Source organism: Pinus tabuliformis, chromosome J (assembly GCF_031772625.1).
Source record: "Pinus tabuliformis cultivar Carrire ecotype Pingquan chromosome J, CPIR1, whole genome shotgun sequence".
NCBI lineage: Eukaryota > Viridiplantae > Streptophyta > Pinopsida > Pinales > Pinaceae > Pinus > Pinus tabuliformis.
In genome coordinates this window covers 1,119,354,242-1,119,426,330 of record NC_142295.1, presented here as the reverse complement: position 1 = coordinate 1,119,426,330, position 72,089 = coordinate 1,119,354,242, and the positions used below count along the sequence as shown (strand labels likewise).

Here is a 72,089-nt window from a genome sequence, read left to right as displayed (position 1 = left end):
ATACCTCGATATAGCTCGGGGAGGACACCTTGTCTGCAAGATCAAAAAATCAGTGTGATAATTGTAAAACATAATCATAACAACATATTGACATACATAAGTAAATGTATGAACACATAAACATCATTGTAACTAGGATCCAGTCATCAATGCAAGGCCATATCAACAATGCATGCTATGACCTCATGCATGACAATAACCATTACTCCATTATACACATTGCTAAATGCAACTGAAAATATGCATATGCAATGCCTAACCAACTGCAAATGCGCATAAATGCATGTCGTCAAACATAATCGATCAGTTCTTGCAACCAACCTACAAGACTGATGCATGTAATCAAAACATTAAAAATGTAACCTAACATACAAGGTTGTAAGTAGGTGACAAAAAATAAATATTTAAGTGATAAATAACCATACATAGTTAGTGACATACTCATGGTAAATATTCTTCACAAAATCAACATAAAATTCTCCATGATAACCATACTACAAACCTAATTCAACAACAAGCAAATGCAACAAGTATACAAGTGTAAGAGACACACATGAACCTGACATGCATGCATGACTAACACATTCAATCCAATCTAGTTTGAGAGTTGAACCATGCTCTGATACCACTCTTTAACATCCTCCTCCCACATTGTTACAGATCCATTTGGGCACATTAATCCCATCATCCAGATCAGTGTTTTAGGGCTCATCAAACCCTAATTTCAGTTGCTTCATGCTCGAAGCAAGTCACCCCTTTGAATTCCTCCTTCCCAGATAGTTTCATGACTTGAATACATCCATAAATAGCCTCTAGAGGGACCAACACAGGTAAGCCCTTGTAAAGGTGCGCTGCAGAATAGTTGAGTACACTGCCCAGGTGATTTGCAGAGCTCTTAGGTTTCCTTTAACTTGCACTAGGCGAGAATGAGTGAAATTCACATAGCGTTTGGGGAATATTATTATCTTTTAGAGTCATCTAGAAGGTTCCCTCACTTATCAACTCCTATGAGCTCAAAAATGGATGAGGAATGAGTTAAGGTGCATCCTGTCCTCTCATCCCTTCCTCCATGGAACTAATTCTAATTATGGAAGGCCATTCAATGCCACCATTTATGACAAAATCTCCTTCACCTTCCTATAAATTGAACACTCATCTAAGTGATCAGGGGCTGGATTATGTTGAATTGTAAGGAGATAATGCTACTATGAGATTTGGCTTTGAAGCAAGTATTGTAATGCTATGAGTTTGTCATGCTTTTGATGTGATGTGGATGGGATCCAAGCTGGAGGAATGGCTTTGAATCAAAAACCAATGGTTGTAATTCCTTATTCTATTTAATAAAGTGTTTGAACCTTTTTCCATATGTTTGTGTTGTTTCTTAATGCTTACATGTGTGAATTGTACCTGATTCCTTTCACTTATATTCAATAGATCATGTGCTTTGATCAGTTCTTTATTTTCTGTTGTGTTTACAGGTACTTCTCAAACGTATTAAGTATGGGAAGGAGTGACAGGATCGATACAATGGAGATGAGAGGAATGAATGATCCAGATTTAAACAGGAACGCAACAAATTACAGAGATAACCATGAACACAAAGATGCAGTGAAAATAATACTTCATTTCATTACTGTAAAATACTGAAATATGCTTACGACCAGAAATGGGAATAAACCAGCTAGGGCGATGGTAGCTTATCTCTGAGAAGAGATGTGCGGCTACATGCAAACTGTATTACAATGAGGCTCGAAGGCCTATTTATTGTTGAGAAACAATGGAAAACCCTTCACATCTTGAAACCTAACCCTAGAAGATGAAACGCCAAATTGTGGGCCCCGTTTGGGTAAATTGGTACATCAATTTCCCGGGGTCATAACTTTGGCATACGATCTCTGTTTGATGCGTACGATAGCTCGTTAGAAAGATCTATCCGAGTAATACCACATTGGGAGCCAACATCAGTCCATGGACCCATGTTTCCCCAGATTCCCAAAAAAACGTCGTTTAGCGCCTCAAAACGGCTCCGGAAGTTCAGGACCCAAAAAACCGCTAAAAATAGTAAATTGTGCTACAATTTAGGAAACTGAAAAAGCTGAAAGAGACAGTTGTGGGGGTTCAAATGGGATAGGTGGGTGGCCACCAACATCCACCTGGATCAACGAAGAACTACAAGTAGGTCTTCTCATCTTGTCATCTTATCTATTGCTTATAGGAAAAGTCTAAAACACTTTAAACTGTTGTTCTAGATACAACTACTTATCTAGGGAATTAGTATTTATCTGTAGCTACCAAATTCTCCAAAACAAATTGGTGACTCCATTGTGGACGATCCTATTTCCTAGTAGCTTATCCACCTCCTAGGACATCCTTGAAGAGTTTATTTGTGTTCATAGATTGTAATTCAGCTCCTTGCATTGAAAAATTGGTCAAAACTATGTCAAATTTCCTCTTGAAATGGCTTACTGTCACCAGCGTAGGCTTGTGAGGGACACAATGTGCTACAGAGCACCCCTGGCTTAGGGATAGTGCTCTGAAGTGCACTGTCTCCCATTCTGGGTTGCGCTGATCCTCCTAGGGTCAATTTCCCACCTTTGGAAAGTGTTTTTGACAACTTTTCTTTGTTTATTTGTTTTCTAATTGATCAATGAATGTTATGTCTCAAAGAACAAGTTTCTATCTCCTTGTCTAGCCAAACTTTGATTTGATTGATTAATGTTTCTTAATGTTTTCTTTGTCATTATCGATTGATAGTCAAAGTTAGAATATAATTAATTAATCTTCATTCGAAAGAAAGTGTCGTAAAGTCTTCCCTTCTTTCGAATTAGAACTATCGTAAAAGTCTTCGTTGTTATGAAATATTGATTGATTGTATGTGAATATTTCATTTTCTTCATATTCACATTAAGGAAATCAAAAAGAAATACATGCATGTTGCATTGAAAAAGTTTGTGTGTGCTCATAGGAATAGTGTAGGGAAATTGCATTAGATTGTGCTCTTTTCTCTTTGATTGAAAGAAATCTGATTGATCTATCCCTAAGTAGCTAGGATTTTCATCGTTAAATTGAATGGAAAGAATTCTTATCATGATAGTTTCATTCCTAGGAATTTTGGAATACATCACGTGGTGAAATTGAAACGAAAATTCCTAAGAAAGATCAACTTAAAATTAACATCAATTTACCTAATGGAGCATTGTTATTAACGAGAGAATTTAGTGGTTCTAGGCTAGAAACGTGTTCCAACATCATAAAACAAAGTAGATGTCCCTAACTTGTTTGAAATACATCCTGAGTGTGATACCTCATTCCACTTATGTGAGTATATCGTAGCTCGTTCATGTACCTTCGAGTATATAAGACGATGTTACAGTATGTAAAGTATGTAGGAATGCTCTCACTGTGTGGTTTTACATTAGAAAACGCTTATACAGACTAGGCCTCCATGTAGCTTCGGGTATATATGGGAGGACAACACTAGGTTGCTATCCATCCTTAAGTAATTGAGTCGACCACCTTGTACACTGTGATACACCAAACACAGCATTTGTGGAGATTGCTTGCCCGTACTTCTTGGTTCGCTAGGAGGTATTCTGCAATTCACAGTTGCTTGGTAAACCTTTTGCCTAGTTTACCCCTTTTTGTTTATTTCTTTTCTTATAATAAAATTAATCAACAATCATGGAGGAACATCAACCCTTACCCCTTCGTTCATGGAGAACAGCGAGCAAACCACATTTTACACGTGAAGCTACAGCTATTCAGTCAAAGTAGTCTTTCCTAACTGAGTCAAGTACATCAAGAACTCATAGTTCTTCATATGAATTACGTAAATCATATATTTTGGTAAGTACTGAGACTCCAGTTACTCTAACCATTTCTAGTACATCCGTTTCTGAAGGAGAAGTTTCACAATTACCTGAGGACATTAAAACTGATCCTAGTGAAACAGTAACTGGAGTTATTCAACAACAAGTTGATCCTCAACTTGAAGTTGCTCAACAAGAAATTACTTCTAAACTTGAATTATTTCAACCAAAAGTTAATCCAGAACCTATCACAGTTCAAATAGAAGTTACATCTGAACCTGAAGTTGTTTAGGAACCTCTTTCTAAAACTGTTGTTCATTTACCCGAACATCTAGAATTTGAATATGAACATTCAGAAGTTGTTACTTTACTGGAATACGACCAACTGGTTACCCCTCAAACATCAGTAACTATTGAAACTTCAACTTTATCAACATCAGAAATCTTTTACGGACCATATGGTGAAGTTCTTCCACCATGTTTAATTGCTATAGAGGAAGAATTGGAAGAATATTCTACACTTGGAACCCTATTCCACTTGGAGCTGGGCTTTATCTTTACCCTCATACTCCTCATTTTACTGCTTCTTTTGATCCTGCTTATTTTCAAGTACCCGTTGATTCTTTAGGACAACTTTTGGGTCAGTTAACTATGGTTGAACAACCGTAAACATCCTAGACTATATCATCTGATGAAGTTGTGGCAGAATCTTCTGTTGCAACTTCTTCGATGTTTTCTACCACACCTAAGTCACACCTATATGGTGAATCATCCATCCTGGTTGGTTACCAATCTTTATCTGGAACCCACTTAGGGGTTGCTTCTACACCATGGTCATCACCCATGTCCTCAACTATAATTTTACCTGGTTCTTCTTTATTAGGAACTCAACAGTTTGATCTTGCATATCAATATGAAGATGGACAATCTAGTCAACAAAGACCTACGTATCCATTAAATACTAGATTTCCACCATATGGAGAGCATATGATATTCACTGTATCCTCCCTATTCCGGAGGACCATCATATGATAATATCCCACAGTATTTGGGTCAACCTAGAATTCAATTTTGTCAATGGAAACCAACAATTCCAGTTCAATCAAGGCTTGTGTATCCAACACAACCAATGCAAGTTGTGTTAGCTATTCCTACTACATCTGTTGTTACTACTGTACCTCAGTCACAAGTTCAAACTGTTATATCTTAGCCAGTACAAACTAGTCCTTCTACCTCGCAACCACAAGTTTTAGGTCACGAAGTTCAAGTTTCTCAGGTTGTTGTACAACAACCACTTGTTTCCAAGGTTCAATAACAACCTCAGGTTAGTATACCCTTATCTAGACTGACTCAAGCTTACACTAGTATAGTTTATTCACAACTTGGCCAACCTTTCATTCTTGGGTAACAACCACTGTTAAATCAACTATAGTTGTACCAACAACAACAAGAGTTGATTCAACAACCGTGGAAGCCTCAATTTCAACAACCCCAATTCCAACAATTCCAACCCAAATTTGGACTTGCCCAACAGGCTCAACTTGGGTTTGGACAATATCAAGCTTACTGATGTCTTTGTCAACAAGGTTTTGTAGGTTATGGACAACCACAAATTCAACCTAGTTACCAACAACCACCTTATGTTGTATTTGTTCAAAAACAACCTTACCAAGGTTACCAAATGCAGATGCTCTATGTTGGTATGAAAAGACCTATTACTCAGGAAATTCCATCATATCCTGGGTATGCTCAACCTTACCTGAATCGATAGTTGCCATTTGTAGCAACTTTAGAATTACCAGATTTAAATCGGCTCACTAATGATATAATATTATATGCACCTTGGTGGTCGGTGATTCCTTATAAGTTACCTTCTGACATTCCAAAATTCAATTGAAATCCCGAAGAAGACCCATCAAATCATGTCATGACATTTCATTTGTGGTTTTCATCAAACTCCTTAAATGATGATTTGGTTAGACTCCATCTTTTCCAAAGAACACTTACTGGTCCGGCTACTAAATGGTACATTGAGTTACTAAGAGCTTCTTTTGCCAAATTTACGACTTTAGCCACCATATTTTTGACCCACTTCTGGTTACCTATCAGATACGAGACTGGAATGGAACTCCTAACCAACTTTAAACAAACTATTGCTACCCATATATCCGATCATATTCATGAGTGTCAGTGTTGTCGTTGGATGGTTAAGACATATGTTCCTACTCAGCTTTTGGCTGAGTGGTTCATAAAATCCTTGTTGCCATCAATCACCGAGGATGTGGAAAAAGGTGGAGCTATCACAGTAGAGCAAGTAATTGCTCGTGCCCAATACTTGGATTTGATTTACACACAATCTGACATGCTCTACGACAAAATTCCCAATGCACCCTGACCATCTTTCATTGTTCCTCCTCCTCCACAATCAAGTAAGGACTCTCATGCCGGAGATGGTGTGATCAGTTCTTCGAGCATGAAAATGGCAGGAAGACCATCTGGTCAAACTCTTTCCATTACCAATCAAACTACCAATGCATCAAAAAACACTCTTACTTTCGAAGTTAATGCCATGTCATCTGACAAAGGCAAAAATCAAAAGCAACCAGGAGGCAAGAAAAAGGGGAAAAACAAGAAGAAACAAGATAATTCCCCTCAAGAGAAATCATCTAATTCCTCTACTTCGGTAAGAAAACCTCGTTATCCATGTCTAATCTGTAATGACGAGCATTTTACAACAGATTATCCACACCGCTCAGAGGTCTCTAAACTTTTAAAGACTTCAAACACATCTACAATGTTAATTGATCCATTTCCAAACCTGGAGACACATTTGGTTGTGACAGAACATGCTTTCACATCCCAAGTACTCATGTTATCCATCACAAAGCCACAAAACGAAGTTTTGGTGTCAACGAGAAACAAATATTATGGAAATCCATCGTCATCATCGAATAATTAGGCCACTGATCAACCTCATCCTTTGACTTTGACTTCATCTGAAAATATTTCACCTATTGTGTAGAAATTCCCATTGTAGATCCACAGATTATGCAATAGACTAAAGCAAAATACAAGATCTACTTCTACAACAAACTTTGCAAAAACTTAATCGAATTGAGCAAGATCAATGAGAACACATATAACTGAGAATTAGAAATCAATCACACATAACACAGAAGAAATAACTTGGGGAAAGCCTCAGCCTAAAACCCCAATCTCTGTATTATCATACAAGTGGAAATCTTGTTCAAGTTACAAAAAGAATCATCTCTCAAGCTATCCTACTCTCTATGTAATCAAACAATACAGTTCACAGACTAAACAGACACTGTATATTTCCTCCTCAAGCCCTCCAAGCCTCCTATTTCCTTGCGCAATTTTTCTTGGGATCCAGTGAAGCCACATGTGTGAATTGGCCTAATCACACTCACAAAACTTGAAGAAGTAACTGCACAATCCTCAAGGAAAGAATTCCTTCTACATGCAATGGATATTCACAATGGAATATTCTAGCAATTGATAGTACACTGCCCCTCCATCTGATCTCAATTGGGTCTCTGTCTGAACTGACATGCATGAGTTATTTATGAGAGAATATTTAGTTATCTGAAGTGCAACAGTTACATGCATGCATTAACTAACTAAACTCACAATTAATTCAACAAACTATTTGAATTAATATAACTGGACTTGACTCAGTTAACTAAGTCAACTAATTACAACTCAATATTGCAACTCATCCCTATCTCTTTAACTAATGGATAAATTCCTCAATTAATAGAGAAACTATTGCATGTCCTCACATAGACTTCATGTTTTATTTTCTACAACTAATTAACTCATGGTGAATTAATTAATTATTTTACAAATAGTTGTTAAGATAAAATTCGGAATTTTACTTCTCTATTTTAGTTTAGGGACTAACTAAAATAAGAAGGTATCCCGAAATGACTTTTATAAAAGTACTAAATTTAGAACTTATATATTTAACATTTCTTGTTGCTATTTTCAACACTCCCTCTCAACAAGAAAGGGATTATCAGTAACCCCAATCCTATCTTTGTGGAACTCGAACTTGCATTTTAACAATGCCTTAGTCAAAATATCTACATCCTATTCCTTAGTCGACCATACAACAATAACATGAGCCTCTTGACCACACAGTCTCGAAGATGGTGATATCAGATATCAATGTTCTTGGACCTATCATGAAAAGTTGGATTCTCATAGAGTTTGATATAAATCTGATTATCGCAGCAGATCATGGTTGGATCCATCCTCTAACCAAACAATCCCACTAGAATCTTCCCGATCGAAATGGCCTCACGTGCAACCTGACTAGCGGCCATGTATTCAGCCTCTGCTGAGCTAAGTGCAACCGATCTCTGTTTCCTGTTGTACCAGGAAACTGTAGCTAAACCAAGGTTGAAGATTCCTCTAGAAGTGCTCTTCCAGTTTGATGGACCGCCTACCAATCCGCATCTATGAAGCCCTGAAGCTTCACTCCCTCTATCCATCTATACCATAATCTGAACTGAGATGTTCCTCTGAGGTATCTCAGCACATGCTTCGCTACCTTCCAAAACAACTTGGTAAGCTGAACCATATCTTGAATCAGCTGGTTCACTGCAAAGCATAAGTTGGATCATGTGTTCAAAAAATATATAAGTGAAACCACCAGTTGCCGATAAACAGTAGCAACTACTAATTCATCTAAAGTAGCATCCCCCTTCCCCCAGTTCCCAGCTAGAGGAGTCTACATGGGCTTTCAATTCTCCATGTGAAAGTGCCTGAGTATCTCATTGGCATACTTGCCTTGAGACATAAATACTTCACCATCTTTCTACCACACCTCCATGCCTAGAAATTAGTGCATAAGACCCATGTCTTTCATTTCAAACTCTCTTGAAAGGTCCTCCTTGTAAGACTATATCAGCTGATCTTCACCTATCAAAATTAGATCATTGAAATAAAGAAAAATGATCAATGGTTTACCTTCTACCATGATGTGGTAAATGTTCGCATATGCTTCACTCTTGGTGAAGCCCAACCTGGTGAAATAGCTATCGATCATGGTGTACCAAGCACAGGGTGCTTGCTTCAGTCCATACAAAGTCCTCTTGAGTCTGCACACATGCGAATCACAATCGAAGGTCTCGAAACCTTCTGGCTGCTCAATGTACACCTCCTCTTCAATCTTCCCATTGAGGAATGATGTCTTCACATCCATCTGGTGGATCTTCCACCCCATCTGAGCTGATAGTGCCAACATCAATCTAATCGATGAGTACCTTGCTATGGGATCAAAAGTCTCATCATAGTTGATCCCCTCGACCTGTGAGAAACCTCGGAAAACAAACCTTGCCTTATGTTTCTCAACACTACCATCAACTGCCTGCTTTAGCTTGTAAAGCCATCTGGAACTCACCACTGACTTACCCTGAGCCTTGGGATAACATCCCACACATTGTTCCCAATAATAGAGTCATACTCCTCTACCATTACATCAACCTAGACTGGTTGCTGCACTGCCTCCTCGAATGAAGAAGGTTCGATATCTACACACTTCCCAACTAGGGCCATGTAGCTAGTGTAGCGCTCAGGAAACCTCCTCTATCTACGATGAGAAGATGGTTGTCCCACATTCTCCCACACATTTGGCATCAACCTGTCAGCTTCCCTTGAGCATTTCCACCCATATCTAGAAGTATCAACATGAGTGGATGTCTCCAATCCCATATCCTCTGCATGTGGCTGTTCTACATCAATATGAGGCTTATCCTCCTTAGGAACTGAAATTTCCTCCTCTACATGCAACTTGAGCTCCCTCTCAAGTCATAAGCACATCTAGCACTATCCTCTAAGTGGTATGTAGGTACACACGATAGTTGCGGGGTGTATTTGTGTACCCCACAAGTATTCCCAACTCAGCTGTTCGGTCTAGCTTCTTCCTAGAATCTTTGGTCACATGACAGTAAACTGATGATCCAAAGATTTAGAAGTGACTTACATTAGGTCATTCTTAGAAAAGGCCTCCATAGGTGTCTTCATCCCCAGTATACGGTGTGGGCTTCTGTTCTGCAAGTATATTGCTATATTGCATGCCTCAGCCCACAAATGCAGTGGTAGGCTTTGGTCATGCAACATCGCTCGAGCTTCTCCCACAATCAACCTGTTCTTCCTTTCGGCCACCCCATTCTAATGTGGGTTATAGGGTGTTGTCAACTCCCATTTAATTCCTTCTACAGTGCATAAGTCTTTAAACTATTGGGAGACATACTCTCCACCATTGTTGTTATGCAACGCTTTTATTTTCTTTCTGGATTCTTTCTCTTCCAGGGCTTTAAACTAACAAAAACTCAAGAAAGCTTGATCCTTCTTTTGCATAAAGTAGATCCAGCATCTACGAGAAAAATCATCAATAAAAATAACATAGTACCTTTGTTTAGCGGTGGAGGTTGTAGAGAATGGTCCACAAACATCTAAGTGAACTCACTCCAGGATTGCTCCAACTCTACTGTATCGATCTGGAAAGGAAGATTTCACATACTTACCCAAGGTACAACCCTTGCATGTATTCTTCTACTCAAGTTTTCCCTTGGGTAATATGGTAGAAATCTGGTGCATGATCTTCAGGGCTCCATGGTGCAAGTGGCTCAATTTTCTATGCCATAGCTTGGCAACATATTGGCTCTGCACCATCTCAGCTTTGGAACATAATGCAACACAGTCGTCTACCTCTAGCTTGTAGAGATTCTTAACTCGAATCCCTATTCGCTTTGTCTATCCAGTACCAATATGCCTCAGGAATACCTTTCCTTTACTAAAGACTACATCATAACCTTTATATTCTAGCATAGCGATAGACACAAGATTCTTCTTCAGACCTGGTACATACTTTACATCGGTGAGGGTGAGGGGAGCTCCATGCTCCCTCTAAAACATACCCGTACCTTCACCTGAAACATGGTACTTTCCATCATCTCCCATCTCGATCCGCATATAGAGATCCTTCTCCTCTAAGGTACTGAAGAGATCCTTGTCACCTAACATGTGGAATGAAGCTCCACTGTCTAGGTAGCACACACATCCCACCATGGATGAAACCATGCATGTGGTAAGTAAGAAATCCAACTCAAACTATGAGGCCAATGCCTCACCATTAGATCCCTTTGAGGAACCCTGCTTGGATTTCTTCTGTGGACAATTCATAGCAAATGACCCACTTCATGACAATGAAAGCATCGCACTTTCGATTTTTCAATCTTCTTCTCACCATGGGAAGAACTGGATTTGGGAGGGGACACCTTCCCTTTCCCTTTCCTCACCTTACTTGCTAAGGCTAGATTTTCCTCATCATCTTGCTTTGATGAGGATCCATCTCTAGTGCTTCTTCTTATTTCCCCCTGCATCAGATTCGACCAAAGTCGTTCCCAATCTGGCCATTTTTCTCTTCCATTAACTAAGTCTTGGTAGCTATTCCAGCTCTTAGGAAGACCAAGGAGTGCAAGACTCACCATGTCATGATCAGCGGTCATGATCCCTACGCTTCTAAGTTCATCTGTGTAGGTGGTGAGATTGTTCAGATATGTAGAGATTGTGTGGCCCTTTTCACACTTGAATCTCACGAAGCTTGTCTTTTAGAGCCAACTTCCTCTAATTGCTACTGTTCTGATATAGATCTTTCAATGTTTTCCACATCGAAAACAGTGTCTCCTTCCGATGGAGGCTCAAAACAATGTGGTCTCAAACTGCCTCCAGGAGGATTCTCCTTGCACTAGCCACACATTTCTTCCACTCTGCCGATTGAGTAGCATCAATCGGCTTGGGGACTTCTTGATCAATGAAGTCCTTTAGACCGTTGTCCTATAATATTGCTTCCATGCGATCCTTCTAGGCTATATAATTCGAGTTGCCATCAAGGGCATACTCGAATCTTAAACCACTAAACGCCATTGGTGAAATTGAGATGTGATAAGAACTTAATTTCTATATTTAGGAACCACAAACTTCAAACTTCTCCCTTTTTGTAAATTGTTCTTCTCTTTTGATCACCTTTGCTCCAACAGCATGTAGAAATTACCACTGTAGATCAACAGATTATGCAATAGACTAATGCAAAATACAAGATCTACTTCTAATACAAACTTTGCAGAAGCTTAATCGAATTGAGCAAGATCAATGAGAACACATATAACTGAGAATGAGAAATCAATAACACGTAACAAAGAAGAAATAACCTGGGGAAAGCATCAACCTAAAACCCCAATATCTGTATTATCATACAAGTGGAAATCTTGTTCAAGTTACGAAAAGAATCAGCTCTCAAGCTATCCTGCTCTCTCTGTAATCAAACAATACAACTCACAGACTGAATAGACACTGTATATGTCCTCCTCAATCCCTCCAAGCCTCATATTTCCTTGTGCAGTTTTTCTTGGGGTCCAGTGAAGCCACATGTCTGAATTGGCCTCATCACAATCACAAAACCTGAAGAAGTAACTGCACAATCCGCAAGGAAAGAATTCCTTCTTCATGCAAGGGATATTCACAATGGAATATTCTAGCAACTAATAGTACACTGCCCCTCCATCTGATCTCAACTGGGTATCTATCTGAACTGACATGCACGAGTTATTTATGAGAGAATATTCATTTATCTGAAGTGTAGCAGTTACATGCATGCATGCATTAACTAATTGAACTCACAATTAATTCAACAAATTGTTTGAATTAATCTAACTGGACTTGACTAAGTTAAGTAAGTCAACTAATTACAACTCAATATTACAACTCATCCTTATCTCTTTAACTAATGGATAAATTCCTCAATTAATGGAGAAATGGTTACATGTCCTCACATAGACTTCATGTTTGACTTTCTACAACTAATTAACTCATGGTGAATTAATTAATTATTTTACAAACAACTGCTAAGATCAAATTCAAATTTTTACTTCTCTATTTTAGTTTAAGGACTAACTCAAATAGGAAGGTATTCCGAAATGCTATTTATAACAGTACTAAATTTAGCACTTCTATATTTAGCATTTCTTGTTGCTATTTTCAACATATTGTACAAGAATTGACAATAAAACCATTGAAGGAAGTTCTGAATAAATCGAAATCTAACCCTTAGGCTCAGGCAGCTCAGAATTATAACATAGTGGAAGATCTTGCTTAATCACCTTCTGCTATGTCGACACTCAAGGTGTTATAAAAATGTCCCTCCCAGAAGTAGGCTTTATTGTTAGCAATTGGTGGAATAGACCCTACAGATTCCAATCTTGTGGTTTTTAACTATGCGGGATATACACCACAATTACTAGCGCAGTTAGCTTTCCTAATTCAAGTAAAATCTCTCAATAAAAATGTTCACCGAACTATTATTGATGAGGGGGCATCTACTTGCATTATGTCAATGATCTGCTGGAAAACACTTGGTTAACCACTGTTGCCACGATCACAAATCATGTTAAAAGCTTTTGATGGATGAACATATACTCCTTGTGGGATTTTGAGTAACCTACAAATCAAATTAGGGGGAAAAGTTACTGTTGAAGTTGAGGTAGTTGACGGACCCCTCGATTACAACATTTTACTGGGAAGGCCATGGGTATATTTTATGTATGCTGTGGTTTCCACATACTTTCATACTATTGCATTCCCTCATAAGGTTTGAATCACAATCATCGATTAGGTTGCCTTCTTTGCCAATAGTTCACAGGCTACAGGAAGCATTCTGTTGGTACATGACCCTTGCTGTCACTTCAAAGTGTTGGAGTAGGTCTCTTTAAAGATCCTTCCCTAATGGGTACTTTTACACTACCATCGCCATTTGATTTGGTGCAAGTGGCAAGAGTAGAGACTTGCAACATGATTTCCTCCACCTCATCTGATTTAAGGAGGATTACCAACAAGTTTGAAGTTGATAGCAATATTGAGGTAATGCCACTAAGCCCCATTGAACTAGCATAACAATCAATTTTTTGGGTTTGTGTGGCAAACCCAAATCCACATTCACCAATTGTATGGGTAGACCATATATTAGAATATGGTACTTCTTCAGATCCTTTCTCACGTATACATTCTATGGATGAAGGAATCATCCAATTAATGATGATAGGAGAAGAACCTTGGGAAGTTTATCATCATCGTTCAGATCTTCAAGATGACATTGAAGATTATTCAAATGAACTAAACCACCCTTCAGATGTTGATTTTCTTTCGAATTTTGTTTTCATAGAGACAATAGAATCTCAGTGAAACTTGTCAAACATTGAAGAAACTATTTCTATTAATATTTTGACCAAGCCTAATATTGTGGAGAACATTCATGTCAGAAAATCTTGTTCTCCATCATAATTCAATAGTTACCATACTCTCTTTCGTGAATTCAGAGATATCTTTGCATAGTCTTACGAGGAGATGCCGGGCATTGACTCTAGTATTGTTGAACACAAAATAAATATGTACCCTGATGTCAAGCCAGTTCGACAGCGGCTTCGACCTGTTCATCCATTGAAAGCCACTGCAATTAAAGCAAAGGTTGAAAAAATTTTGCGGTCTGGTTTCATTTACCCTATACCTCTTACTGATTGGGTTTCCATCCTTGTTCCTGTCATGAAGAAACAAGGGAAAATTCGAGTGTGCATCGATTATAGGGATGTAAATTAGGCATGTCCAAAGGACAATCATCCTACTCCTTTTATCGACTAGATTATTGATGAATGTGCGGGATGTGAAATATTCTCATTCATGGATGGATTTTCCAACTACAATCAAATCAATATTCGCCCACAGGACCAATCAAAATAACCTTTATTTGTCCATGCGGTACAGTCGCCTATAGGAAACTCCCATTCGGTTTGAAGAATCAGGGGCCACATTTTAGAGGGAAATGAACTATATCTTCCATGACATCAAGAAGATTGTTCAACCTTACCTTGACAATTTACCTGAACAATGAGGAAAGCGAATTGATCACCCACAACATTTGAGAGCAATATTTTTATGGTGCTGACACTACAAGATACGAATCAATCCACACAAATGTGTTTTTTTTGTTGGTTTTGGTCGATTGCTTGGATTTGTAGTGTCTAGAGAGGGGATTCGACTCGATACATTAAAGGTTCTAAGAATTCTTGATTTGCCTCCACCTTCAAATCTTTTATAGTTATAGAGACTTCAAAGGAAGGAAAAGTTTTTGAGGAGGTTCATTCCTAATTACGCTGAGATGGCTAAAGGTTTTACACGTCTTTTGAAAAAGGAAATACCCTTCCATTGGGATCAGGTTACTCAAGCTTCCTTTGATGCTCTTAAAGATACCTTGATTAGAGCTTCATTAATGTATTCTCCAAATTACCAAAACAACTATTACCTGTATCTCGCCGCTACAGATACAAACATTGGCATGGTTTTAGTCCAGGAAGAAAATGGGATTGAACATCCAATTTATTATTTGAGCCATAATCTCAATGATACAGAAAGTAAGTACTCTTATGTCGAAAAACTAGCTTTGGAAGTTGTGAAAGTTATTCAAGGATTTAACCATTACATCTTGCTACCAAAAACAACTATCATTTTAGATTGCAACCCTACGAAATACATTTTGTCACGTCAATTGCTGGGGGGAAATACTCAAAATGGATAGTTATTTTACAGGAATTTGATTTGGAATTCATGAAGTCCAAATCAAAGATCTCTAGTTTTCACAAAGTTACTTTGCAACCTTCCCTTGACCTCGATAGATTCAACATCTGAACCATCGATTTTGGATGAGTCTCTATTTCTAATATCTTCATATGATGCGTGGCATGGAGATATACTGATCTATCTGTAGACTCGGAATTTCTGGCCTAATACCTCTCACTCACAACAACGACGTATTCGATACCAAGCCCAATATTATCTGATCATTGGCGACCCTCTTTATCGTCATAGTATCGATATGATTTTATGGAGGCGCCTCATGCGTGAGGAAGCTGAGAAAGCATTGAATGATTGCCATTCAAGTGCCTGTGGTGGACACTTATCTGCATATGCAACCACACAGAGAATTCTCTGTGAGGGTTACTTCTGGCCAACTATATTCAAATATTGTCTTATTTCTATCAGAAGCTATCACGCATGCAAGATATATGACCAAAAAACCAGATTACCACCTGCACCATTGCACCCAGTCATTGTTGTTGGCCAATTCACCAAATGTTGCTATAACCCCACCTTAGTTGGGGGGCATGGGTATAATATAGTCACCATTGACTATTTTACCAAATGGGCCGAGGCAATGCCAACAATGAATAACAATGGCGAAACGATTTCTCTTTTCTTTTTTAACCATGTGGTTGCTTGGTTTGGTGTACAACAAGACATAGTTATAGATCATGGGTCACATTTTCACAATCACATGATGGCTGAGTTGATTGCTAAGTTAGGAATGTCACATGATAGTTCTACCCCTTATTACCCACAAGTGAATGGACAAGTTGAGGCTATCAACAAAGTCTTGAAGCGGATGTTGCAGAGAATGATAGGGGTTCATAAGAAAAGCTAGAACTTAATCCTGTACTCTACCTTATGGGTATATCAAACCTCTATGAGAAATGCAACTGGATTCACACCCTTTTAGTTGGTGTATGGTTTGGAAATTAATCTTACTGATACAATGAGAAATTTCATCGCTCAAACTCGCAATTGACCTGCTACCCGAAACTTCTGAAGAATAAGCATGTTTCTTGTAATTAATCCATCTGGATGAAACCCATCGTGATGCTGCATTGAAAAACGAAGCACATAAGAAACGTATTAAGGTGTAATATGATAGAAATATCAAGCCTCGTATCTTCTCAGAAGGAGACCTAGTCTTGCTTTACGATCAAGAAGCTGATAAACTTGGAGCAAGGAAATTCAAACCAATGTTGATGGGTCCTTATATTGTCAAGCGTGTTCTAGCAAAAGGTGCCTACGAGTTAGTAGATTATGATGGGATTCCATTGCCGCACCCTGAAAATGGGCTGTACCTCAAATGTTACTATGCTTGATTAAGTATAGTAAAACTCATTGTATATATGCTTTCATTGCATGTGTGTGTGTGTATATATTTTCGAGATTTTTATCTCGTTAGTAATCCACTTTGCATTTTTTGCAGATGTTGGAGTCTTTAGAACCTTTTTTTGGTTATGCCGATGGTGCTAGTCGTAGTATATAGAACTTGTCTTCTTCAGCATGGGCTATTTTCACTCCAAGTGGCGAGTTAGTGAGTTTTCAAGGGATTTGTATCGGTCGATCGACGAACAAAATCACTGAGTATAGTGCATTGATTTAACTTCTCTCTGATGCCATTTCACTTGGCATTCACCAAATCATCGTTAGGATGGACTCACAACTCATTGTACTACAACTAACAAATATTTATATTGTTCGAAATTCAGCAATTTTTCATATGTTCCTTAGAGTTCATATTTTGGAAAGACATTTTGAACACATTCAATATCAACATATTTCTAGAAATCTTAACACATTAACTGATTCTCTAGTGAATTATGTGTTAAATAGACATTTGTGACACATGTAAAAGTAATATTTTAAATTCAAATCATCAGTTGAATAAGATTGCATATAACCATAGAAAACTTTGAAAGTAAAATAGATAGGTGTTTAAAAGTTTTTAGAAAATTTGTGTCCAAGACATGCTTGGTCATCTAACCCAAAAAATCCAAAATACATGAAAAATATCATAAATATATCTAGTGGTGCTCATGGTAACGGGTCACAGCCTGTGCTATCATGCGCAAAAGCCTCGTCTAGCGGCTAGGAACACCAATAGTGTGGCACTATAGCCCCATAGGCAACTCCTTGATCTATACATCTAGAATACCAAGGGTTAATCCCTCTATGTGATCCTGCAACTCTGTTAATATCTCGGCCAAATCTAAGTTCTGGAGAACTGCTCTCCGAGTGTTTCTCTGCACTGTCCCACCTGCAACTTGTTGGTGCCCCACAGGTTGAAAAATACCCACATCTGCATGCATAAGAGTGATTTTAGTTTAGTCTTGGAAACATTAAAAACACAAAAAACAAGTAGAAACTTGAAAAATCAAAAAACACTTTGGTCTAACAACTTATCCATAGCACCCCATTGTGCTCCAATTGGTAGAATCAAATCTAGATCTCCACGGAAATCTATCCTTGAGTATGGATGCTCCTCAATGACAAGATGTTGTCACTTGAACCAACTAAAGAATGCAGTGGAAAAAATGATTATTGACTGACCTGCATTTCGAGCCATCAATTTGACCCACCTCTGCATACATGGATCTCTAGGACCAACTACACCCAGTGATACATGCTGTGGTTGCATCAATGGGATTCTCTCTAACGTTAAAGTGATTAAGATCAAACCATAGCATAAATTCTTCATCTTAACACTTTTTACCTTGGTTTGTTGTTCTTTCAATGAGGAAAGAACAACCTCGCACCAGTTTAAAATTTTTGGCTCTAGACACTCTAGTGCATACTGCATATAAGATCTGCTTGCCAGATGAAGTGTCACACTACCAGCCAATTTTGCGATTATGAAGATGATCATTCTCAAATACAAATCACCTACATCCCTAATGTTTATTTTCCCATCCTTGATAGGCTGTGCACCTAGCCGAAAAAACTGTCTAATATAATCTCTCACCAATTCACCTCCACAGGAAAAGCTAGAAAGTGAGATGGGGGCACCTCATCTCAACAGTTTATTAAGAAAGTAAATGTCATCAATGGTAATAGGGACCATCTTGTCCCTAATGTGAAAAGTCTAATCTGTTGGATCCCATGCATGAACAAGGAACCACAGTAGTTCTATTTGTTGCCTCATTCTGGACAACTTGAAGTATTTGAGTAACCCACAGTTTTTGAGGGCCTCAACTGTACCTGGATTGTTTAGGGCAACCATTTCTTGTTCTTCATGCTCTCTTTCTCACCATGTAATCAACATCTTGATCCGATGAAAGCCTGAAACACAATCATAAGCTTAATTAGGAACCTTTCCCATGCAAAAAACATGACAAATTTTGGAGCAAACAACTAAATTAAACTTGGGAAACTTGCCCAGCACAACCAAGGCATAGAGATAGTGCACTCAAGAGCATGCAGGCTTCTATCTAGGTGCTCTTCAGTGCAATTTTCGATGTTAAAGCCTGCGCGATCCCAGAGAGAAACAATAAAACCCCAGGGGCCCCAAAAGACCATAAAACTTGCATGAAATGACAAAAGAATGACTTGAAAATAAAGTAGAAAGGTTTAGCTCCTACCTGGTCCAGACAGCTCGAGAAATAGTATGCAGAATCTCTCTTAATAAACTAGTGAAAATTGAGGTAAAAACTAGCTCAGAGCACAAAACTGAATGGTAAGTTCCAAATGGTAAAAATGTCATGGTAAAAACTTGTTTTATGTTTATTTCATGTTCATTAATCGAGTAAACATTAGTATTTATCTATTTTTGCCTATGAAACATGTATTTTTTATCCATTTGGTGGCGTTTTGAACAGGTTTTGCAACTGACTTACAGAATTCAAGGTGCTCGATTGTAAATTGTACCTTTGACCACAGAGCACACTTTTATCTCTTTTTTGAACTCTGTTAGAAACAAAAAAGGAACACCCTTGGAGTTCTCTTTAAGCTTTTTTAGACTCTCTAAACATGAAAATATTTTCAAGCGCTTGTCCTTTCCAACTCGTTAACAAATTGGAAGCGGTATCTCTCTTGTATTATTTTATGCTTTTTTGGGCTTAGGAGATTAATTTACGAAAAATAACTTGTGGAGTTTTCCTTTCGTCCCTTTTCAAACTCTCTAAACATGAAAAGGACCAAGTTATCTTTATTGTTAAACTCGTTAAAACATCAAATAGCGAAAACTTGTCCATCTAGGCAAGATTGAATTTCAACTTCAGTAGACTCGTTAAAACATCAATTAGTGACAGATTCACCCGAAGGGTGAAATTATACAACAAGCATATGTTATCATCCTCAAGCTTGATAAAAATAAGGAGGTACTAATTAGCAATGCCTGGGGAAAATGGGAAAAAGGGGAAAACCACTTTTTGGTAGCAGGTCGCTCTTGAACATGACACTTTCACTCCATCACCATGACTATTTGGGTTAGGTTATTAGCTTGATGGTTATCACACCATTGGTCTATCATACCATCCATCACTTTGTTTTGGGTCAATGCTACCTATTCATTTTAGTGTCACCGAGATGTTCAAGAGAAGTCATTCAGTCAAAATTCATCCTTTGCAATACCATAAACCTTAATTTTCATGACTGCCATTCCTGAACCTTGGGTCGTCAGTCAAATTCCATCTCTAAAATCACTACACTCGTTTCATGTCATTAATGTGGGATACATAAAGGCCCTCTTGCGATAAGTCGATTCTTGTCGACATCAGCACATTATCCAAGAAGTTGAATTAGAAACAACCTTCCAATACCTCAAGGCTTCCATGCATCAATGGCAGGTTTCTCGCTTTGGGCGATAGGCATACATCAATGGCCTTCAATCCGAAATACTTTGTATCGTGTTCGACATCAAATCATCCATTCATAGCATGTAGAATTTACTGGAATACCTTGAGGATCATTATCATTATCGGTGATTTCTCTTGCATCTGTTAACAACTTACATCATTGGCTGGTAATCAGATGGTGTCTTCCCATGTTTGACTTCAGATCATATATTCACATGGTTAGACTCGTACTTGAGCGAACAATTGAACGAGATAGAAGACCGTGGATCTAGTTTCATCCATCTAGGCTGTGATTTCAGGAGTACTAAATCATATGTACAATGGCTTTACATTGATGGTCATTCCGATCATGGGTCTGTAGACGACTATTTATGTACATGTAATGAACGTTTATAAGTTGAGCATGGGTATGCCTTCCCTCAACAATTCATGTAAAATCAAATATCATGATAAATGTATTGTAACTGATGCGGGTCACCTTCCACTTCGATACCTTCTCATCACATCGTAAATCATTTCATTCGACATTGGCATTTTTCCAACTTCATGCTTTAGGCGGCAGCTATTATAGATCCATTTGGGCAAATCAATCCCATCATCTAGATCAGTGTTTTAGGGCTCATCAAAACCTAATTTCAGTTGCTTTGTGACCTAAACAAGTCACCCCTTTGAATGCCTCCTTCCCAGATAGTTTCATGACTTGAAGACATCCAGAAATAGCCTCTAGAGGGACCAACATAGGTAAGCCCTTGTAAAGGTGCGCTGCAAAGTAGTTGAGTCCACTGCTGGGGTGCTCTACAATGCACTTGGGGTTCCTTTCACCTATGCTGGGTGAGAATAAGCAAAATTCACATAGGGTTTGGGGAATATTTTTATCTTTTGGAGTCATCTAGAAGGTTCCCTCACTTATCAATTCCTATGAGCTTGAAAATGGATGAGGAATGAGTTAAGGTGCATCTTTTCCTCTCATCCCTTCCTCCATAGAACTAATTATAACTATGGAAAGCCATTCAATGCCCACATTTATGACAAAACCTCCTTCACCTTCCTGTAAATTGACCACTCATATAAGTGATCAAGAGCTATATTATGTTGAATTGTAAGGAGATAATGTTGCTATGAGATTTGGCTTTGAAGCAAGTATTGTAATGCTACAAGTTTGTCATGCTTTTGATGTGGTGTGGATGGGATCCAAGTTGGAGGAATGGCTTTGAATTAGACACCAATGGTTGTAATTCCTTCTTCTATTTAATAAAGTGTTTAAACCTTTTTCCATATGTTTGTGTTGTTTCTTAATGCTTATATGTGTGAATTGTATCTGATTCCTTTCACTTATATTCAATAGATCATGTGCTTTGATCGATTCTTTGCTTTCTGTTGTGTTTAAAGGTACTTCTCAAGCGTATTAAGTATGGGAAGGAGTGACAAGATCGATACAAAGGAGACAAGAGGAAATTGGAACTACAAGTAGGTCTTCTCATCTTGTCATCTTATCTATTACTTATAGGAAAAGTCTAAAACACTTTAAACTATTGTTCTAGATACAACTACTTATCCAGGGAATTAGTATTTATCTGTAGATACCAAATTATCCAAAACACACATCCACCCAAGCAACCATGCCAACCAGGATAAACATGAGACGAGAGGTTACTATGATCAGATTCGATCTCCTAGGTAACCTTAAGGAAGTCGAATCGACAGAACATCACACACAGTCATTTAACATCATCAACAGAACCCCCAGGAGACAAGTCAACCACTTAGACTGCCTGTCCTTAGGTCCCACTATTGTTTTGGACCTCTTAGGCCATAGTCACTCTCATGCTCTATGGAAAAGGGCGATCAGAGACCTAAAGTTGCTCTCATAGGCCTACTTGTTAGTGACTATGGACCGAACATTCCAATTTTGTGCCAGTGACCCTGGGAATTAAGCCACTTTTTCAGGCCCAGAGCCCAGGCCACTGCCCAGAATAGAATGAAATCTTAGAATCAAGTAAAGTACAGGGAAACAATGATGCAAAAATAAATAGTTGATCAAGACCTTAACTAGACCTCTACTAGCCATGACAAGAATTTCATCAAACATATTGTCAACATGTAACCTACAGGTGTAAACAACATAATTAAGTGTAGGGATCTCATACTTATCTAAGAATCACCATGAACCATTGTTTCCTCATGTCTTTTGTTTCCTTATCACTTATTAGGTCATAGATATAATATCCATTCAAATACAAGTAATAACATGCTAAGAGCCAAACATAGCTACCGGCATACAATGTACATATAACCAGCATAATAGGAACATAAATACAATAAACATATCAACCATAAAAATACATATATACACCATTACATTTACACATGAAAATCAATGGAATGAATTTCTCATTAATCAATGCAATGAACCAACTGAAGAAGGGAGTACCACGTTCCAACTGACCATAGATTGGTTGAGCCAAGTCTCTCTTCAACCAATCACCCCTATACCATATTGGAAGAAAGAATGTGGGACCGATATAACACATCAGAAACACCAATCAATTTTGATGCCACAAGAGGTCTCCACCTACATCGTGAGGAATTTCAGTGCCTCTTAGTCTCGTAGGCTTTACTGTGCATCTGTAGTCTGATATAGGGATCACTAGGCCCTACACCAAGAGATACTCTCCAAGATTTACCGTGCATTCCATACCTGAATCACTAGGCCCAACAGAGAGAAACTTCACCTCTTGGCTTTACCGTATATCCTTCCATTCACCAGAAAGGATTCCTAGGCCCACTGAGGTGCACAATCTGGCTTTACTGCAACCCACAATCTACTTTGGGGGCTACTAGGCCAATGGCTTCATGCATCCTCAGTCCGGTTTAGGGACCACTACCACCATGCGTTTGTCAATTCGGATATCCATGCCACTCATTTTCGAATCCAATTTGGCCATCCCACATAAACCAAATGAGAGAACCCATTTCATCAAAGCTATGAGGAAATGGCAAAGCTAGGTTGAAAATAATTTCACACCTGGAAGACCCATGCCATGGTATAAAAGAAACACATGCAATCACATGCATACCAAATGTAGTAAGGAAAATACACATGCAAGTTGATACCTACAATGAAATCTGTTGTAGCTACCTGATCCTATATTTCCCTGATTAATCTTTACTTCCTCTTGCCTTCTTTGCCTTGTTCCAATGCCAAAGTGCTCCAAGAAAAATCTAAGTGTCCATGAGTATGAGAGAGAGAGAGAATAATGAAAGAGTTCCTACACTAATTTGACAAAAGATTACCAATTGATTCTCATATGCATTTTTATGAATGAGACCTCTATTTTCTTCATTTTCCATTATTTTCCTTCTAACATACAACTTGTTACCTTTCACATCCTTTTTCTCCTAATTTCCATTATTTTCATAAATAATTGTGCCAAAAATGCCATTTTTCCTTTTTTCCGTTGCCTTTGCTAATTTCCTTAGCCATAAACAACCAAATGAATACCCCCTAAGCTGTCTTCCCCAACATTCAACTTGGAATAAGTGTCCCATTCACCCGTGGTTATTGTTTTTAACTTTTATTACATGAAATTTTCACTAGGTCCATTACACTGCCCTTGATTCTTTGGATTTACATGACCAAGATCCAATCCAATATCAGAAGCCCCCTCCATAAGAACTTTTCAATAACCATATTTTCTAGAGTTCTGATATCTTAATCCTATGATATGATGTCATCAATCCACGTGGCATCTTTATAGCGATGACACATGTCACCTTGATATGGCACACTAGGGAAACTAGTATCATTGAATTAGCCTGCCACGTATCTGCATGTTGATGTTATATAACATTGTATCTTAACAGAACCAATATCATGGTGCCATGTGCCCAACTTGGAGGAGAGAGAAGAGGGTCCGTCAACCTTAGGATTTGCAACAAAATCCTTTGTTAATCTTCTTTGGCTATCGAAACTTCTTAGTGTACCACAATTGAGAAGTTCTGATACCGCGATGTCACGGTTCTCCGATGTATAGATGGAGTTGTGTACATCATTTTTATGCAGTGCTATTTAAATATGGTGTTGTGTATATGTTTTTTATGCAGTGCTATGTATAGATGGTGTTGTGTACATGTTTTTTATGTAGTGTTGTGTATAGATGGTGTTGTGTTCATCTAGGATATGCAGTGCTATGTACATATGGTGTTGTATGGATGATAGATATGCAATGTTATGTACATATGGTGCTTTTGTGCATGTTACATATGTGTTGTTGTGTACATATGCCATGGTGTGAATGTTGTACATATGGTGCTATGTACATGTAGTGTTGTGAGTATGATTGTGCATGTGGTGTTGTGTGCATGTGGCTCCATGTACATGTTGTATATGGAGTGATGTGTGTAGGTGGTGTTGTGTACATGTGGTGCTATGTACATGGGTACTGTGTACATGTTGTACATGTGGTACTATTGTACATGTCGTATTGTGTACACTTCATACATGTTGTGTTGTGTACATTTGGTATTTTGTGCATGTTGTACATGTTCTTTTGTGTACGCGGGGTACTATGTATGTGCATTGTGTATTCATGGTATCATGACATGTGTATTTGTTGTGTTGTACATTGTGTATATATATGTATTGTCTTGTACATCGGGTGTAGGTGTATGTATTATGTTCTGTTGTACACTGGGTGTAGGTGTATGTGTTGTGTCGTACACCAGATGCAAGTGTATGTGTTGTGTTGTACACCAGGTGTAGGTGTATGTTTTGTATGTCAGGTGTAGGTGCATGTATTGTATGGTGCTGTTTTCCATGCGTGTTTTTATCTGTGTGATGAAAACTACATGTATGTGTATTTGGTTGAAAAGAAGGCATTGGGTTTTTTTTGGGTGTGGCAATTGATTTGGTGTGCATACAAAAATGTTCGATTAAAGGATAAGTATCAATGTTTTATTTCATTTTTATTATGCATGTGATCTATGATTCTGGTTTATGATGATTACATGTGATCTATGATTTTGATTATGATGGTTTCTTTTTGAGCTAACCAGATGTTATATGTTTATACATAATGATCTTATTAGACAACTAGTTTGACTTGTTTTGGTAGGAAGTAAACATAATTGTAAGTGTACCTTCTTCACATGTCATTGATGAGGTATGATCTGAATTATTTCATTTTCTTTTTAATCTAATGGAAGCTATGTGCTTGGTACAAGAGAGCATGAACATGCCTAGTTGGGTGGCTCGAATTGATTGCAAGAAAGAATTAGAAACAAAAGTGATGGGAAATGTAACATGCAACACTATGCTGGTAAAGCACTTCAGGAGCAGGGCCATTGTGGGACATTGTTACCAAATATACCTTTCTGGTTTGACCTTCTGATGTCAAGGAACTTGAAAGATAGGGGATGTCAAGGAACTTAAAAGATGAGTGACTGCACGAAAGGTGATGATCAAATTACCTGATGGACTATGTAGTAGAGAAGGGAAGGTCAGGGGATTGGATTTTTTTTGTCTTTAGCACTTCCATATGGAATCAGATGCACATTGGAAGTGTTCCCTCAAAAAATAAATCATTAATTGTTCACTGAGAGGACAATGGTGCAAGATTGTAGTGGTAGACATGGGATGCAGACATTGGCATTGGCAATGGATTCTGGACTTCCCAAGAAGGAGGTTAATCCTACTACTAATTTTGAGGGTGGAGGTGTGAGCCTCTAGATTCCCTTGTTGCATATACTAGAATTGTATCCCTTTATTTTTTGGTTAGGCAAAATGTATATATGTGTATATTTTTGTAAACAATGTATCGAGCTGTATTTATAAAGCTCCATAGAAATTATGGTTATTTTCGTGTGAAGCAAATGTGTATGAGAATATATGTGGTTGCTATTGTGAATATCATAATGAGTTGGTTTATAAAGCTCTAGTAAATGGTATGTTTGTCATGTTCTTAGCAGGTTGATGATTGTAAATATTGCAACAAGATCTGTTATAAAGCTCCATGAGCAGTATGTTTTTGTTTTTCATCAGTCTTGTTGGTTATAGTTTTCATTGAACACTGGCAAATGTGTTCCCCCAAGGGGGAAGGTTCTGTAATAGCCCTAGTAAAATATCCATGTAAAAACAAAATATAAGACCAAGGTCATGGGACACGTATTTCAAGCTGAATGTTGCGAAAAACATCCTAGTGGGGGTGCTCATTTTGTTTATTATGGCTAAGGAAATTGGAAAAAGCATTGGCAAAGGCTTTGGAAAGGCAAGAGGCATTAATTGTCATTTTAATTGAAAACAATGGAAATTAGGAGAAAAGGAAGGTGAAAGTTCACAGGTTGCATGTGAGAAGGAAAATGAAGGAAAATAATGGAAAATTGAAGAAATTAGAGGCCTCATTTATGAAAAGGCTTCTGAGGATCAGTTGGTAGATTTTTCAGTACACCTTTTTGTTAGTTCAGTTTTGGAGCCCTCTCTTTCTACTATCTCTCTCTCACACTCTCTCACACTTAGAGCATTCTTGGAGCATTCTAGCATTGGATCAAGGAAAAGTAAAGGAAGGACAAAGAAGGCAAAGGGAAGAAAAGATCAAGCAAGGAAGAGTAGGATCAAGTAGCTACAATGAGATTACTTGCAGGTATCAATTTGCATGTGTGATTTCCTTGCTAGATGTGTCATGCATGGTACATGCATGTGTGTTCTTGGTTCTCTTATTGTCATTGGCATGGACTTTTCTAGGTGTGACAATGTTCTTTATTCTTTCCTTGCCACTTCCGGATAACCATGGTGTGGTGGGTTCTATTTTATTTGGTTGAGTTGGATTGTCGGATGGACTCGAAGCTGAGTGGTGTGGGATACACAGTAAATCATGGTTGTCACTAGTACAAAATGGCTAATTAGTTACTAAAAAAACAAGTAAAATTTGCATATAAATGACCATTTTTCAGTCAGTGACCAACAATGGCTAAGTTACAGTATCGTATAACGCAACCAACTTTTACTCATATTTAGCTTAATCATTAATTATTTGTCTTAATTTTATCATCTAGTAGTATATTTAGTCATCAATTTGGTCATTAGTTTAGTTAATGATTTAGTCATTATTTGCCACAATTAATGGCCAAATACATGACAAAATATATTACTATATGATCACTCAATAAAACCAATTAATGACAAAAAAAACATGACTAAAATATTGATCATATTATAAGATACTATGAATTAGCTACTAATAGTCACATATATGCAAATTTTAGTCATCGTTTGAAACCAATTAGCGACCAAAAAAATACAACCAAATTTTAGTCGTGTTATAAGATACAATAAATTAGCTACTAATAGTCGTATACATGCAAAATTAAGCCTTCATTTATAAGCACAAATTTATCATTTATAGTAGTCATTTATCTTTTTTTGGTAGTTTCATATTCAACATATAAATGATTGATTTAGTAGTTTATATTCATTTCCTTTAATTTCATTAATAATCATTATAAATGACTAATTTAGTTGTTCTATATTCATTTTATTTGTGTTCATCATTAATCAATATAAACTACTAATTTCAAAGTTTTAGATTGATTTTGTGTATTCATTATTAAACAACATAAATTAATTCGTACGATTTTTCAACTAAATTAAAAAAAAAAAATCATACAATGTGCATGTTCATCTAATATTAAAATGCAAAGTTACATATGTGAATTAAAATACTAAATAATATCAAGTAAAACTATAAATAATTTCAACCACACAAATTAAATTATATGATATGTCAAGTATTACAATATTAGTTTCTAAGTTAATATTGGTTGGACTACAATTTACACATGATATATTGTTTCACCACTTCAAAACATTATCATTATGTTGCCAAGGAAATTCAGATTAATTCCCCAACTCTAAAAATTAACCACCAGTATGTATGTGTGTGTTGCATGCAGGGTATTGGCTTTAAGGGCATCATTAGATGATTTTCCTCTCTCTCTCTCTCTCTCTTTCTGCATTTGTTACTCCATTGTTATTGTTCTCCTTTGCTTCAATTCATGCTTCTTACCATCAATACTAAGTTACTCTTCTAAAAATGAATGAAGATACAATGAAAAATATAATACATGAAAGAGGATGAACACTAGAATATGAACTAAAGTAGGCTATAAAGGATTTATACAACATATTCCTCAACATCAGCAATATCAATGCCATTTTTCCCCAGAAAATCAAGAAACTTGAACAACTTTTCTTCATTTGGGTGATAGTGGAAAAAATGTGGCCATATGACCTATAAAAACAAATAAATAAAAAGTCACCATAGGAATGAACACATTAACTTAGTATTCAACCTTACATGGAATAGAAAGAAACAACAAAGGGAATACCGAAAACATGGAAAGGAACTAAAGAATAGACAATACAAGAATGGTTCCATTACCAATCAAGGGGTAATAAAGTTTTCAATTTCATGAAGAGTGAACATGGTTTAAGTATGTATATATATATATATATATATATAGACACTTAGACCATGTTTACTCTTCATGAAATTGCAAATCACAATGTGACATCTAGAATATGAAAATGATAAGAACATGTCATCTTAAACAAATCACTATAATAATGCTCTATGAATCATTGAGCTTGTTGGAAATGCATATTACTTATCTATAGGCATATACACTATGCACCCATACATATAAATTCAAACTTTGCATACATTGAAAATTTCTTTTACAATATAAAATACTACAAGAAAAGTAGGTCGATTAAATATTCAAAAAGAGACTGCTGACATATACTGATAAAAAGAATCAACTTGATTTTAACACTTATGAGGCATTGGGGTAACTAATTAAGAATGCATGTCAGTAATTTGATATAGAAACAAGCTTCACAAATTCAAAGAAAGCTTACAGTGATATATGAGATCACTTTTGACCATATCTAGAATATGGATGCAACCTGGCATTACTATCAAAGACAATCAAGCCTAAAAAAATAGAAATCACTCATCTGCAACACTTGTAGCATTGATATCGATAGTTAGATCCAATACTTGGAAAAACAAAGGAGATAGAGGAAAAAATAAAAGAATAGGAATTAAGGGTAGGCACAAAATCAAGATTGTTAAGGGAAACAACTAAAATAAACCTAGAGAAACATAAAAGAAAAAACGATCAAAAACATAAAAGAAAAAGCGATCAAGTGTAAATATATAGTAAGCTTGTAACTCTACCTTTCCTCTGATTTTTGTGTACATAACAAGCACATATTGAACCGTTGTCTCAAAATGTGTAGTTGCATCATAGCTCTGCAAGAAACAAATCTCTACATTATGGTACCTTCCTAAACTTCATAATAACAAGTTATCCATTCATAAATGAAAAAATAAAAGAAAATATGGGAAGACCGTTTACTTTTGATATGAAGCAATTGTCAATAGATGGTTCATTAGCAGGTTCATATATATCATAAGTGTCAAAAAACATCTCATCGACTTCTCCAAGCAAATTTAATCCTGGTTGCATTTCTTTCTCAGGTTGGCCAATCTATGCTTTTGTTGAGACAAATGAAATGCATTTTCCTTTGAGAGAAATATTATGTGAATGGGAGAAACAAAATACATACCTACAAAATGAAAGGTGAAGAAAATTCGTGTAAATTACAAAGTAGAGGGTACTATAAAATCATGTAGTCTACAATAATAAATCTACATTGATGCATTTTCATGTATATCATGCATAAATTTCCATGGAAAAACCTTGTTATTAAGAAACTAAGGTTTGTAATGAGGGAAAAATATGAACTCCTCCTATTCATCCAGAAAAGCACAAGAAAAATATTATTTTTGAAAAGACAATATGATATCGGAGGATATACATATCATGCTTGTGTCCAAGTTGCATTTGAGATAAATAATCTACATTATTTTTGAATCAATTATATTCGGAATGGGGTGGCTCATGATGAAAAATGCTTGAGAAACCTTACCTATCTTCTTAACCGGACTCAAAAAAACATGTTAGTTAGCATGACATAGGAATATTCTAAACAATTCTATAATAAAAATAAAAGAAAAAATGATCAAGTGTAAATGGGGTGGATCATGATACAAATTGCTCGAGAAATCTTACCTATCTTCTTAACCTGACTCAAGAAAACATGTTATGTAGCATGACATAGGAATATTATACAAGTATGTTATAATAAAATTTCCTTTAATTTTCAGATCATGCAAGTAAAATTACCTTGTTAGGTAGATATGACGGATCATAAACAACTTTTTTACATCTGGAAGTTTCACCTTTTGATGTCACCCCAATCACTTTACCTTCTTCATCAAATGTCACGTGTGCATTTACAAAATAGATTTATAAACAAATTATAAAATAAAAATAATTCATTTAGTGGAAATGAAAAATGTGGTTTGTGTATTTCTTAAAAATGTTGAAATGGTTAAATAGAATCATTCAAGCAATTACACAATGACCCAAATTGAAATTTTGTAAAATACTTATATTATTAACTATGGGAAATAATATTTCAGTGGCACAACTAGTTCTCTAAGTAATCAGTTTACATCCAATTCACCTATGACATGTAATGGGAAATCAAAAGGTCAAATGTCAAAAAGAATATGTATCTCTCCAAGATGAAGAAAACTTGAAATCTCATTTGCCAATCATATGGAATTTTAGAGATTTTCTTACTCATGTATTTAGATCACCACTTGAAATATTTCATTTCCGAGTTTTTCCTCCATCTCATTTGCATTAGATGTAGAGACACATTTTTTATTCCCATATTGGGGTTAAATAAGATGTACAGGCATTAACTAGGTCACTAGAATAATTTTTTTCTTTTAAACCCAAATTAGTAATGATTAAATTAAAGGAAAGTTGTAGCCAAACTCAACAATGAATTAATAAAATCATAATTTTTTTTTGAGGGGTCTGGAAAATGTAAAGAAAACAAAATAAGAATGGGGTCTATCTAAATCCCACCTAACCTTTACAATCTTCCTCAAACACACTATAGCCCTAGTACCATAATTATTGCATATTGGCCCAATATAAACTTAAATTTCCAAAACATAAAACCTAAACATATTTAGGAGTTGTCCATTATACAAATGCTAATTGTTCTTAGATTAATTATTCACCTTAGCCTTTTTTCCTACAACAGGATTATGTACATGGTAAACTTTTTCAAGTATTCACATCCTATGAAAGCACCCATTTCACTAAACACTACAATTGTAGGGGAAAACCACCATACATGTTGCACCACAAAAGAGAAGTCATCTTCTTCAAATATCTAGTTTAATGGGCACAATGATAGTCTTTCAATATTGATGACTTTGCTCAATTGTTGTTGTATGGTATCACACTCCTCATTAGGGACAATCTTTTCTATTGCTTACATGTAACCACTTTCAATCTTTGGATCCATGTGTGGTTTTCTCTTCACCCCAAAATGTTTCCAACCATGACGTAGCAAATAATTTTGGTGTAAGGACATATGCTGAGGCATCAAGTGGAAATTTTTCTTCACCCACCATTCTTCCACTTCTATGTAGAATATAGTCACAAAATTTTACATCTCTGGGCTCAATAATGTCCTTGAGATGACCTAGCATGGTGTCCATTTGTTCATAAACTGACCCAACCATTGGCTGATCTAAATTTACAAAGACAATCATGTTATAAATTGGCTTGGTGAACAACAAAACATATTTAACCTATGCCCAAACATAAGGATTAATATAGTGTCTTGAATTATAGAAGAACCATATCTATCTGATGTAATATGTATCCTTAGTTGCTGCCAAAATCACTCATTATCATATCATACAATACTCATCCAACATTCAACAGGTGCCTAAAGGAAATACAATAGTGACCAAATCTAGTCCTTGCAATTTTAAGTAGCTACAGGTAGAGTGAATTTGGTAAATATAGTGGACAAGAATATAAACTATGTTGAAGTTCACGAAATATTTAGAACATTATTTTGATCTAGTGAAGCTCATGGATCAAACATAACTCTATGCTTAATAGGCACCCAAGTTCTCACCAAAGGGAATAGAAACTTCATGCCAGAAAGGATTGAAAGATATTTTTATGTTTTAGGTAAAGCCATAATTTATTTACCAGATCTATACATGCTATACAATTATATTATAGTAATATCTGATGACAATAGAAGCATCCAACATAGTAGCAACTAGAAATTTAAACAACCTAAAATTTTCTTAGTTATCACCAAAAGATTTTAAATTAGCATCTTGTGAATTATACACCTTTTAGAAAGAATGGCATTCCACCAGCATGGAGTGAAGTCTATCATCCTTGAAAACAAAAAGAAGGTATCTTTATGAGTTAAATGTAGGGAAAGAAAGAAAGCTTCCAAGTAGAATTTAAGTCCATTTATAGCATTTAACTTGGAGAAGAAAAGTTCTTTTGATATGGTGCATTTTCCATACTTGATAGTTGCAAGTAGCATACGTAGCTATCATGTGAGAGATGATATCTTTCATGCAAATTTCTATGTAGTGGAATACAATGAATAAACTTGAAAGATATTACTGTTGTTGGATATTTTTGTCCTAAGTATAAATTATGTTTGCAAACTAAACCTTCTCACCATACTTGAAAGTTAAAACAATACTTCAAAAAAATTACCTTGCAGGTTTTAAAATTATGGAAAATTGTACATGATGGCATAAAACTATCTTAAAATTGAGCACACTGATTTAAAAAAAAAATGAACATATTAAACAAATGAATATGCATGACTCCACAACCATATTCAAGCTTGTCAACTCTTGCTAAAAGATGATACAAAAGAAATAATTGAGTAAAAGATTCCAACATAAGAAAATTACCAATGGATTTTCTGATATGAACTCATTTTCCATGACTAGTCCTTGCATATTGGAGAAATGATCAACATAGTTATCATTGATAAAAAAAATAGATAAGAAAATGATTGTCTATCCTTTTATTGACTAGATTTAACATGAAATTCAATTCACTTTACAGAGTACAAATTGAATAGGGACATAAGTGTTCATCTTAGTAATGGAAGAACAGTCTAGTTGAAATAAAGATCATTTATACAATATTGGCTACAAGGAGGAGGAAGCATTGGATATAACAATGAAAATAATTGTGAAAGCCGGTAGACAACTAGAATACTATTAAGAGTGGTATAAACTTCCATTTCACTGACCAGAGTAAAAAAATCTCCACAAAATGTATAAATAATAGGATTCTTGAATTTGGTCTACAACTCATTATAGAAGAAAATCAAATACAGGTATATTACAAATTGGCTTTATTTTAAACGGACTTAAATGTGCTACTAACATAAGAAGGATTACATACTAGCGGTTTGTGAGGGATTTGAGGTTGAATTTGTGTACATGGCTCAAGATACACTGACTCCAAGAATCCTCCCATGTATGAAAAGGTCTAGAAAGGGTCGAATGTAACATTAAACTGGATTATTGATAAGAAAATATATTTGAAGGAAGAATTTTGAATGACTTCTAAGAAACCTAGGGCTTTGATTTCATCACTGACAATGCCCTTAAATGTTATCCTTTGTATATCTAGAAGAGGATTTGGATCATATCTATCATCAGGATGATCACCATAAATCCCAATAGGCAATACCAACGCTCACATTATTCACTATAACATTGGATATGTAGACATCCTTAACACAACTGCCCCTATCCGGGGTTGTTCTTATTCTTAGTCCTCTCCTTGATTTGGAAATAAAAATATCTTGAGCATGGACACCTTTGACGTTGCGATACATTTCATTGCCCAAAGAAAGACTAGAACTTCTATGTGTTTGTATAATCACACAGTAGATAATAACACTTTGGCGCATGTTTCACTAAATGATAGATGCCTTGGTCCCTTAGCTCAACACTGGTTAATGCACCACATGCAAGTCAACTCACCACACTAGCAAGCAGGCCAGTCATTCAAAACACCAGTGCACAGGTTAGCTGCTCACCATATTGGTTAGCTCTCCTCCTAACTACTGGCTTTGGTAATATTTCGGCATACACCAACTACAACCCCATTTTTTACTTCAAAGACATATTCTCACACAACCTACATGCAACATCAACATACTAGCTCACATCATCTCACACTAGCTCATAAGTTGGTGCACACAATAATACAGGGCTCACATGCAAAGGGTCGACATACTACATGCAGCAGATCATTGAGATCTATTACACACAAGTTGACTCTCGAGAATATGCCAATGCCACACAGAAGTCAACTCTTGCCTCTCTAGATCAATACCACATAGATCACCTCTACAATTAATGCCACACCAATCTACATAGATGAAGTTCATGAATTTTTTAAAACCTTATTTTGATCTGGTGAATCTCATCGCTCAAACATGTAGGTTTTAACCGTGTATAGAAATTACCTGCATACGAATTCTTAAACAAAGAAAATAAACAATGCAAGAGCATAACACATAAAACACATATGCACAGAAATTTTCCCCTGGATCCCAAAACCGGGACTACCAGCTTGATTTTTCATTATGTTCCTTTCAATGTTACAATACATATTTATACATGCCGAAGCATCCAATAACATGGACCGAAAACCATCGCGTCTAAAACTATGAACCGAAAACCATAGGTAGGTTCGCCCAACCTAATATAGGGTCCAAAAAAATTTTACCCGTGGCACTGCCCCGAGCCCCGTAGAGGGGGGCTACCTGCCCCCCTCAAACCCCCTGGATAGGGGGCGCTGCCACCCCCCCTGTGACCCCCTCGCTGTGCAGTCGGCGCAACGAAGGGGGGGGCTCCGCCCCCCCTATAACCCCCCGGTTAACTATGTAGGTTAGTCGTGGAAAGAATATAACAAAACCCAACAATCTCCCACTTGTTGTTTTCTTTCCACAAGGGGCCACAGGAGAGCTTAGTCATTTTTCCAGCCCTGAAACACCCATTATTTCTCTACACCAAGAGAACTTCTCAGAGCTCACAGATTTTGTCAATGCATCTGCAGTATTCTTCAAAGTGTCCACCTTTACCAGCAACACCTTTTTGTCTTCTATCATATCCCTCACAAAGTGATACTGAACATCAATGTGCTTTGTCTTTGAATGATAAGCAGCGTTCTTTGCCAAGAAAATTGCACTTTGGCTATCACAGTCTATTCTTATAGCTCCCTGTACTAACCACATACTTGAACACAATCTCTGCAACCAAACTGCTTCCTTGCTTGCATGAGTGGCTGCCATGTATTTTGCCTCTGTAGTTGATAGTGCCACTACAGATTGTTTCTTACTCATCCAACTGACTGCACCTCCAAATAGGTTAAACACATACCCACTTGTAGATCTTCTTTGATCCAGATCTCCATCCCAGTCTGCATCAACAAAGCCATGAATATCCAACACTCTGTCCAATCCTGGTCTTCCTTGGTAGCACAAATCATAATCACTAGTGCCATGCAAATACATGAAAACCCGCTTCACTGCTGTCCAGTGCTCCTTCCCAGGTTTTGACATAAACCTGCTCAATACTCCCACTGCGTGTGCAATGTCTGGTCTAGTACAGACCATTGCATACATCAGGCTACCGACTGCACTTTTATATGGAACACGGGACATGTCCTCTTCCTCTTCTTGTGTCTTGAGACACTGTTCAGCAGATAACCTCACACCTACAGGAATAGGAACCTTCACCGGTTTACTATCCTGCATATTAAACCTCTGTAGTATTGTCTCGACATACTTCCTCTGGTTTAACCAGAGCTTCCTCTTTGCCCGATCTCTTTTAATTTCCATGCCCAAAATATAGTTTGCAGCACCAAGATCTTTCATGTCAAATTTGAAGGACAATTGGGTCTTCAAATCCTGGATAATTTCTTTGTCATTTCAAACCAACAACATATCATCCACATACAAGACCAGATGAATAACACGGTCACCAATTAATTTAAAATACACAAAATGATCTGCTTTGCTTCTGGTGAAGCCAAGTCCCCGTATAAATGTATCAAATTTCTAATACCACATCCTTGGTGACTGTTTTAACCCATACAGAGACTTCTTTAACTTGCATACCAGTTCTTTCTTACCCTTCACCGTAAAGCCTTCAGGTTGCTTCATGTAGATTTCCTCTTCCAAATCCCCGTGAAGAAATGCTCTCTTCACATCCATCTGTTCTACCTCAAAATCAAAAGCAGCAGCAACAGATTAAAGTAATCTAATAGAAGTTACCTTGGCAACAGGAGAAAAAATATCACCAAAATCAATTCCCGGCACCTGGGAATAACCTTTTGCTACCAACCGAGCTTTGTATTTCTCCACCTTTCCTTCTGCATTTTTCTTCTTCTTGAACACCCATTTGCTGCCAATGGGTTTCCTTCCAGCTGACAACTCCACCAGATCCCAAGCCTCATTTTTTTGCAAAGATGCCATTTCATCAACCATGGCCTCTTTCCATAGTTTTCCATCCTCTGAATCCACTGCTTCCTTCACAGTTTTGGGATCATCATCAGTAACAGACAAAGCAAAATTTGAACAGAAAGCAGATGGAATATACCTTTCTGGTTGCCTTCTTTCTCGAACTGATATTCTCATAGCCGGAGTTTGTGGCTCTTCATCTTCTGATTCCTCCTCTACTGCAGAGTTTGATTCTTCCTCCTTTAGTTCAAACTCTATCTTCACAGGTTCCTTTCGTTGGACTGCATGTTTAATAACATCTTTCACCTCTCTGAACACCACATCTCGACTGTACACAACCTTCCGTGTGATTGGGTTCCAAAGCTTATAACCCTTTAAACCATCTTTATACCCAATAAAGATGCACTTTTTAGATTTACTATCCAACTTGGTTCGATTCTCCTTTGGAACATGTACATATGCATCACATCCAAAGACCCTCATATGTGAAAGAGAGGGTTTCTTACCAGTCCATACTTCTTGTGGAGTCTTATCCTCCAACGCTGATGAAGGTTAACTGTTGACCAGGTAACATGCAGTATCCACCGCCTCTGCCCAGAATTCTTGTCCTAACCCAGCACCACTGAGCATGCTTCTTTCCCTTTCCATCAACGTCTTGTTCATTCTTTCTGCGACTCCATTTTGCTGAGGTGTATATGGAGTAGCCTTCTGCTGTGCTATACCACACTTCTTACAAAATTCTTCAAATTCCTTGCTACAAAATTCTCCACCATTATCTGTCCTCAGCACCTTTATCTTCTTCTCTGTCTGATTTTCCACCAGAGCCTTAAATTCTTTAAACCTATCAAAGACTTCAGATTTCTTCTTAAGGAAATATATCCATGTATTCCTTGAGAAGTCATCTATAAATGATACATAGTACATAGAATTACCCAGTGATGGAACCTTCACAGGTCCAAACACATCATTATGCATAAGCTCTAATATCTGTTTCGTCCTCTTACCACCACAGGGGAAACTCACCCGATTCTGCTTCCCGTATACACAATTTTCACATAAATCAAAATCTAGAGAGCTATTATTCATACCTTCTACCATACCTTTACCATAAAGTATTCGAAGGCCCTTCTCTCCAATATGTCCAAGCCTTTGATGCCACAACATGGTCTTCTCTCCAGAGACCACTAGATTTTCTACTCCATTTTCAGGAACCATAGAACTATTGCACCCATCAACAACAGTGCTACCTTGCAGCTTGTACAGAGTTCCAATCCGAACTCCCTGCATCAATATCAATGCTCCTCAAACCATCTTGTAGGTATCTTTTTTGAAGACTGTCTTTACACCTGCATCATCCAACTTTCTTACAGAAATCAGATTTCTGGCCAATCCAGGAATATGCAGAACACCCGGAAGTGTTCTAACCCTTCCACCTTGCAGCTTCAACTTTAATTTTCCACGACCAATGATTCTAGCCTTCCTATCATCTCCTAAGAAGACATCGCCACCATCGTATTTCTCATACTCACAGAACCACTCCCTATGGGGAGTGAAGTGAAAGGATGCACCTGAGTTAATCAACCATGCCTCATGATCTACATGTGTACTTGAAGAAGCCAAGTACACATCCCCACCTTCATCTGAGGTGGTTTTCGCCTCTATAGAAGGAGCATCATCAGATCCCTTTCCTTTATCAGGAGCTTTAGATTTACAATCCCTTCTGAAGTGCCCTTCCTTTCCGCACAAGGTAGCACTATTGTTGATGGGTGCAATAGTTCTATGGTTCCTGAAAATGGAGTAGAAAATCTAGTGGTCTCTGGAGAGTTCCAATCCGAATTCCCTGCATCAATATCAATGCTCCTCAAACCATCTTGCAGGTATCTTTCTCAAACACTATCTTTACACCTGCATCATCCAACTTGCTTACAGAAATCAGATTTCTGGCCAATGCAGGAATATGCAAAACACCCGGAAGTGTTCTAACCCTTCCACCTTGCAACTTCAACTCTACTTTTCCATGACCAATGATTCTAGCCTTCCTATCATCTCCTAAGAAGACATCACCACCATCGTATTTCTCATACTCACAGAGCCACTCCCTATGGGGAGTGAAGTGAAAGGATGCACCTGAGTTAATCAACCATGCCTCATGATCTACATGTGAACTTGAAGAAGCCAAGTACACATCCCCACCTTCATCTGAGGTGGTTTTTGCCTCTATGGAAGGAGCATCATCAGATCCCTTTCCTTTATCAGGAGATTTAGATTTACAATCCCTTCTGAAGTGCCCTTCCTTTCCGCACAAGGTAGCACTGTTGTTGATGGGTGCAATAGTTCTATGGTTCCTGAAAATGGAGTAGAAAATCTAGTGGTCTCTAGAGAGTTCCAATCCGAACTCCCTGCATCAATATCAATGCTCCTCAAACCATCTTGCAGGTATCTTTCTCAAAGACTGTCTTTACACCTGCATCATCCAACTTGCTTACAGAAATCAGATTTCTGACCAATGCAGGAATATGCAGAACACCCGGAAGTGTTCTAACCCTTCCACCTTGCAACTTCAACTTTACTTTTCCACGACAAATGATTCTAGCCTTCCTATCATCTCCTAAGAAGACATCACCACCATCGTATTTCTCATACTCACAGAACCACTCCCTATGGGGAGTGAAGTGAAAGGATGCACCTGAGTTAATCAACCATGCCTCATGATCTACATGTGTACTTGAAGAAGCCAAGTACACATCCCCACCTTCATCTGAGGTGGTTTTCACCTCTATAGAAGGAGCATCATCAGATCCCTTTCCTTTATCAGGAGCTTTAGATTTACAATCCCTTCTGAAGTGCCCTTCCTTTCCGCATTTCCAGCACACCACCTTTGTAGGTTTTCCTGGAGATTTAGATCTCCCACTCGATGACTTATTTTTGTTTTTGTTCTGGGACCGTCCTCGTATAGATAAGGCATCACCATTCTAGTTTTCCATATTTTTCCGTCTCATCTCCTCTGTCAGCAAGGCTGAGACTATTTCATCAAACTACAAAGCAGTTGCATTGCTACCTATTGCAATAACCAGACTATCCCACGAATCTGGTAGAGAACACAACAAACTGATGCACTTATCTTCATATGAAATTTTAATATCAACAGATGATAACTGACTTACCACAGTATTAAACGCATTCATATGCTCTATCATCGAGTCTCCATTTTTCATCCTCAGGTTATACAGCTTTTTCCACAGGAACAGTTTATTCACCAGAGACTTAGATTGGTACAAAGTCCCTAACTTGTCCCACAAAGCCTTCATCGTAGCTTCCTCTGATACATTCAACAATACTGAATCTAAGACACACAATCGTATTGTTCTCTTTGCCTTTCGATCCAACTTCTTCCATTCTTCATCCGTCACTCCCGTTGGTTTAGTACTCGGATCTACGACGATCCACTGATCTTTATCCACCAATAGATTCTCCATCTTGAGTTTCCACAACTCAAAACTATGACCATTGAACTTCTCAATCTATATCTTTCCACTACTCGCCATCTTCTTTCACCACCAGAATCCATCTCACGGATCTTCCACTGAACAGGGTCTACCACAGGCCCAAGCGAAACCCCTCAGCAACCAAGGCATCCCCTTGAAGCCAAAACAGCTCTGATACCAAATGTAGGTTTTAACCCTGTACAGAAATTACCTGCATACGAATTCTTAAACAAAGAAAATAAACAATGCGAGAGCATAACACATAAAACACATATGCACAGAGATTTTCCCTGGATCCCAAAACCGAGATACTAGCTTGATTTTTCATTATGTTCCTTTCAATGTTACAATACATATTTATACATGTCGAATCATCCAATACCATGGACCGAAAACCATCGCGTCCAAAACCATGAACCAAAAACCATAGGTTGGTTCGCCCAACAAAACATACCTCCATGCTTAAGAGGCACCCAAGTTCTCAGCAAAGGGAATAGAAACTTCATGCTGGAAAGGATTCAAAGGTCTTTTTATGTTTTATGTAAAACATAACTTGTTTACCAGATTCATACAAGCTATACAATTATATTATAGTAATATATGACAACAATATAAGGACCTAAGATAGTAATAATTGGAAATTCAAACAACTTTCCATTATTCAGTGATCACCAAATGATTTTAAATTAGCATCTCATGAATTACACAGCTTTTAGAAAGCATGGCATTACAAGAGCATGGAGTGAAGTCTATCATCCTTGAAAACAAAAAGAAGGTATCTTCTATGAGTTAAATTTAGGGAAAGAGATAAAGCTCCCAAGTAGCATTTAAGTCCATTTATAGCCTTTTACTTGGAGAAGAAAAGTTCTTTTGATATGGTCCATCTTCCATACTTGACAGTTGGAAGTAACATACATAGCTATCATGTGAGAGATAATATATTTCATGCAATTTTCTTTGTAGTGGAATACAATGACTAAACTTGAAAGATATTACTCCTGTTAGATCTTTCTATCCTAACTATAAATTAGGTTTACAAAATAACCCTTCTTGTCATACTTGAAATTTCAAATAATGCTTCAAAAAACTACCTTATAGGTTTTGAAATTATGAAAAACTGTATATCATGACACAAAACTGTCTTAAAATTGAGCACATTGATTTGAAAAAAAAACTAAACGACTTAAACAAATGAATATGCATGACTCCACAACCATATTCAAGCTTGTCAAATCTTGCTAAAAGATGATAGGAAAGAAATAATCGAGTAAAACAATCCAACATCATAAAATTGCCAATGGATTGTCTTATATGAAGTAATTTTCCTTCACTAGTCCCTGTGGATAGGAGAAATGATCAACCTAGTTATTATTGATCAAAATTTCTAGAGAAGAAAATGAATGTCTATCCTTTTATTGACTAGATGTAACAGGAGGTTTAATGCACTTTACAGAGTACAAATTGAATAGGGATATAAGTGTTCATCTTAGTAGGGGAAGAACAATCTAGTTGAAATAAAGATCATTTATACAATATTGGTTACACAGAGGAGGAAGAATTGGATATAACAATGAAAATAATTGTGAAAGTCGGTAGACAACTAGAATGCTATCAAGAGTGGTATAAACTTCCATTTCATTGACCACAGTACAAAAATCTCCACAAAATGTATATATAATGGGATCCCCGAATTGGGTCTACAACTCATTAAAGAAAAAAATCAAATACAGGTAGATTACAAATTGGCTTTATTTTAAATGGCCTTAAATGTGCTAGTAACATTAGAAGGATAACATACTAGCGAGTCATGAGGGATTTGAGGTTGATTTTGGGTACATGGTTCAAGATACACTGACTCCAATAATCCTCCCACGTATGAAAAGGTCCAGAAAGGCTCGGATGTAACATTAAACTGAATGATTGATAAGAAAATATATTTGAAGGGAGCATTTTGAATTCCTTCTATAGAAACTATGGTTTTGATTTCATCACTGAAAATTCCCTTAAATTTTATGCTTTGTATATCTAGAAGAGAATTTGGATCATATCTATCATCAAGATGATCACCATAAAGCTAAATAGGCAATACCATCGCTCACATTCTTCACTATAACATTGGATATGTTGAAATCCTTAGCATTATTTCCCCTATCCGGGGTTGTTTTTATTCTTAGTTCTCTCCCTCTGTTGAAAATATGAAGATCTTGAGCATGGACACCTTTGATACTGCCAAACACTTCATTGCCTAAAGAAAAACTAGAGCTTGTATTTGTTTGACCAATCACACAACAGATAATCACACTTCGGCACATGTTTCACTAAATGATAGTTGTGTTGGTCCCTTAGCTCAGCGTTTCTCAACATACCACATGCAAGTCAACTCACCACACTAGCATGCAAGTCAGTCACTCAACAAACCAGTGCACAGGTTAGCCGCTCAACATACTGGTTCACTACAATCTGTCCTCCGTTGCATGCACAAGAAGTGACTAGAGATATTATTGTACATTCCCTCCTAAATATTGGCTTTGGTGATATTTTGACCTACACTATGATTGCGAACCAATTTTTTTACTTAAAACACACAAGCTCACACAACCTACATGCAACATCAACATGTTGCCTCACATTGTCTCACACTAGCTCATACGTTGGTACACACAACAAGACATGGCTCACACCCAAAGAGTAGACATACTACATGAACGAGATAGCTCAGATCTATTACATGCAGGTAGTCTCTCAGGTCAACTCTCAATCCTCTATCAATGCCACATGCAAGTCGGATCTTGCCTCTCTAGATCAATGCCACACATATCGCCTCTCCAATTAATTTCACATATATCTATGCAGATAAAGTTCATAAAATATTTAAAACCTTATTTTGATCTCGTGAAGCTCATGGCTCAAATATACCTCCACGCTTAATAGGCACTCAAGTTCTCAACAAAGGGAATAGAAACTTCATGATGGAAAGGATTCAAAGGTCTTTTTATGTTTTATGTAAAGCCATAATTTATTTACCAGATCCATACACGCTATACGATTATATTATAGTAATATATGACGACAATAGAAGCATTCATGATAGTAACAATTGGAAATTTAAACAACTTGTCATTGCTCAGCTATCACCAAATGATTTTGAATTAGAATCTCATGAATTACACACCTTTTAGAAAGCATTCCATTCCAGGAGCATGGAGTGAAGTCTATCATCCTTGAAAACAAAAAGAAGGTATATTCTATGAGTTAAATGTAGGGAAAGAAAGGAAGCTACAAAGTAGCATTTAAGTCCATTTATATCCTTTTACTTGGAGAAGAAAATTTCTTTTGATATGGTCCATATTGCATACTTGACAGTTGGAAGTAGCATACGTAGCTATCATGTGAGAGATGATATATTTCATGCATTTTTCTCTAGAGTGGAATACGACTACTGAACTTGAAAGATGTGACTTCTATTGGATATTTCTATCCTAACTATCAATTAGGTTTGCAAACTAACCCTTCTCATCATACTTGAAAGTTCAAACAATTCTTCAAAAAAATTACCTTATAGGTTTTGAAATTATGGAAAATTGTACATGATGGCACAAAATTGTCTTAAACTTGAGCACATTGATTTGAAAGAAAAAATGAACAACTTAAAGAAATGAATATGCAAGACTCAAAAACCATATTCAAGCTTGTTAACTCTTGCTAAAAGATGACAAAAAATAAATAATTGAGTAAAATATTCCAAGATAAGAAAATTACCAATGATTGTGTGATATGAACTCATTTTCCTTTACTAGTCCTTGGACATAGGAGCAATGGTCAGCGTAGTTATCATTGATCACAAATTTTAGAGAAGAAAATGAATGTTTAGCCTTTGATTGACTACATGTAATAGGAAATTCAAAGAAATTTACATAGTACAAATTGGATAGGGACATAAGTTAGGAGCAATGATCAGCGTAGTTATCATTGATCACAAATTTTAGAGAAGAAAATAAATGTTTAGCCTTTGATTGACTACATGTAATAGGAACTTCAAAGAAATTTACATAGTACAAATTGGATAGGGATATAAGTGTTCATCTTAACAAGGGGAGAATAGTATAGTTGAAATAAAGATCATTTATACAATATTGGTTACAAGGAGGAGAATCATTCGACATAATAATGAAAATAATTTTGAAAGACAGTAAAGAAATACAATACTATTGAGAGTAGTATAAAATTCCCTTTTAGTGACAACAATACAAAAATCTCAACAAAATGTATAAATAAGGGGATTCCTAAATTGGGCGTACAACTCATTAAAGAACAAAATCAAATACAAGTAGATTACAAATTGTCTTTATTCCGAATGGCCTTAAATGTGCTACTAACATAAAAAGGATAACATACTAGCTATTGATGAGGGATTTGGGGTTGAAGTTGTGTACATGGTTCAGGACACACTAACTCCAAGAATCATCCAACATATGAATAGTTCTAGAAAGGCTCTGATGTAACATTGAACTAAATGATTGATGAGAAAATATATTTGAAGGAAGAATTTTGAATGTCTTCTATAGAACCTACTATTTTGATTTCATCACCAATAATGCCATTAAATGTTATCCTTTATATATCTGGAAGAGCATTTGGATCATATCTATCATCAGGATGATCACCATAAAGCCCAATAGGCAATACCAATGCTCACATTCTTCACTGTAACATCAGATATGTAGAAATCCTTAACATAATTTCCCCTGCCCGGGGTTTTTTTTATTCTCAAGCCTCTCCTTGAGTTGAAAATACAAAGATATTGAGCATGGACACCTTTGATGCCAGACATTTCACTGCCCAAAGCAAGACTAGAACTTGTATGTGTTTTTCAAATCACAAAACAGATAATCACACTTCGGCACACGTTTCACTAAACGATAGATGTTATGGTCCCTTAGCTCAGCACTGGTCAACGCACCACATGCAGGTCAACTCACCACATTAGCACACAGGTCAGTCACTCAACACACTAGTGTGTAGGTTATCCACTCAACACACTAGTTAACTAAAATCTCTCCTTCGTTGCATGCATAACAAGCGACTAGAGATCTAATCATAGCTCTCCTCCTATACTACAGGTTTTGGTGATATTTCAACCTACACTGTGACTGTGGCCCCCTTTTTTACTTCAAACACATAGGATCACACCACCTACATGAAATATCAACATGCTGGCTCACACTGTCTCAAACTAGCTCATACTTTCGTACACATAATGAGACATGGCTCACACCCAAAGGGCCGACATACTACACTCAGAAGATTGCTCATAACTATTACACGTAGGTAGTCTCTTAGTTTTACTCTTCAGCCTCCGTGAATGCCACATGCATGTTAGCTCATGCCTCTCCAGATAAATGCCATGTAGATCGTCTCTCCAAATTAATGCCACACACAGATCTACACAAAGATCAGTCACATCTACACACAAATCATAAACCATTCGTATATCAATATCGGTTCTTCAACTCTACACCCAGATTGAAAACCATTCACACTCTAATACTAATTTGAAAATGGGAGATGAAACTTGATGAATGAACCTGCAACTCACAGGTGAGATGAGCTACATGTGGAGGCTATCAAAATAACACTATCAATTCCTCATTAATTAAACAATCAAAGATACACGCATTTATATTATTACATTTAGTTAGGGAAATCATACAAACTCCTGTAAAATAAGATCTAAGTCCTAAATAAAAACAAAATAAAAAAATCCTAACAAATACTTTCTCCATTATTTCCAAATTCATTTATTTAATTAATTTCAGTCTACCTCCTCAATAGTTTGAACAACAATATCCCATATAAAAATTAATTGATGTAAACCTCAAGTATTATTTCAATCCACTATATCATTTATTTAATTAGTTTTAGTCCACCTCCTCAATAGTTTGAACCCCAAAAATTCTAACCGATAAAAATTAAACCCCATATAAAAATCAATTGACGTAAATCTCATGTATTATTTGAATCCACTTTTTCAATAGCATGAATGTGAATGGGGAAAATTGAAGATTCTATTCAGTATACATGCCATAAATACGACCTTCACAATACATTTTATGTGATGCAACATTCACATTGGACCCCGTCTTAACTTTCCGAGTTTATTTGTATTCTTGATATATATATACAAGTCAAGATTGGGTCCAAGCTCTAGTGCGATAAATACAGCCTTCACAATACATTGCATGTCCTGCAACATTAACAATGTACCATTCATCTCAGAGACTGTGCCGCGTCTTGACTTCCCCAGGAATTCTACTCACATTCTTAAAATATAGACAAGATAAGATGAGTTCTTAAAATATGGACAAGAATATACACTGCGATGAAGTTCATGAAATATGTAAACTTTTATTTTGATCTGGTGAAGCTCATGGGTCAAATGTAACTCCATGCTTAATAGGCACCCAAGTTCTCACCAAAGGGAATAGAAACTTCATGTTGGAAAGGATTCAAAGATATTTTTATGTTTTTGGTAAAGCCATAATTTATTTACCAGATTTATACATGATATACAATTATATTATAGTAATATCTCATGACAATTGAAGCATCCAGCATAGTAGCAACTGAATATTTAAACAACCTAAAATTTTCTTAGCTATCACCATAAGATTTTAAATTAGCATCTCGTGAATTATACACCTTTTCGAAAGCATGGCATTCCACGAGCATGGAGTGAAGTCTATTATCCTTGAAAACAAAAAGAAGGTATCTTTATGAGTTAAATTTAGGGAAAGAAAGAAAGTTGCCAAGTAGCATTTCAGTCCATTTATAGCCTTTAACTTGGAGAAGAAAAGTGATTTTGATATGGTGCATCTGCCATACTTGATAGTTTCAAGTAGCATACATAGCTATCATGTGAGAGATGATATCTTTCATGCAATTTTCTATGCAGTGGAATACAACGAATAAACTTAAAAGATATTACTCTTGTTGGATCTTTCTATCCTAACTATAAATTAGGTTTTGCAAACTAAACCTTCTCATCATACTTGAGAGTTCAAACAATGCTTCAAAAAAATTACCTTATAGGTTTTGAAATAATGGAAGATTGTACACGATGGCACAAAATTGTCTTAAAATTGAGCCCATTGATTTGAAAAAAAAATTAACGACTTAAACAAATGAATATGCATGATTCCACAACCATATTCAAGCTTGTCGACTCTTGCTAAAATATGATACAAAATAAATAATTGATTAAATATTCCAACATAAGAAAATTACCAATGGATTGTCTAATATGAACTTGTTTTCCTTGACTAGTCCCTCCAGATAGGAGCAATGATAAACCTAGTTATCATTGATAAAAAAAATTAGAGAAGAAAATGATTGTCTATCCTTTTATTGACTGGATGTAACATGAACTTCAATTCACTTTACAGAGTAAAAATTGAATAGGGACATAAGTGTTCATCTTAGTAGGGGAAGAACACTATAGTTGAAATAAATATCATTTATATAATATTGGTTACAAGGAGGAGGAAGCACTCGATATAACAATGAAAATAATTGTGAAAGTCATTAGACATCTAGAATAATATTGAGAGTGGTATAAAATTCCATTTCACTAACCACAGTAAAAAAATATCCAAAAAATGTTTAAATAATGGGATTGCTAAATTGGGTCTACAACTCATTAAAGAACAAAATCAAATATAGGTAGATTACAAATTGGCTTCATTTTAAATAGCCTTAAATGTGCTAGTAACATAAGAAGGATAACATACTAGCGAATCATGAAGGATTTAAGGCTAAATTAGTGTAAATGGCTCATGATACATTGACTCCAATAATCCTCCCACATATGAAAAGATCTAGAAAGGCTCTAATGTAACATTAAACTGAATGATTGATAAGAAAATATATTTGAAGGGAGCATTTTGAATTCCTTCTACGGAACCTATGGTTTTGATTTCATCACTGAAAATTCCCTTAAATGTTACCCTTTTTATATCTAGAAGAGCATTTGGATCATATCTATCAATAGGATGATCACCATAAAGCCTAATAGGAAATACCAATGCTCACATTCTTCACTATAACATTGGATATGTAGACATCCTTAACACAACATCCCCTATCTAGGGTTGTTTTTATTCTTAGTCTTCTCCTTGAGTTGAAAATATGAATATCCTGAGCACAGAAACCTTTGATGCTGCCAAACAATTCATTGCCCAAAGAAAGACTAGAACTTGTATGTGTTTGTCCAATCACACAATAGATAATAGGCACACGTTTCACTAAACGATAGATGTGTTGGTCCCTTAGCTTAGCACTGGTGAATGCACGACATGCCGATCAACTCACCACACTAGCATGCAAGCCAATCACTCAATGCACCAGTGCGTAGGTTAGCCGCTCACCATACTAGTTAACTACAATCACTCCTACGTTGCATGCACAACAAGCGACTAGAGATATGATCATATCTCTCCTCCTAACTACTGGCTTTGGTGATATTTCTACCTACACCAACTGTGGCCCCATTTTTTTATTTCAAACACATAGGCTCACACAACCTACATGTAACATCAACAGGTTGGCTCACACTGTCTCACACTCAATCATAAGTTGGTGCATGCAACAAGACATGACTCACACCCAAAGCGCTGACATACTACATGCATGAGATCACTCTGACATATTACCCGTAGGTCAACTCTCAAGCGTCCACCAATGCCACATGCAAGTCAAATCTTGCCTCTCTAGATCAATGCCACACAGATCACCTCTCCAATTAATGCCATGTAGATCTACGTAGATGAAGTTCATGAAATCTTTAAAACCTTATTTTGATCTGGTAAAGGTCATGGCTCAAACATGCCTCCATGCTTAATATGCACCCAAGTTCTCAGCAAAGGGAATAGAAACTTTACGCTGGGAAGGATACAAAGGTATTTTTATGTTTTATGTAAAGCATAATTTGTTTACCATATTCATGCAAGCTATACAATTATATTATAGTAATATATGACGACAATAGAAGCATCTAAGATAGTAACAATTGGAAATTTAAAGAAATTGTGATTTCTCAGCTATCACCAGATGATTTAAATCAATATCTCATGAATTACACACATTTTACAAAGCATGGCATTACATGATTGTGGAGTGAAGTCTATCATCCTTGAAAAAAAAAAAGAAGGTACCTTCTATGAGTTAAATGTAGGGAAAGAAAGAAAGCTCCCAAGTAGCATTTAAGTCCATTTATTGCATTTTACTTGGATAACGAAAGTTATTTTATATGGTACATCTTCCATACTTGAGAGTTGGAACTAGCATACATAGCTATCATGTGAGAGATGATATATTTCATACAATTTTCTCTGCAGTGGAATACGACGACTAAACTTGAAAGATATTACTCTTGTTGGATCTTTCTATCCTAACTATAAATTAGGTTTGCAAACTAACCTTTCTAATAATACTTGAAAGTTCAAACAATGCTTCAAAAAATTAACTTATAGGTTTTGAAATTATGGAAAATTGTACATTATGGCACAAAATTGTCTTGAAATTGAGCACATTGATTTGAAAAAAAAAATGAATGACTTAAACAAATGAATATGCATGACTCCACAACCATATTCAAGCTTGTCAACTCTTGCTAAAAGTCAAAAGAAAAGAAATAATTGAGTAAAATATTCCAACATAAGAAAATTACCAATGGATTGTCTGATATGAACTCGTTTTCCTTGACTAATCCTCGCAGATAGGAGCAATGATCAACCTAGTTATCATTGATAAAAAAATTTAGAGACGAAATTGAATGTCTATCCTTTTATTGACTAGATGTAATAGGAACTTCAATGTGCTTTACATAGTTCAAATTGAATAGGGACATAAGTGTTCATATTAGTATGGGAAGAACAATCTAGTTGAAATAAAGATCATTTATACAATATTGGTTACAAGGAGGAGGAAGCATTGGATATAACAATGAAAATAATTGTGAAAGCTGGTAGATAACTAGAATGCGATCAAGAGTGGTGCAAACTTTCATTTCACTGGCCATAGTACAAAATTCTCCACAAAATGTATAAATATGGGATTCCTAAATTGGGTCTACAACTCATTAAAGAACAAAATCAAATACAGGTAGATTACAAATTGGCTTTATTTTAAACAACCTTAAATGTGCTACTAACATAAGAAGGATAACATACTAGTGATTCTTGAGGGATTTGAGGTTGAAGTTGTGTACATGGTTCAAGATACAATGACTCTAAGAATCCTCCCACGTATGAAAAGGTCTAGAAAGGCTCAGAAGTAACATTAAACTGAATCATTGATAAGAAAATATATTTGAAGGGACCATTTTGAATGCCTTCTACAGAACCTATGGTTTTGATTTCATCACTGATAATGCCATTAAATTTTATCCTTTGTATATATAGAAGAGCATTTGGATCATATCTATCATCAGGATGATCACCATAAAGCCCAATAGGCAATACCAACGCTCACATTCTTCACTATAACATTGGATATGTTGAAATCCTTAACACAATTACCCTTGTCTGGGGTTGTTTTTATTCTCAGTCCTCTCCTTGAGTTGAAAATATGAAGATCTTGAGCATGGACACCTTTGACATTACCAGACACTTCATTTCCTAAAGCAAGACTAGAGCTTGTATGTGTTTGACCAATCACACAACATATAATCACACTTTAGCACATGTTTCACTAAATGATAGACGTGTGGTCCCTTAGCTTAGCATTGGTTAATGCACCACATGTAGGTAAACGCGCCACACTAGCACGTAGGTCGGTCGCTCAACACACCAGTGCACAGGTTAGTTGCTCACCATACTGGTTCACTGCAATCTATCCTTCATTGCATGCACAACAAGTGACTAGAGATATTATCGTAGGTCTCCTCATAACTATTGGATTTTGTGATATTTCAACCTACATTGTGACTATGGCCCCTTTTTTTACTTGAAACATGCAGGCTCACACAGCCTTCATGTTGCATCAACATGTTGGCTCACATCATCCCACACTAACTCATAGATTGGTACACACAACGTCACATGGCTCATATCCAAAGGGCTGACATACTACATTCACAAGATCGCTTAGATCTATTACGTGCAAGTAGTCCCTTAGGTCGACTCTCGAGCCTCCATTAATTCCACATGCAAGTCATATTTTTTCTTTATATATCAATGCCACACAGATCGCCTCTCCAATTAATTCCATGTAGATCTACACAGATGAAGTTCATGAAATATTTAAAACCTTATTTTGATTTGGTGAAGCTCATGGCTCAAATATACCTCCATTCTTAATAGGCACTCAAGTTCTTAGCAAAGGGAATAGAAACTTCATGCTGGAAAGGATTCAAAGGTCTTTTTATGTTTTATGTAAAGCCATAATTTGTTTACCAGATTCACATACATTATACAATTATATATTAGTGATATCTGATGACAATAGAAGCGTCTGGGATAGTAACAATTAGAAATTTAAACAACCTGCCATTGTTCAGCTATCTCCAGATGATTTTAAATTAGCATCTCATGAATTACACACCTTTTAGAAAGCATGGCATTCTTGGAGCATGGAGTGAAGTCTATCATCCTTGAAAACAAAAAGAGGGTATCTTCTATGAGTTAAATGTAGGGAAAGAAAGGGAGCTTCCAAGTAGCATATAAGTCCATTTATAGCCTTTACTTGGAGAAGAAAAGTGCTTTTGATATGGTTCATCTTCCATACTTGACAGTTGGAAGTAGCATACGTAGCTATCATGTGAGAGATGATATATTTCATGCATTTTTCTCTGCATTGGAATACAATGACTAAACTTGAAATATATTACTCTTGTTGGATCTTTCTATCCTAACTATAAATTAGGTTTGCAAACTAACCCTTCTCATCATACTTGAAAGTTCAAACAATGCTTCAAAAAAATTACCTCATAAGTTTTGAAATTATGGAAAATTATACATGATGGCACAAAATTGTCTTAAAATTGAGCACATTGATTTGAAAAAAAAATGAACAGCTTAAACAAATGAATATGGAAGAATCCACAACTATATTCAAGCTTGTTAACTCTTGCTAAAATATGACAGAAAATAAATAATTGAGTAAAAGATTCCAGGATAAGAAAATTACCAATGGATTGTCTGATATGAACTCGTTTTCATTTACTAGTCCCTACACGTAGGAGAAATGATCAGCCAAGGCCCAAGTTATCATTGATCACAAATTTTAGAGAAGAAAATGAATGTTTAGTATTTTATTGACAATAGGAACTTCAAAGAACATTACATAGTACAAATTGAATAGGGACATAAGTGTTCATCTAAGCAAGGGAAGAAAAACCTATTTGAAATAAAGATCATTTATACGATATTGGTTACAATGAGGAGGAAGCATTGGATATAACAATGAAAATAATTGTGAAAGCTGGTAGACAACTAGAATACTATTGAGAGTGGTATAAAATTCCATTTCACTGACAACAATACAAAAATCTCAACAAAATGTATAAATAATGGAATTCCTAAATTGGGCCTACAACTCATTAAAGAACAAATTCGAATACAAGTAGATTACAAATTATCTTTATTCTAAATGGCCTTAAATGTGCTAGTAACATAAGAAGCATAACATACTAGTGAGTCATGAGGGATTTTGGGTTGAATTTGTGTACATGGCTCAAGACACACTAACTCCAAGAATCCTCCCATGTATGAATAGTTCCAGAAAGGATTTGATGTAACATTGAACTAAATGATTGATAAGGAAATATATTTGAAGGGAGCATTTTGAATGCCTTCTACAGAACCTATGGTTTTGATATCATCATCGACAATGCACTTAAACGTTATCCTTTGTATGTTTGGACGAGCATTTGGATCATATCTATCATCAGGATGATCACCATAAATCGCAATAGGCAATATAAACACACACATTCTTCACTATAACATTGCATATGTAGACATCATTAACATAATTCCCCTTGTTTAGGGTTTTTTTTTATTGTCAAGCCTCTCCTTAAGGTGAAAATACGAAGATCTTGAGCATGGAAACTTTTGATGCCAGACATTTCATTGCCCAAAGCAAGACTAGAACTTGTATGTGTTTTTCCAATCACAAAATACATAATCACACTTTGGCCCACATTTCACTAAATGATAGATGCGATGGTCCCTTAGCTCAACACTGGTGAACACACCACATGTAGGTCAACTCAGCACATTAGCATGCAGGTCAATCACTCAACACATTAGTTCACTACAATCTCTCCTCTATTGCATGCACAACAGGCGACTAGAGATCTGATCATAGCTCTCCTCCTAGACTACTAGCTTTGGTGATATTTCAACCTACACTGTGATTGCAGCCCCCTTTTTTACTTCAAACATGCAAGCTCACACCACCTACATGAAACATCAACATGCTGGCACACACCATCTTAGACTAGCTCATATGCTAGTACACACAACGAGACATGGTTCACACCCAAAGGGCCGACATACTACACGCAGGAGATCGCTGAGACCTATTACACGTAGGTAGTCTCTCAGGTTGGCTCTGCAGCCTCCACCAATTCCACACACATGTTAGCTCTTGCCTCTCCAGATCAATGCCATGCCGATCGCCTATCCAAATTACTACCATACATAGATCTACACAAAGATCGGTTACATCTATAGACAAATCATAAACCATTCATATGTCAATATCGGTTCTTCAGCTCTACACCCAGTTTGGAAACCATTCACGCTCTGATACCAATTTGAAAATGGAAGAAAAAACTTGATGAATGAACCTACAACTCACAGTGGAGGCTGCCAAAATAATACTATCAATTCCTTATTGATTAAACAATCAAAGATACATGCATTTATATGATTACATTCAATTAGGAAGATCAAACAAACTCTTGTAAAATAAGATCTAACTCCTAAATAAAAACAAAATCAAAAGATCCTAACAAATACTTTCTCCATTATTTCCAAATTCATTTATTTAATTAGTTTCAATCTACCTCCTTAACAGTTTGAACAACAATACCCCGTATAAAAATTATTTGATGTAAACCTCATGTATTATTTCAATCCACTATATCATTTATATTTAATTAGTTTTAGTCCACCTCCTCAATTGTTTGAACAACAGTTTATCTAAAAAATTCTAACCAGTAAAAATTAAACCCCATATAGAGTTTAACTGATGTAAATCTCATGTATTATTTGATTCCACTTTTTCAATAGCATGAATATGAATGGGGACATGTGAAGATGTTTTCCGGTCTCCATGCCACAAAAACAACCTTCACAATACATTTCATGTGATGCAACATTCACATTGGACTCTGTCTTGAATTTTCGAGTCTATTTGTACTCTTAATATATATATACAAGTCAAGGCTGGGTCCAAGCTCTAGTGCGATAAATACAACCTTCACAATACATTGCATGTGATGCAACATTAACATTGTCCCATTCGTCTGGACTTCCCCACGACTTCTACTCGCATTCTTAAAATATAGACTTAAAATATAGACAAGATAAGATGAGCTCTTAAAATATGGACCATGTCTTGACATTCCCAGGACTTCTACTCGCATTCTTAAGATATAGGCAAGATAAGATGAACTCTTAAAATATAGACGTGCCCTAATCTACTTGCATTCTTAGAATATAGACAAGATAAAATACTCTCGAGTATTGATAGGAAACGAGACAGTGGTCACTATTGCATCACATCAAATGTATGGTAAAGGTCGTGTTTAATAAATTTTATTACAAATGTTTCCACACTGCTTAATATTATTTTAATCAGCAATGTCTATTATAAATCAATGAAAATACCCACATTGAATATATTGCATGCTTGACATTAAATATAATATCATGATCACGCTTGAAACTATATTTCATATTTCAAAATTGCAGAGTTTGATAGCTTTTAAGAAGTTGGCCTTCGAAAGTGAAATAATTCATTATGAAATGTATTGTACAATAAAGCTGGTGGTACATTTCCCTATTGTGCATGATTGTGGGGTGCACTTTGAAAATTTGGGGTCCACCCCTCGTTAAAATTCAGATAGGGTGGGGGCCCTAAATTGACTTCGCTACCCTCGATTTCAATAAGATAAGTTTCCTGGCTGTGTAGAAATTGTGCTTAAGACATTGATGATTGTAATTACTGTCACTTGATTATATGTTGTGTTCTCAAATGAAGGACCTGTCAAAAATGGTTTTTAACTATTAATATATATGTGACCTGAAAATCTCAGAATGCCTTTTACTTGCTGGATATAAATGATAAATGAAGAAGGAAGAAGTCAGAGACAATATGCTGCTTTTCATAGAATCTATTATCTGTGACACTTGGAAAAGTTAAAGCTAATATGTTGGTATTTCACAGAAACTACTATCTGTAACTTATAAGAATTATGAAAATGATAATTGAATCATAGACAATATGTTGCATAGCACATAAACTAATATATGTGATGCTTGGAGAAGTTAAAGATAATATGTTTCCTTACACAGAAACTATTATCTATAACCTTGAAAGGAAGGTGAAAACTTCAAGTATAGGAGTGCTCTTTTAAGGAATTTTAAGTTTATCTACATAAGCAAATAAAGATCTGCAACTTCATTACTATAGTTGAAAGAAGAAAACATAATGTGACACATGACAGAGAAGTTACAAAATTATACCCAACAATTCATGGAAACTTCTGATTCTTTCATTAATCAACAACTATATCAGGAATACAGTGGCTTAGTCTCTAGGTTCTCCAAAATTCGAACCCCTTCCTTGTAAATTTTCATATTTTAATACATTGTGGAACAGTTGTTGATTTCTGAAAATTTCAAAATTTTAACTACTTCTCTAACTATCTGAAGTAAAACTATTACAAAATTTTACAGAGGGTAAAAGACACCTCAAAGAACATGAAATAATAGGAAAATAACTGAATTTAGAAGAGGACGATAATTGCTAGCTTGCTCTATTAATCCGCTGACGAGTTCCTCTATATATGCCTTAATGATGTTTAATTCATTTTAGCCGTAATGAAATGTGTTTGACTTGTGTAAACCTGGGCTTACATATGTATCGGGTGTTTTGATTGGCCAAAATACAAAGAGAACATACCCGAATGTCTTCCTCTTCAAATTCAGCTCTAACACTGATTTTCCTCTTTACACGGCAAAATCAACGCGGACCTTTGATTAATACGGAACTCCAAAAGAATTAATCTTCCTCCATAAATACATCAGATCTTTCCATTCAACGCTCCATTGACTTCACATCGCAAATTGCAATCGGGGCTTTCAAATGTTATATCAATGTAAACCTTTATAATATGCGATAAGTCAGACGTGACGAGAGCTTAAAACATAATGTATATATTTTCGGGTATGGCCATTCTCCACCATAGATTTCAACCCCAAGATCTGACAACTTATATCAATTTTGGGTGGGCTATTTGCATGAGAGTTACTCGCCCAAAATGAGCAGTTTTTCTCTTTCCTTTAGTGCTACGTGTCAAATATTGAATGGAATTGGGTGCTTTCCTCTAAATATTGTTTACCAGTTTACATCTTCCCGAAATCCCGCTTATAGTTTTAAATCCGCCCTTTGTCTTGGTTAACTCCTGGACTTGTTCATGGCCGATGACTGTAGATCTTTGACCATCGACAGTGGTGAGGTACCTTCAAATTTATCTTCCACCAGTGCTTCTGGTTAATCTCTTCCATTCATTCCTTACTTCCAATCTTCATGATTTAATCTAGATCGTTCATTTCCTTCGACCTCATCTGTTGATCTCCAAGATCCAACGATTCCTATGCATTCATTCCTCATCTGTCCACTCACTTTGACTTTGCACCATTTCTTCAGTATCTTGTGGTTTTGGGGATTTAAAACATAATATATATGTGTTTCAAGTTCGACTATCGCGAATCGCAATTAGAAAAAGCTGAGGTGCTATGTTATAACTACCCACTGTGATTTGCGATTACGATTTAATCACATCGCTAACACACACACACACACACACAAACATAGATATGTGTGTGTGTGTGTGTGTGTGTGTATACACACACACACATACATACATACATATATATATATATATATATATATATATATATATATATATATATATATATATATATATATATATATATATTGGTTATGGCTACATATAACCATTTATATTATGATTTGATTTGATCCTTGGCTATACCGAGGCCGATTCTTTTATTCTTACTTGTTCCTTTAGCAATTTTTGATATATCATTATCACTTCTTCCTCTTGCTTTTAGCTATTATTGAAATATTTCAAGTTCTTGAATGAAAAATCAATACTACAAGCAACAAAAATGCATGTTACAACAATAAGCAAGGACCTAAATGACAAATATAGAAGAGAAATAATTGTAGATGTTGTTGATGGTATGAAGTAAAGGAGAAAAGGTCTAACCTAAAAATTGTTGGTTGGTGAGAATAAAGAGTAGTGTGGGTAATATAGATAATGCATCTTCATATATTGTTGTTGTTGGTACAAGTACAAAGTCAAGAAAAGAGAGATGAGTAATTGAACAACACTAATCAGTTATTAGTGTTCCAAATAGGTGGGTTCTTACTGGATTTTGGCAACATGTGTTTTTAGTGGGTAAAGGCTTGCAAAATTAGAATTCTCTTACACGCTTAGAATTCAATAGTGCCTATGGAAACCTTAAAAAATCAGAGTCCTTAGATTAAAGTGCAACTAGAACCAGGTCGTAGTGATCATCTCCTTGATTCCAACGATGTGAACGACACTAAAATTCAAGTTCGTATGCTCAAGTTATAGTTGGTCAAAGTTTGGTTCAACCTTGGCCAAGTGGGAGCCTTAATGAGGTAACAATTTGGCAACAACTCTATGCATAGAATTCAACTACTAAAACAGACGAATTTGTTGCCTACTTAATTTTCCCACTAACCCTTATTTTTCAATGGATAAAAATTGACTATTGTGTTTATAAAAAACAAAAATTATCTATAATTAGGGTGTCAGGCAGCCACCCCCACCACATTGTTATCTATTATATATATAGTAGTAAAAAATTAGGGTGGGGGGCCACCACCCCCGCCACACCCCACAACAATGATCAACATATTGTAAAACATGGTATTGCATGGGTAGAATGGCGTAACCACCATGGTGACATGTGTTCCAGCTGGTGTCGAACCCACCTAGCTTGACAGTCGACCAATCACGAGTGGAACAAACACCAACAAAAAAAACAACAAACAATTCCAAAAACAATGTTCAACGCACAAACCACACCATACCATTTCATACCGGTTACTAACTTGTTATTCAACAGTTATACAACCACCTAACCACATCACTCCAAATGTTAACAATTTGCACCTATGTTCAAAACACGCACCAAAACTGATTGAAACCTTCAATTTAAAAAATAAATCTAATGTGAAGGTTTGGACTCGTACCCATTTCCCACCTAATCTCGACCTTTGCCAACTGTCCAAATAACCTACCTTGTTAGCTCCAGCTAAAACGCTCCATATAAACTCGCTCCTTCCATTCTACCGGGAGGTAGACCAATGGAGGAGCAATGGAAACCTGAGCAAGGAGGAGTAGAGGAACCATGAGCAAGGAGTATGCCAAGATGCTAAAAAGATTCCCTTATAAGGCCATAGATGCTAGTGTTAGGTTTTTTACAAGTTGATAGTCATTTTTACATGTTTTCTCTCCAGGAGTCCAACCATGCAATCTATTTTCCCATCTAAGCAGCAGAAATTCAGGTGTCCAACAATAAGGAATCTTTGCAGAACCTTGTGGAATCTAAAATATTCCCTTGGAGGATGATTTATGATAGAGGTGGAAAAATGCCAACTTTATAGTCATTTTGCACAAAATTTCATAGGGAACACAGTGGTGTGCTCAGAATCTTCATCTGAGCAACACATTTTTTGGCCATATTTAGGAAGGAATCTTTGGGGAATCTTCGAGATGCCTAAGGGTCTAGAATTTGACAGTATTAGAAAGAGGAAAAATTTATAGTCGTTTGACATTATTCTGTGCCATGAATTCAACAGTGATGTCTATTACAGTAGCTGAGCTTTACATTTTTCAGCCATCTCTAAAACTGGTGGTATATGATGCAATTATGTCATGTTTTTCTTCTTATTTTCTGAGATGATGTTTTTGTTGTTGAGATCCGTAATTACCATTATGTTGAGAGATACTTGTAATCCACATCTTGTGAGATTTTTTTAGCTTGTCATGCTAAAGGAATTCAAATTTGAGTGAGATTTCCTATAGGGAGAACGTCTCATGGAGACATGACACTCTTTTTGAGAGAATTTGTGAATATGAGTGAGAGTTCCTAAGAGTGTCTCATGGAGAGACATGCCACTCTAGTCGAGGATATTCATCCTTGTAATGGCAAAGAACATACCATGTACAACATTTTCATTTGCCACATTTAATGAAGCAACCTCCCCACTCTTAACAGTAGGTCCAGGAGATGTAGCTCGTACTAGGTGAAATTCATTATCAATGTGTATGTTCTCTTTGATTTTATGGTTGTCATTATATTTCATCTTCTTTACAGTATGCACATGTGCTTTATCATACTTTGTTACATCCAATTCTGCTAACATCACAAAAGTAAAAGGTCTTGGTTAATTCTGGTAGTTGAAGAGATCCAAATCAAGTTTGGTATTAGAAAGGTCTTCATGTTCATATGAATTACGAGTGTGAAAGATTGACATACAACAAGAAGGGAAATGGAGGATCACCGAGATCTCTTCCTGGCCTTCTACAAAATCTGAAAAATAGTAGACATAATGTATGAAGATTATGAGGAGAAGATGACAAGAGAGGATTGAGAGAAAGAAAGAGCAAAGGAAGCTGATCCATCTACCCCCTCGAGTGTACATTCATATTCTTCATCATCTTCCCATCATTCAAATGAGGAGATAAATCCGAATCTTCAAGCAAATAATGTTGAATTGAGGAGACTTCTACGAGAAGAAAAAAGAGGAGAAGAAGAGATTGTAGCTTCAGTTACGAGCCACTGAACATGGATTGGAAAAATTGAAGAGTAATGAAGGCTTAGTGAAGCCATAATCACTTGTGTTAGAATCAACAATGGAGGTAAACAATGTTTATCATTCTTCAGTTTCATTTTCACCTAACACTATTTCTGTTGGAAACATGGAGTCACCCATTTTAGGAATTGACATGAGACTCCTTACATGGAGTTAATGGCCAAGGAATGACTTAGCCATTGGAGGTGGTACAAAGAACTTGATTCATAGGTTTGCTATACATTGAAGGATAGTGCTCAAAGGTATCATAAGATTCCAAAACATTGTCGAAATCGTTGAGGAAAGAGGATGATTGGAAAACATCCCACTCCTCCCATGACAGTGCACATTGCAAAGGAAGAGCTAAGGCAAGCTCTCATCACCAGAATCACACTAGAGACAATCAAGAGAGGTACAAAAAGTCTCAGTATTGTAAATTTAATTTTGATTATAAGCATGTTAACGATTAAAATAAATCATGGCATGGAAAATATTTTGGTTTACATAACCATGTGGTTGCTTAGTGTTCAAAGAGAATGGCAGCAAGAAAAAGGATGAGGCATGAAATACCTTCTCACATCATGGAAGGAAGAAGGTAAAGCAGGTCTGGAGGAACTAGTTGGAAAGGTTGTTCAACAAGTGAATCAGCTTCAGGATGATGACCCATTCACTTTCATGAGTGAGAGATGGTTTTTCTAGATATGGTAGTTTATCATGGCTAAATTTGGTAAATCATGTGTTTCAATTTAAATTGGAAAAGTGATGATGTGTTTTCCATCAGTTGTTAAAGCAACGATGATGTTTTTGGCCCTTTGTTGATAACTGGGGTATTGGATTCTATTATGATGTAAACTTGACCAAAGATTGTGTCTTATAAACTCTTGGAAAGTATTGGGATGCTTGGGTCATGGTTTCTAATGTAATTTAGCTTGTAATTTACAAATATGTACTACAGGCTTGCAGAGGATGTAGGTGTTTTCCCATCACTTATGGATCTGAAGAATAAGGGTGAACGATAAGGAAGTGTGGCCTATCAAGACACTTATGGCACAGACAATGTAACACAACAATTGCAGATTATATTAATGATTTTCGAGGGCAAAAATCTCCTCAGTGGGGAGGAATGATCCAGGTGGCTTTGGACACTTAGAATTTAGTAGTGGCTATGGAAAAGCTAAAAAATAAAAGTCCTCGGATTGAAGTGCATCTAGGAACAGATCGTAGTGCTCGTTACTCTAATTCCAACGGTGTGCATGACACTCAAATAAAAAATTTTATGCTCAAGTTGTAGCTGGTCAAAGTTTGGGTCAAACTTGGCCAAGTGGCATTCTTAACGAGGCAAAAATTTGGCAGCAACTCGACACATGGAATTCGGCCATCGAAATGGGCAAATTTTTTGCCTACTTAATTTGTCGAGTGACCCTTAATTTTTGGTGGATGAAAATTGACTATTGTGTTTATAAAGGAACAAAAATTATATATAATTAGGGTGGTAGGTTGCTATCCCCACCACCCCCACCACATTATTATGTATTATATATAATAGTCAATGTTGGCTTATGGTGTCCTAACCTAGGTTCAGAGTTAGTTGCACCAACCAACAAATCCCTACACTACTGGCCCTTTCGGAAACAACCGACATAGCACAGGCTATAGTCTCATTCGAAGTAGTATGGGGGGATGCTAGAACCAAGTTTATGCATCTAGAGACTAGTGTGATCTCTTTTATAACCTTAGATCTACCTTTGCGGGGATCGTTAAGCGCTTAGGGCTAGATACTGCAACTCTATTAAAACAACCTTCAGGCCTTCGTGCAGGTCTACGATCATCCTTTGTGGACCCCTAACAGTCAATTTATCCAGTTACGCACATTAGAAAACAACCCTAAATTAGTGTTCACACAGACCTACTTAGCTTATCTAGTAAAGATAATAGAATTAATTAGAGCCTTCGCGAAAGTACTTAACATGCATTGCATACATTTATTAAGACTTATTCAAGAGAATCATGCATCATTAGATCAATATTCCATAAACACAGTATTGATCAGCATCATATATCATTAATGGAAATAGAGATAAAGAAGATATACACGAGAATTCTTCAGAAACTATCTTTATTTATCTTAAATTCAGGATTACAGACTCAAAACTACCCTACGCACTCAGCTGCAGGGGTTTACGAACTCAAGTGTGGACTCTACCTAGGCATCTGTGCACTCAGCTGTAGAGCATTTCTTCTCCTATTTGACCCACTTCTTTACACTATCACTTCTCTTCTACTGACCCATTACATCCAATATATGCCTTAGACTCCCTAAGACACACCTATTTATAACCTTTCTCATACAATCCCATGGTCTGCGGATCATGGGTGGATATAAAAAACCGACTCAAACTTTACATAAACAAGGGGCTAAAACCCCTTTGAGTCTTAATCATATACATGCTCCACGTCCACAAATCATGGAGACTTTACATTAATTACAAAATTGTATCAAGATTTGGGTTATCGTAACCCCAAAACTGACCAAGGGGACCCCATCCAAATAGGCCCCCAACACAAAGATCATGACTCACCCTTCAGTCACTCGGCTGGCACTATGATCTTGCTGTGAAGACCCCCCAGCTCCACCTGGATCACTGCAACTTCGAAAGCACTCTCAGTTGTCGCCTGCTTAACTCCTCAACTAACTTTTCTGTAGTTGGTCCTTCTGCATCCAGCCTCATTGTCTGTTGTGTTTGTTGCAAGCCTTTAAGCTTATCATGGATGATTGTCTTGACTTGATAAGACTCTTCCAACCATGGCTGCAACCTGGCCTTTAGCAAGGCCTCCTTCTTATATGCCTCAGGTAATTTGGCTAGGTGTTGTGCTGGTGCTATGGAGTGCGTCATTGCCCTGACTTCATTATATTACCACTGCAGCTCCTTGACCTCTGTATTCAGTGTATGCAGGTTTGGATACTCTTGCAGATTACTCACCAGTTCCATTGCTTGCTTGAATAATGTCATGCAGTCAGCAATTATGGCATCCAAAGTAGCCATTCCTTCTTTGATTGCAGCTTCACTCTGCTCGTCGACCTTAGGAAGAGTCGTGGGATACAACTTTAACTACAGCTCTGTGATATTCATATTGAGTTCAAACTGAACTCGGCCAACCTCAGCTTTGGCTTCGTGCACATCAGCGGCTAGTTTTCTGATCTTTTCTTATGGTTGTGCATCTTCTGGGATGTGAAGCTTAGGCACTGTCCTACATGATTCTGGGGTTGTTGACTCTAGTTGTGAAATTTGTGCCTGCAACGTCTCATTTTCCTTCAAAGCCTCTATTTTCTCAATGAAATATTTACTCCATATTCACTGATAAGGTTGAGGGCGCACTGCTCCGAGGCTCTCAATTCATCTGCTACCTTTGCACACAGCTCATGGATGATCTTGTTGGGGAGTGTTGTGATGTTTAGACCCATGTTCTTGATTGTGCTCAGGATGATGCGGTCATTGGCTAATTCCATGCAAAGAGACCAATCTGGCAATGCAATAGTCCTAATGTCTAGACTCCTTACCAACTCGGTTTCTTGGCTTGTCCCAAGTGCCAAGCTCGCTTGCTTTGCACTCACCTATATGGTACCCACCTGTCTCCTACATGCTTGGATCTGCAACTCACGTAGATCCTTTTGGACAGTCCCCATTGTCTACATCTATTGCTGCTTGAACTGCTGTAACACTTCAGTTGTACTATCCTCCGATAATTCCCACGCGACAAGCACAATTGACAACAATAACCAAGCATAGTGAAACAACTTGGTTTCATCCTGGACCTCTCGGCAGTTCACAAGGAACTCATGATAGAGGTATCTGGACCAATTGAACTGCACACCCTTCAGGTGTTGTGCAAGTAGGGACACTACAGATTCTAGAACTTCATCCGCGCAGCATTTCCTCATCACCTTCCCTGTTAACATGTGGGTGGCTAATTGGTTGGTTGGGTCTATTATTGATAGGATTGAATACCCTCGTGACTTCTTCATGAGGCCATAATATCTCTTCATTCTTTAGCAAGGTCCTTTTCCCCTGTCTTTTCACCAAATTCCTTAGTCGGGTTCAGGCCTTCATATGGCAGGTGTGTTATTCTGTGAATTAGCAAATCTGTAATGGGTATAGGCCCTCCTGGCCACAGACAGTCATTGTGAACCAATGTGAGAAGCTGACACACACAACTTGTCTTAATTGGGTTGTGGTGATAATGGGGCACCCATAGCAAATTGAGAAACCCAGATTTCTTGACACCACGGACCCATTCCTTTGTTTCTAGTGTTGTGACACCTATGTCTTCATAAGGAAATCTCTTCATATATTTGTCCTTCACCAAGTGTAGGAAATTAGCTTCATCTGTGATGTCCCAATCGTCCATATTCAATAGTGGGATCTGCACGAGCCGCACACCTTCAAAAGTAACCTGCTCAGGTAGCAGGGGCATGGAAATGGTGAATTTCGCAGAGTCTGGGTCATTTATGACCTTCATCTTTCCTTTCCGCAGAGGGATATACAAGGAGCCTTGTTATGGGATCCACGCCTTCAATGTCAATGTCTTCTGTTTCTTGGCCTTCCGCCTCTAGGTCCACTAACTTCTGCTTATCTTTCATTGACCGTTTATCTTTATTCTATGTTTTTGTCGCGGTATGCTTCCTTCGAGAAGCACATACTTGCATCAGTTGTTTCTTATTTCCTTTGCTGCGGGCTACTTCTCTTTCATGGCAAGTTGTTTATCTTTCGACATGGTCTATTTTGGCCTTGGTGACCTCAGCATCATGGGAACCAAGACGTAGCTTCTACATTGGATAATTCTGGTCCTGGAGAATCGGATACAGTTGCTTTCAAACTCAGATCTTTGATATCATTGTTGGTAGTCATCCTCTTGATAAAAAACTCAAGGGCTTCAAGAGAAATGTCTATGTGTTCCAGGAATTCCTCCCAAAATGCTCGGCTCATTAGCGAAAGACAAAAAATTTCAACAACAATTGTAAGAGCACAAAGTGTTCTCTATTGGATTGGCACCCCTGTTTTATAGGGAGTTTTGAATTCAAATCAGACCATTCCCCCCAAATTTTGACAATAAATATTGTTTTGGCAGCAGATATTCAAAGATTTTTGCCTTAAATGCCTCGAGCTTGCTCCTCTTAATTGCCTTCTAGCTATCAAGTCATGTTCAATGACTCCAACGGTCACTTTTCTGTTGTGCTGTGTGGCACCTCCCTCAATGGCACATCTTCCTGTGTGTAGCTTCCTAGGTTTCCTCTTCACTATTTTCCACATAGCTCACCTGCTAAATAGTCCTCCAAACCCAACATTGTAGTTTATATTCTCGCACTCCCTTGCAACTTCCTGGAGCACTAAGACTGTCTTGCCACCATATAGTCATTGCGCAAGATCCCTTGTATATAGCTTCAATCTTCTCCCATTCACTCTCCCCAGAAAAGGTTTTCCCTTCAGTTTCATGAGCTGAACTGTGCCTCCATCTATAATTTCTTTAATAATATATGGCCCTAGCCAATGCATTTGGAATTTCCTTGGGAACTTTGTGAATTTACTATCATATAATAAGAAAATATTGTTTACCTTGAATGTGTGAAGCTTGATGTGGTGATCGTGCCATGCGTTTTCACGTTCCTTATGTAATTGCTGATGAAATCCTGCTAAAAATTTATCCTCCTCAAGCTCCATCAGCTGCACGAGCCATTCTTCTAAGGCATTTCCATCTGTCATACCTGTGAGAGTTGCCATGCATAGACTAGGCACAATATACTCCATCGACGTTACAGCTTTGACACCATATACCAATCTGAATGGTGTTTGCCCTGTCAGCTTCTTGCAAGTAGTCCTATAAGCCCATAGCACTGCAGGTATGCACACATCCCAGTCATTTTGTTGCGCATTGCAGATCTTCATCAGCATGTTCTGCAAAATATTTTTGAAGGCTTCAATAGTTCCATTGGCCTGTGGGTGATATGCTATACTCTTCTAATGGCAGACCTGGAATTATTCAGTCAAAAAATTAAAGTGGAACTAGAACCAAGTCGTAGTGCTCGTCTTCTTGATTCCAATGGTGTGGATGACACTAAAATCCGAGTTCTTATGCTCAACTTATAGTTGGTCAAAGTTTGGGTCAAACTTGGCCAAGTATGAGTCTTAACAGGGCAACAATTTGGCAGCAACTCTGTGCATAGAATCCAACCACCGAAACGGATGAATTTGTTGCCTACTTAATTCTCCTAGTGACCCTTATTTTTCAATGGATAAAAATTGACTGTTGTGTTTATATATATATATATATATATATATATATATATATATATATATATATATATATATATAGATATATATATATATATATACATATATATATATAGATATATATATATATATATACACATATATATATATATATATATATATATACATATATATATATATATATATATATATATATATATATATACATATATATATCTATATATATATATATATATATATGTATAGATATATAGATATATATATATATATATATATATATATATATATATATATATATATATATATATATATATATATATATATATATATATATATATATATATATATATATATAATTACGGTGGTAGGCTACCATCCCCGCCACATTATTATGTATTATATATATAATAGTAAAAAATCGAGGTGGCAAGCTGCCACCCCCGCAACAACCCACGACAAAAATCAACATATTGTAAAATATTTTATTATATAGGAGGAACCACGTAACCAACATGATGATATGTGTTCCGAAAGGTGTTAAACTTTCTTGATTTGACAGACGTCCACTCCACTACTGGAACAAACACCAAGAAAAAATAAACTACAAAAAAATTCCAAAAAACAATGTTCAACGCACAAACCACACTATACCACTTCATACAGGTTACCACCTTGTTGTTCAACAGTTATACCACCACCCAACCGCATCACTCCAAAAGTTAATAGTTTGTGCTTATGTTCAAACAATGCGGTAAAACCGATTGTAACCACCGATTTTAAAAGTCTGGCCGACAAAGGAATGACGAAACCCTAACCGAGGAGGAGCAGAACCATGAGCAAGGGGTAAGCCAAGATGTTGAAAATATTCCCTTAGAGGGCTAGAGATGCGATAGTCATTTTTGCATATTTTCTCTCTCTCTCTCTCTCTCTCTCTATATATATATATATATATATATAATTAAAAACCCTAAACTATGATTATAATAGAAACCCCACTAGAACCTACAATATACATATGGTTGATAGCTTTTCTCAGAAGAACCAAAACCCTAGTTTTGAAATGAAAGTAACTAAAGTAAAAATAAATAAATATACATAGATATACCCATAGGGTTAGCCTTTTTATTTTAAAAAACATGACCGTAATAATGACAAGGAGAGGAATAAGTAGAGGAAAGATAAGCTAACCCAATAGAGGAGAAACATTATTGTCCAAGAAATTACCTAAAAAGCAGGACTCAAGTTATCTTTTCAGAGATCCAAGACAACCAGGAATTAAAGACTCACAAGCAATTTAAATGCTAAATTCAACCATGGAAGCAACCACAACAATTTTTTAAGAATACCTACTTCATAAAACAAAGGATTTAAAGCTTGGTAAAACAATATATAAAAATAATATTAAGAAATGCCAAATAGATGTGAATTGTAACTTCATCAGTACCTTGCAATTAGCGACAAGAATCTTGGAATACCCTCATAGAGTAATCATGGAAAGTGCCCATGTTGGGTAAATAAACTCCAAATGAAAAGTAAAAACCCTATATATACTTGCAAGCAAAATAAATAAAAATTATGAATATCCTTTGAAGAAAACAAATTTTAAAACACATAAATGCAAATATAGCACTCTTTGCTAAAATGGAGATAATGTTACCTCTGTAACTATTGAAATAAGGAATTACCAAGAGGAGGTGTGAATTAATAGTTAAGAAGATCTATTATTTTTCTTATTATACTTACATTCCCTTATTATATTCTTTTATTTGTGAGAGAATTCATTCACAGAAACAATAAACCAACAAAATTTTAGACCCACGTATTCAAACAACAATCACATGAGCATCACACATTTGACACAATGTTTTTCACGTGGAAACTTAGAGGGAAAAAACCACCAAATTTGTTGTTTGCTTAAGATGTCAATTAATTAACCATTTAATTACATTTGTTAGTTTGTGAGCACCTACTTACAGGAGGCACCAACTCCCTTTGGTTAGCAAGCACCAACTTGCCAAGAGGTACAAACCACTTTAGTATGCAGGCACCAACATGCTCTTGCCGATGTTCTATTATTCCATACAATTTTCACACTGAAAGTAGAGGCATATTATTATACAAGTAAAATATAAACAATGGATATTCATAGTTTTGACTTCTGCAATCTGTCTTTTGTTCTCACTTGTAGTAGGTCTCATGACACTGCTCATAGTAACACTTCCTTTGCACTCTACCTTCTCTATTAAGGGCTCTACACCAACTGATCTTCAGCACTACCCTTGCAATTATCCACACAGTCCTCATGTTGTTTTTGTTGTTGTATTACATAGTGTCCTCCTAGGTTCTTCAACCTCTCTGATTTGATCCTATATCTCACAACACTGTGTACACACACATATGCTCACTTTCCCATCTTTCTTGTTGTTTGTGATGGTTTTGTTCCACTGAGGCACTCTGCACAAGGGAGTCTCGCCTCTCTATCCTTTAGCTGCCAATCTATACTCAGGCATGGATTCACTTTCCACTCTTACGTATTCTGATAGTTTCTTGTCACAAAGCCCAAAAGAGAGATGGACCTTGCAGTTATTCATAGTTTGACTGCACAGAGCTCCTACGCAGAGAAATTAATTCTTAGGTGACTTGCACACACTTCCGAGAGCCCCAATTTCATTTATCAATCCAAAGATATTTTAACAGATCATAAAAGTTACTGATTTGCTCTCATTTAGCACAACCATTCATGCACATGAAACAGTCGATTGATGCCTTCAGTTTCTCGAATTATTTTGTGCCAAAAATGTTGTCCTTGATTTTTTGTTACAGGGTCTTTTGTAGGTTTTCCCCTTTCAACTACCAAATACCTTTTGCGTGTATTCAATTTCATAGTTGTCGACCCATACATCCTTTAACTCTTTGTACTTCCTTATCATAGAACATCCATGGCATAGATTCATAGTGGTGTAGTGTTACGATACTGTTGGGCATGGAATCCCCCCAAGGCATGTTTTGGGGCTTAAATCCCAAGTTTTGACCAAATCCTTTGTAAAGGCTCCGTGAATTGTGGGCGCGGAGCGTGAAGTCATAATAGAGTCACAGTGACGCAGGATAAACCTGCAAACCCAGAATCTCAACTCTGTTTTGCATATACAAATTGCATATTCAATCACTGCCTCAAATAACGCTCAAGCCAGGCAATTTCAACCCTCTCAATTGAGGAAGATTTTCAATTTTCTCATTCACCCTCAAATAAGGATTTAAATAAACCCAATTAATTCGAATGAAAATTAATTACGAGCCAATCTGAAATACCATTAACCTTCAACTCTACATTGAGCACTGCAGCTCAACACTTTACATTTCATAGAAATCAAACCAAATTATCATTCTAATGTTCCCAAAAAACCAAGGATCTATTTTCGTCCTTCTCTTCAATGCGCCCAATGCATTCGCACCACAATACTCACCTTGTGCTGATAGCGCTCAACCAGTTTCTGATGGATTCAATTCTCAATCGGATTCCGTTCACAATTCAACTTAGGACTCTTCTGTATAGTCTAAATTCCCCACGATTTTCCTGTACAAAAATCGACCTTCAAAACCAATCTTTCTCAACCTTCAGATTATAAATCGACATTCAGATACCGATTTGAACAATTATATGAATTGTGTCAAATAGACAGAGTCCTTTTTGCAAAGCTTATATCCAGCAATCTCAAGCTGTGACACTTGCTTCTGCCCTTCAAGGAAACGCAGATTTCATCGATCCTAAAGTTGTCAACACATTTGAATCTCCAGATCCGATTCGATGACTAACCTTCCGTTGAATTAAAACCTTCCAACTCTGACATACACTACTATAATATCAACAACTGTTCTACGCGTTCCAAGCTCTATTCATCCACTGATATATCAATTCAGTGGTCTCGAATCTGACGCGATTTTAAAACAACCATCACACTCCAATTACCATTCCTCTCATAGCTACTCCAAATCTGATCGATCTGATATAAAACACACATCTATTGAACGCCACCTATTCAAACATGTTGACACTGTAATTAAATCCGATGCGATTCATTCACAATTGACAATCACATAATTTAATGCCACGATTCTTGACAATTCAGTTGCTCCGATCCGATTTATCGGAGATCATCAATCGGATCTTTTGCAAGGTGTTTTCACTTCCAGCGCCAAACTTCCGATCCGATCCAAATCGGAATCGGAGATTTCCAGAATTTAACATCACTTAACTGTTCCTCGACTCCACATCGCCGATGCGAATTCGCCGAGCCGATGCAAATTTCAAAGCCAACATATGTATTAATTCCAGTCTGTTCAAAGTGCTGCGAAGTTAATTTAAACAAATTTTCTGTGTTGAAAGCCTTAAACTACTATCTGATTTACACTAACACTGAAGTTCTTTCAATAAACATAGGCCGCACACCATTTCAATTGATTATACAGGCAAACAATATTCAAATTCTCACGATTTGTCATTCGTCTTGCACAGAATGTAATGGCGTCTCATAATACTCAAAAACTAAACAGAGTTTGGCTTTTGCTTCACTTGCACAACGAAAACTAACCACCTTTTCACACAAAAACAGTCCTCCATTAATTTATCAAATTTCACACCAAATCGGTATTCAAATTCCACGACGCATCATATAAAAAGACACACGATATTTATTTTATGCACAATACACAAAAGAACAGAATCTGGCAATCGCCTCTATTACATAAGAATGAACTCTGTATATAATTTAACTTACACAATCTCCTCTAAAATGAGCTTTCGCTCCACACCAAAACTCACACTCACTATCAAAAACTGAACTTTCACGAAGCAAAATCTCTTCATTTATTACAGCTTTCTCTCCTTAACTCTCTAACAAATCGGTACATAATCTTCTAATTTTAAAGATTCTAACAAATAAACTCTTCTATTTATTGGCACTCACACACACCTGTTATAACAAATCTTATCAATAAGATAGACACACTTATTACAATAATAACTAATTATTTGTGAAATCGACCTCCTCAGTAAACTGGATTTTAACACATAGTAATGAAATTCACCCTGTGAAGCCAAAACATGTGACCATTCCATCACATTGCTGGCTGGGTCTAGATGCTCCTGCATCACACAGGGTTGTCTACCCTTGTTTTTGTAATATAATGTTGGCTTGATAGACCTACCCATGGTCTGCAGACCATGGTATTGTATAAATAGAGTGAGGCTCTAAATGTAGAAGATAGAACACAGTTAATAGAATGGAAGCATGGTCAGTCTAAGAGATTGAGTCGAAGAGTTATGGGTGTATTTGGGTTGTAGAGTAGGAGAAGGCTCTACAGCTAACTATGCAGAGGCCTAGTAG

General features: G+C 36.6%; 1 pseudogene; it reads right to left on the bottom strand.

The window, feature by feature from the left end:
* Window positions 1–29,331: 29,331 nt before the first annotated feature.
* LOC149231000 (guanosine nucleotide diphosphate dissociation inhibitor 1-like) lies at window positions 29,332–59,989 on the bottom strand (annotated as a pseudogene).
* Between the last annotated feature and the right edge of the window lie 12,100 nt (window positions 59,990–72,089).